Genomic DNA, 72,089 nt, shown 5'->3' on the forward strand with positions numbered 1-72,089 from the left:
TAGAGCATTAGGCGTAAAACACCCTAAAGACTTACTAACTCGCGTCAAAAAGGCTACGAAGCTAAACTTAGCCATTTTATCAATCAAAACAAACTTCCACCTTTTGACACGAATACTCAATGCTTAATGAGGCAAGAGATCCGGTTACTTAGTGAAAAGCTCAAAGTGATCAATATTATTCTCTTTTTTTTTTTTTTTTCTTTTTTTTGCCAAGGTTATTCCTCCAACAAGTTACCCAACTGCATCCAAGATATTGATAACAAACATAACTGATTTCAAATTTCATACCCCACAAACTACGTGCTAGTGTGCTTGTGAGAATCAAATTGAAACAAGTAATATCTCATGCTGCCAACGAGAATAACAAAACTCTAAATTCCCTAGTCAAGTGATCATGTGTTCATCATGTTAAGCTCACCAATGAAATACAAATCAGAATTTAAGTTCAACCAAATTCTTAGCGATAACATAGCAAAATATTGGACAATGTTTCGTTCTTCCATACCCCCAAACTTGAATCACACATTGTCCCCAATGTGTGTATAGAATTGAACATAATAGTAAGAGGATAGGAATACCTGAATGAGTAGATGTGGGGCATATCATACCCCCAAACTTGATTGCAAAAACACATGTCCTGAAAAAGAGAGTGACACTCCAATCAAATACTAGTCAAGTGCAATACATTGTTGTAAAAATATAAACAAAGAATGAAGCAACAATAGATAAGATAAACCTGGAGGGAGATCATGTACCCTGGCCTGATAGAGGACTCGAGCGCACAGGGTCTGTGCTCGAACCTATAAAGCTGATTCATTTAGTCAAAATATGTGGGATTCGTCAAGTCAACAGAATCCACATCCTTGATGCGCTCAATGCTCTCTGACCTTTAAATTTAAATTTGAAGCACATATCTTTTCTTCTCTTGGACCAAAGAGAATAAATTTTACCTACAGAAAGGTAATTTCGAATGCCCGTATATCGAGATAGATCCCTTTGAGTATTCTTAAGTAGTTTCTCATCCGGAAGGGAATCATGAACTGGAATAGAATGAGGAGAATACACAAGGAAGTTTTCTACCTTGATGGTCTCTTTTTGCTCTTCTAATTATCCCTAACAAACTACTCTCCTGACCTCTTGGTAAATCACAAGCAATAGAGGCTCGGGGTTCATATGGCGTCTCAAGAGTAACAGGGGATGATGGAGCCTCAATGCTCACTTCCCCGCCTTTTGCCCGATGTAGAGCTTGTGGAGCCTCAATTTACTCTTCCTTCATCTCTTCCACGTGAGTTTCGACCACTTCTCCATTCTTTATTGTGGTGATGGTTTGCTCATGATAAGAATTATTCTCATCCACCATGTAGTGTCCATCAAGATTGGCCACCGACTGTCTTTGAAGCTCTTCTTCTTCTCTATTGAGGTGGTTCATGATTTGTTCAAAGTGAATATCCATCCTGGCTTCCATCTTGGCAAAGAATTTAGGGGTATATTGTTCCTGTTGAGACTGTTGTTGTGGAGGCCAGTAGATGGGAGATGGCTCCTCTTCGTAAGCTTCTATCTTGGCAAGCGTTGGGTTTCACTTTTGGTGAGAAATCAATGTAAGACCTGATGAGCATTGAATTTGCACATTCAAGCCCTTAACTCGCATATGTTAACTTCTTAATCTCATTGTAATATGATGTTTTGCACGTTTTTATTTATTTATTTTTTTTTTATGTTAGTAGTACTCTCAAGAGCCAATGGAAAAACACAAGCAATTCTTTGGACTTAAAGGCTAAAATCCATCGCAAAACTCAATCCAGTATTTTGCACTGCTAGACATGCCCGAGCTCAACTCAAAGGGCTCGAGTACACATCATCTAGGCTCGAGCGCAATCGGAGGCGGCAAAACTGGCAGTAGGGCAAAACCAGAAAAGGAAAGATCTTTTCCTTCTCCTACTTGGACTAGAATTCCTAGACAGCCACGAAATCAACTAGGGTTTCTCTTGTACTCTATAAATACACCTTCTATTGGTGCATTATACACAAGTTTTTAGAGAATAGAAATCAGTATGATTAATGGCTAGGGTTTGGAGAAAAGAGTTCTTATTTCCAGAAACTTTTTGGAATGAAGTTTTCTTCAACAGAGGCAATTTCTAGCATCTCCATGAGTGACTAAATCCTTCATAGGGTATTGATGTAGCCCTCTCTGAAGTGATAATGGTCTAATTATATTTTCTCTTGGGAATTTCATATCATGAGTATTGGTTGTTTAATCTTGATAATATTTCTTAATGTCTGAATTCGATTTTGATAATCTTTTTATCTTGTCTTAGAAAATTATTTATCTTGATTGAACTCAAAGTTCATATTTTCTATGATTATATGAATGATGGTTTTACAACGGTATTAATGGACACAAAATCATGAGGGTTTGATAGGCCATGCCAAGGAAGAAGAAATTGTTTTACACCATAGTTAGTTTAATTTAGGTAAATCAATTTGTTCTTGCCGAAAGATGAGTTATGCTTATTCCTTGATTACGTGTATGCTAATTAATTGATTTGATAATTCATACCGAGGGAAGAATGGATCATTCTGCATCATAGTGGCTAGGTGGGCGATCAATTCCAACCAAAGATGGATTATTCTTATTTCTTAATACAAGTGCTTTCTTTATGACATCGTTGGGTGCTGGACACACACTCACGAGTCCTAATACTCATGTTCAAGTTATGCCTATTTTTCTCCTTACTACATTCTCATTTACTTTTGCGTATATTAGTGATAATTGATACAAAAACAATCAACTCATTTTCTCGATTATATTATAATTAATCTTTAATACTTTACACGACACAAACCAACAATCTTTGATGTTCGACACCCTCACATAGACCATATCTTACAAATATTCGTTCTATTGCATAAGTGTGAAAACATGTACATAGAGCATATATGGAGTGGAAGCACTAGCATGTACGAAATCATGAACGTTGAGCGTAAGACCTTGGTTGAAAGACAGATTGGCAGAGTAAGTGTAAGACTGGTGGATATACAGTTCCACGACATCAAAAACAAGTTCTAGGGTTGAAGCCTTGCAGGCACTACAAACCAAGAAACAGAATAAGAGCATGCATAGCATGATGGTGTGTGTGACATGTTTTAGAAAGTGTTTCATGCTAGACGTATTAGTATGCATATGAATTTGAATGTGACAGAACATATGTATAGTGATAATCAGCTAGATTGCATATGTATTTTATGAGATGTCATGTATTTGAAGTGCATGTATACATGTATTCCCCAAAGGTTCGGAAGAAATATATGTGTATATAACTGAAATGTTATGTCGAATGCTTTCCTGTGATTTCATATTAGGTGTGTACGTATACTTGTATTCCCTAAAGGTTCGAAAGAATTGTATGCGTGTAATGTCGTAATATTATATCAATTGTTTTCTTGTGATGTCATGTTTGGAAGTATGTATATATTAGAATTCCACAAAGATTTAGATGACTTGTATGCGCATAAAGCTAAGACATAATGTCAATATTTCCTTAGACATATCCGTATGCCTGTATTTTCCCAAAGGTTGGAGAGCTTGTATACGAGTATATATATATTTGAGTCACATGATATATATGTAAGGGTGTGTACATTGTAGATTATATATTTATGAACTAAATGCCATTGTTTATGTTATTGACTAAGAAACATTTTATGAAAACTATCAATCCACATAATAGTCGTTATTGTAAACATACGGTAATAATAAAGGTATTGGCTCATTGTGAAAACCCATGGAGTTTTATACTACGGAGTTGGAAAATTCATACTTTCACCTATGCGAACGTGGCTACCACCATGATCGTGTAGATTTTAATGCTTTGGCTACAGGTACTGCAAATGTCGATGAGGACCCTGTGGCATTGTACATAGGATACTACGACTGAAGCTTATCGCAACCGTTATATGTGTTGGACTTGAGGATAGTCCATATTTTGTAAATGGCTTGTGTCACATGTGACACATATTTTGTATAGCTATTCTTAATGTAGTTAATATTTTGACTAAGACTTAAACAGATAGACAGATGTTGGCTCTGATATTGTAATTAACACTTGTTAGTTTATGATAATAGTTTCCGTAACATTGTTTACTATCTCTGATGTGTTAGGCATATATTATGAGATGTGTAAGTTGAGTTGGCTTATGATTAATTTGTTATGCTACTATAATGATTCTATTTTGTACAAAAAAAAAAGGGTTGCCACTTGCACAGGAAGGGATCCTGCGCTTGTGTAGGAAGGATCAACAATCAAAGTTAGCACCTTCACCAACACCATCCAATAAAAAATAAAAAACCGATTTTTATTTTTTGGGCTCGAATTGAAGTAGAACCAAGCAAAATCATCCATCATAATATACCCAAAAAAATGCTAGAGAGAGAGAGAGAGAATACCAGGCAGTTGAATAATGTTGGAGACACGAAACACGAATAGTGCTGAGACACAAACGTGCTGCCGGAGACATGATGGACGGTAGTTGCAGAGGGACGGCCAACCGTTCTAGAGAGAGAGAGAGAGAGAGAGAGAGAGAGAGAGATTTTCGAGGGAAAATAGGGGGAAATGACCAAATTATTTTTCTCCCCCATGCTGGTTTCAACGTGGGCTTTTCTTTGCTTTTTTTATTTATTTTTTATTTTTTTATAATTTTATAATTTCATAATTTTTTAAAGTTTTAAATTTTTATTTATTTATTTTTTATTTTGTAGGTAGGGTTGTGTTGTATGAGATTTGTATGGGGTAGTAAAGCTATCATATCTCAACATATGTGTAGGGGTAGAAAACATAAATTTGACCTGTTTCAAAGGTCAACAAACCAGAAAAATTAACATAAAACAACATTCGCATGGACTTGTAACTCATCGTACCTTCTCTTGAGCGCTCTTCAGGAAAAGATCAGTGCAAATGAACACATTAGGTACTTGTAAATACAGATTTTCATTAGGAGCACATAGCTTCCATTCCTCCAATTAAATGTATAAGTTTAGAAGCACAGTCGAGTTACCCTCGAGACAAATTTAAGTTCCAAAACAAACCTAATGAACTCAATTGACCAAGCAACTTCTCGTTCAAGTCCAACTCTTTTCTCAACGACGTATGCAGTTCCATTATGCCATGGCTCAATTTTGTCGGTATGACATTCAAATGTTTTTGAGCCCCAAAAGATTATGAGGAAAGCTACCATGACTCAACTAAGTTCTATTTTTATTTTATTTTGAACTTAAGAAAACATTGTTTTGTTTTAAACAAACATTTCCGTCGTGTCTCCTCTTACTCCCGTTATAGTCCTCGCACATTAAAAAGCAATGACTCCTGAAATGCTGTTTATTTATTTTTTTGATGTAATGCTAAGATCCAGGTTACCGTTTCCACTGCAACATGGGCCATCTAATTGGGACTTGAGTCCGTTCCATGCGCAGGATCGCTTTGAGTTCAGTTAAAAAAAAAAAAAGCCTAAAAAGCCAAAAAAAATTAAATTAAATTAGAAAGGTAATGTCCAATCGACTGAATCGAGGCCGCCTTTCCTCTCCTCTAGATTCCTCATCTCGGAGACCATCCATTTTCGGTACCGAAATTCCGTACGAGAACCCAAGACATTCAGCTCAAGCTCCTCGAGTTCTGCCTCGGTTTTCTCAAAGAAAGATCTAGGGTTCCGACCCCATACCTCTCCAATTGTTCTGAAATGGGAAGCAAGAGGGAAGAAGAGCGAAATGAGAAGATTATTCGTGGTCTCATGAAGCTTCCGCCCAATAGGAGGTGCATCAACTGCAACAGCTTGGTAAATTCTCTCTTCCTTTCCTTTGTTTTCCAGCAAGTTTGATGGCCTTCTGTTTTTTGGTCTTTCCTTTGCTGTATAAGCTGAGCTGAGAGTTTACGATTAGATGTTGTTTGATTCGTAAGAAAGTCCAGGAAAATAGAACAACCTCAGGGTTGGAAAATACTTGAATTATAGGAGATGAAGAAATTTAGCTTTTGCCTTAAAATTTTCACCTCTGTAGTTGTTATCAATTCTCAGTGAATATGATCATATTTGATTTGTGCAGGGTCCTCAGTATGTTTGTCCGAATTTTTGGACTTTCATCTGTACGACTTGCGGTGGGATACAGTGAGTACCCTTTTCTATATAATTTTTTCTTTTTTCTTATTTCATCGTAGTGTTTAATATGCAGCCTTTGAAGATAGACTTATGTTATTTCGTTATTGTTTTTTCCAAATTTAATCCTGTTTAGATGGGAGGCATGCTTGGTAGTTTTAATAGACATCAAAAGGTTTCCAAATAAATCCTTGGACTTAGAAGCATACTGGTTACACGTTCTTTATTACTTTAATATATATATATTTTAATTTTTTAAGTTTTTAATTTTTCCCTTCATGACCAGCTTTTCTCAAATCTCAATTTGTTATCCTATTTTGTGCTCTTTCATTCACAAACCAATGCATTTGAAGTAGTGAGACCTTACACGTGTATCTAGTTAAATCGTAAATACTTGAGAATTCTTTTAAAGGATAATTGCACTATTGGTCCCTAAGGTTGGCCTAAATTACAAATTACTCCCTGTGGTACAAAAAGTTCATGAAGGGTCATTGTAGTAAACTATAATTACAAATCAGTTCCTGAACTTGTTTTTCATTTACCAAGTTAATAGATTCCGTTAGTCAGCTACGTCACACCCAATAGGAAGCTGACAAATGTCCATTACAATAAAAAAATATAAAATCTAATAAAAATATAAATAAATAAAACAAATATTATATATATCTTGTTTCTATTGAGGAGATGTGGATTTGGGGAAAAATGGTACTCTCGGATAAAACATTGTATATCCTCTGTGAGATTCTCAGTGATGGTTAATGGCTCTCCTAATGGATTCTTCAGCAGTTCTCGTGGGTTGAGACAAGGGGATCCTCTCTCACCCTTGTTGTTTGTTTTTGTGATGGAGGCATTGAGCCGAATGATTTCAGCTGCGGTAGGAGGGGGCTTACTCGAAGGATTTAGTGTGGGTAATGTTTCATTCTCACACTTGTTATTTGCAGATGATACTTTGATTTTCTGCAATGCTCGCCATGCTCAGTTGCGTTATCTTAGAAGCCTCTTTCTTCTGTTTGAAGCTGCTTCGGGCTTGAAGGTTAATTTGGCCAAGTCAGCTTTAATCCCTGTGGGAGACGTAGTTCAAGTGGAAGGTCTTGCCGATATTCTAGGGTGTGGGGTTGCTAATCTACTGGTGAAGTATCTAGGCCTTCCATTGGGGGCTTCCTACAAATCTATTCATATCTGGGATGGTGTTATTGAGAAGGTTGAACGTCGGTTGGCCAGCTGAAAAAGGTTATACCTTTCCAAGGGAGGTAGAGTTACCCTCATCAAGAGTACTCTTTCCAACTTGCCCACGTATTTTTTGTCTCTTTTTCCTATTCCGGCAAGTGTAGGTGCTCGTATTGAGAAGCTACAACGAGACTTCCTTTGGGGAGGAATTGGTGATGAGTTCAAGTATCATTTGGTGAAATGGTCTAAAGTGTGCACTCCAGTTTCAGAAGGCGGGTTGGGTATTAGAAATCTGGTGGTGTTTAACAAGGCTCTATTAGGCAAATGGCTGTGGCGTTATGGGATTGAGAGGGAAGCTTGGTGGAGAATAGCGGTGGATTCCAAGTTTGGAAGTTTATGGGGAGGTTGGTGCTCCCTAGAGCCTACAGGTACTTTTGGGGTGGGGTTGTGGAAGAACATCAGGAAAGGGTGGAAGAATTTTGTAGGATTCTCTAGATTTGAGGTGGGAGGTGGGGCTAGAACAAAATTTTGGCATGATTTGTGGTGTGGGAACTCAACTCTTAAGGAAGCTTTTCCTGTTTTATTTGGAATTGCTCGTGCGAAGGATGCTTCAGTTGCGGATAATGTGGAGCTTGTGGGTGGCTTTAATCAGTGGAGCGTGCGCTTTTTCAGAGAAGCGTATGATTGGGAAGTGGATACCTTTGCTGCATTTTTCCAGGTATTGCACTCGGTCAGTTTTAATAGAGGTAGTGAAGACAAATTGTGGTGGATCCCTTCCAAAAAAGGTTTGTTCAAGGTTGGGTCTTTCTTTAGCTCTCTGGCTTGCGATGTGAGAAGTCACTTTCCTTGGAAGAGTGTATGGCGGACTCAGGCTCCTCCGCGGGCGGCTTTTTTCGCGTGGTCTGCGGCTCTAGGCAAGATCCTAACGGGGGATAACTTAAGGAAGAGGCATGTCATTGTGGTGGATAGATGTTGCATGTGCAAGAGAAGCGGGGAATCAGTGGATCATCTTCTCCTTCACTGCGATGTTGCATACGTTATGTGGAGTGCTATTTTTTCTCGTTTTGGTCTGTCTTGGGTTATGCCTCTGAGAGTCCTTGACTTGTTTGTGTGTTGGTGGACGGCTGGTAGGCTGAGGAGTGCTGTTATTTGGAAGATGGTGTCGACATGCATTCTCTGGTGTGTTTGGAAGGAAAGAAATGATAGGTGTTTTGAGGATTTGGAGAGATCCTCGGAGGAAATTTTAGCTTCTTTTTTTCACACGTTGTATCTTTGGACGGTGGCTTTTGTGTCACCGTTGTCGTTTACCTTTGATGAATTTCTTGTTCGTTTTTCACTTTCTAGCTAGGTGCGTTCTCTTGTATACTGCCGGTGTATTGAGGGGCGCCTTACGCTTTTAATAAGACCAACTTATTACTTATCAAAAAAAAAATATATATATATATATATTTTAAAAATACTGAATGGGTGGCTGTTGGTTGGACAGCCACCCCTGGCACCATCGGCAGCCACCCCTATAGTATTTTTTTTTTTTTTAAAAAAAAAAACAAATATTTTTGTTTTATTTATTTATATTTGTATTATATTTTATATATATTTTTTTATTGTAATGAACACGTGTCGGTTTCCTATTAGGTGTGACGTGGCTGACTAACGGAATCTGTTAACTTGGTAGATGAAAAACCTGTTCAGGGATTGATTTGTAATTATAGTTTACTACAAGGACCCTTCATGAACTTTTTGAACCACAGGGAGTGATTTATAATTAGGCTAATTCTAGTGATCATTGATGTAATTATCCATTCTTTTAAACAGAATAAGAAACCATGTTGGAGAAACCTTTTCTGTTAAGTCTCTGTTGGTAGAGGTTTATTCATATATGCCTGATCAGGTTTGAGGAAATATGGTTTCTTAAACATAGTACTTACTTTATCAAGTAAATATGCTAGTTTCTTCTTAGGTTAGGTGCAATTACTAGGACATTCTTTTTATTTTTTGAATTTTGCGTACCTCCCCGAGTTTCAATTCTTTATTGGCAATTACTACCTTCTTGACTTGCCCCTTGCTTCCATTCCCAATAGTAGCACCTCATTCAAAAACTTTCCTAGATTGATCAATTTCATCTTCATCATCATCATCATTATTCCTAAACTTACTAATGAGGATGGAACTCTTCCTTCAACACCAAAACCTTTCCTAATCCGGCCTTAAAATTGAAGCCTTTATGCTTAACACCAAAAAATAGTCTGAATACACATTGGCAGGGGAGGTTGGTCTGATTTCTTAACATATGATAGATTTCTTATAATTTGCTTTACCTCAGGGGAGTCAGCCTTTTCATTCATCCCGAGTCTTTTTTATTTTTGGGAAAAATCTTCCTTCAATAGGAATGTAACCTGTTCTAAGGAGAAAGCTTTTCTTTTATTGCTACTTCAATATTGTGACGGGAAGACATGGAGAGCTGCAATTTTTGTTGCTTCAACTAATTATTTGCTGCCATCTATATAACAAGGACACATAACTGGGTGTTAGGCCTGAGATGGTTATGATGGGCTTTACGTGATGATTTTCTTAATAAATTGGAATGTGCCATGATGAGATGGACATCATTGAATGTGTAGAAACTAATTTTTCTCCCATAAGAAAAGGTCATCTACAGGGTATGGCAAGATTGGATCTCTTCAAATTGTATTAAATCATAAAACAATAAATGATAGACTGTAGTTGCAGGTTTCTTCTCAAACACTTAGCAGTTACTATACTTGGTTTTTTGCAATTGGGTAAATTTGTTTCATCCCTAGCTAGTCAAAGGCGGAGCCAAGCGGTTTTTTACCTAATGGGAGCTGGATATGTAACTCTAAAATAAAATCTAAAAATTGTACTTCTAATAAAATCTAAAAAATACTAGTATGTCAAAAGTCAACTATTTTTTTTTGATTATCAAAAAAAAATAGTTGACTTTTGACATACTAGTATTTTTTATTTTTTTACTTATGATTAAATCTTCAAGCTCTTAGACAAAAACATACTTTTTCTAGCACTATCCATGCAAAAAATTATAATACAACTCAGTTAACACATATGAAAACACCTTTAATCAACTTTGAAGTCCAAATATACAAAAAGAAGGAATTTTTTTTTTAATTACTCATTTTCATAGAAAACCGAACAAAAGTCTAATTTTTCGTTCCTTTTCTTCAAATTCTCAGTAAATCTAATATAAAAGATTAAAACGTGGAACTCAAACCATATACTTTGTTATTCTTTTCAAACTCTTCAATCCTAATGAAAATCCAAGCATTAATGCAAATTCTCCCAATTATACGAAACCTTGTTGACTTAATCACCCAATTCCTAGAAAACACAAAGTAATGGAATGACAAAATCCCAATTTTCCTACTATCTTTTTTTTTTTTTTTTTTTTTTAATTATTATTATAAGTAATCGAAATATCATTAAAAGCGTAAGGTGCCCCCAAGTACATGTGAAGTATACAAGACAAACACCTAGCTAGAAGAAAAAAAAAAAAAAGCAAGAAAATCGTGAAAACTTAGGATTGAAGGAAAAATATAAGTAACTGTCCATATATATATATATAGAGTGTTGGAGAAAAAAGACTTAAGCTCCTCAATAGTCCTCTTATGATCTTCATAAATTCTATAATTTCTTTCCCTCCAAATAAACCATGACAAGAAAAGGCACCATCTTTCACATAGTAGTAGTCCTAGTGGTACTAGTTTTTTTTGATAAGTAAGAATTCATTAAAAAGCGTAGAGGGACGCAACTCTAGTACCCAAGAAGTATACAAAAGTGCCTCAAATCAGAGGAAAGAAACGAACAAGAAAGTAAAAAATCAGCGAACGATATACTACCCGGGCTATGTGCCAACACCCAAAGATATAACATATTAATCACATTTCGACAAAGAGCCCCAACTAGTACCTCCACATCCTCAAAAAGTCTAGAATTTTTCTCACACCACAAGCCTCACAAAATGCATAAAAGAACCTGCTTTCAAATACGGTTAATAGGACCACGACCCATCAAAGTGCCCCAACCACTCAATAAATTCAAGACACTATTAGGCATAATCCACTCCACCCCGAACAAGCTATAAAAAGAACTCCAAACAACCTGTGCCACATTACAATGAAGTCCATGCTTCTTACGCATAACACACCACTCTACCACCATAATACCATGCCTACATAAATTGTCATGAGTTAAAATCTTTCCTAAAGCCACTGTCCAAACAAAGAAAGCCACTCGCTTTAGAGCTTTAACATACCAATACCCTTCAAAGGAAAAGAAGCCGCTTCGTGACAAACTAATGCTTTATAGAAAGTCTTCATTTCAAAATTCCTCCTCTTAGAAAGATTCCACATCACCCTATCAACCTCTCCATGCCGAACCCGAATAGAGTATAAATGTTCATAGAAGGACATCACCATCTCCACCTCCCAATCCTCAGCATAGCGCGTAAAGAGAACATTCCAATGAGCCATGCCTCCTACCACAGACAAATTATCCACCACCCAAGCATCCAGAGAATGCACAATAGTGTACAAAGCTGGATAACAGAGCTTGAGAGGCCTGTCCCCACACTATAAATCATGCCAAAAGCGAATATGAGACCTATCACCCACCTCGAAACGCAAATACTTGGCAACATTATCCCACCCCCTTCGAATAAATTTCCAAACACCGACACCATAAGGCCCCGTCACTGGTAATGAACACGAACCTCCCCTCACACTCCCATACTTCACCTCAATCACCGATCTCCACAAAGCATCGCGCTCTTGAGAAAACCTCCAAACCCACTTCCCCAATAAGGCTTGGTTAAAATTAATAACATTACGAACTCCCAGTCCACTAGCCTTGATTGGAGTACAAACTCGATGCCAATGACTAAATGAAATTTAGTCTCATCCCCCATACCACCCCACAGAAACTCCCTTTGAAGCCGCTCCAGTTTCTTAGCTACACTCATAGGAATAGGGAACTGAGATAAATAATAAGTAGGAATGTTAGAAAGAGCACTGTGAATCAACGTCACCCTACCACCCTTGGATAAATAAAGTTTCTTCTAACTAGCCAACCTTCGTTCCACCTTCTCAATAACCCCATTCCAAATAGAAATAGATTTGAACGATGCCCCAAACGGCATACCCAAATAAGTCATCGGCAGAGACCTAATTCTACAACCCAAAATATGTGCCAAAGACTCCACATCTTCCACCTCGCCAATAGGGACCAATTCGGATTTGCCTAAATTGATCCTCAACCCTGACACTGCTTCGAAACATAAAAAGGTACACCTTAAATTTTGAACATGCTCGGCCTGTGCTCCACAAAAAATTAAGGTATTATCCGCAAACAGCAAATGATTCACCACTAAAGCTTCATTATCCCTGATGCCCACCGAGAAACCTGACAGCAAGCCTTGGAGCATAGATGCATTCAACATCCTCCTAAGCGCTTCCATAACCACCACAAACAGCAAAGGAGAAAGAGGATCATCTTGCCTAATCCCCCGCGAGCTCTGAAAGAAACTTGTAGGGGTGCCATTAACCAATATGAAAAATTTTACTGTAGAAACCCAAAATTTAATCCATTTCCTTCACCTCTACCCAAACCCACACCTTTGAAGCATGTAACGTAAGAAATCCCAATTCACGTGATCATATGCTTTCTCCAAATCCAGTTTACATAATAACCCGGCCTCCCTTGACCACATTTGGCTATCCAGGCATTCATTGGCCGTCCACCAATGAAAGCATTTCGAGAGCTCGAAATAATTTTTCCCAACACTGATTTTAGCCTGTTAGCAAGGACCTTAGAAATAATTTTATAGACTCCTCCCACCAAATTGATAGGCCTAAAGTCCTTAACCTCCACCGCTTCTGCCTTCTTAGAAATTAGGGAAACAAAAGTTGCATTGAAACTCCTCTCAAACTGGCTACTATTATGAAATTCTGAAAATACTGCCATAATATGTTTTTTGAGAACCCCCCAATATTTCTGAAAAAAAGCCATAGAAAAACCATCTGGACCTGGTGCCTTATCCCCGTTCATCTCCCGCACCACCTCTCACACCTTTTTCTCCTCAAAGACTCGTTCTAACCAGATACACTCATCTGCATCAATGGAAGAGAAAGAAATCTCATCCACCCTAGGCCGCCACGAACTCTGCTCGGTGTACAGTGTGTAATAATAATTCACAATATGATCCTTAATTTCCACCGGATCGGTAGACATAGCCCCATTGATCCTCAAAACTCCTACATGATTGTACCTCTGATGCGAATTAGCCACTCTGGAAAGAATTTAGCATTATTATCCCCTTCCTTTAGCCACAGAGCCTGAGATTTTTGCCTCCAATTAACCTCCTCAAACAGGAGTGTTTTTTCCAGCTCTCTGATCATGTTTGACTTTTGTACCCACTCCTCCTCCACTAGCCCCCGAACGTCTTCAAAACACTCCAGCTCTTTATTACCTTCCAATAATTCTTTCTTCTTCTTCTTCCCCACATCACCAAAGACCTCCACATTCCATTACTTCAAGTCCACCTTTAAAGCTTTCAACTTGTTAGCCAGCATATAACTTGGTAGACCTTGAAAATCTTAAGACTCCCACCAACGTTGCACTTGTTCTACAAAGCCATCAGATTTGAGCCACATGTTTTCAAATTTGAAGTATCTTTTCCCTTCTCTTTGCATTCCACAATCCAACATCAAAGGGAAATGGTACGATAAAAGTCTAGGCAAACGACTTTGTGACACATCAGGGTAATGTTCTTACCACTCCGGAGATAACAGAAACCTATCAATTTTAGACCATACCTGATTATTGGACCAAGTGAACTGCCCTTCTTGGAGAGGAATATCCACCAATCTATGCCCATGTATGAACTCCGAGAAATCTTCCATAGTAGTAGAAAAATCACTAGCTCCCGATTGCTCACTTGGAAACCGCACCACATTGAAATCTCCCCAAAAGCACCACGGCCTATCCCACCAACTCATCAATCCAGCCATCTCATTCCGCAACACGCTCCTCTCCCCATCATCATTAGGCCCATGCACACCCCCAAACACCCACATAAAATTATCATCAGCGTTACGCAACAAAACAACTAAAGTATACCGTCCCACGCATTCATCCACCTTCTCCACAACCCTCCTATCCCACATAATCAGAATCCCACTTGACGCCCCACTAGCCTCCATATAACACCAATTCACATGTTAGTAGCCCCATAAACTTCAAACCACTTCTCTAGTAATGACTTCCATTTTTGTCTCCATCAAACACACCAAATCAACCTTCCAATCTTTAATGAGCCCTTTAATATGCAATCTTTTATCCATCTCATTACATTCCAAGATAGTATTTTAAGCTTTATTAATACATGAAACGCCCCTACCATTTCCTCTCCTTCTATTAGATTGCTCCCCCTTCTTGTCATAGTTAATGGAACAATCCAGCCGCTTAATCTCCCTCTAGCCTTTCACTCCTGAAACTGTGTTAACCATAGCCAAAGAATCAGCCAAGGGTTGGACCCACCTGGCTTCAATTTGTTCAAACAATGCCAACAATTTATCTTCATATTGGTCACATGACACTCTTACTAATTTGTAGTAACCCTTCACCCTTTCCATCACCCATCTAGGAGACACATTCGAACTCGAATCCTTGTCCATCTCCACTGCCCAAAGGCATAACGAATAACGGGCCCAAACCCTCCACCTCATCGCCTACACCACCCTCCACAATTTCATAACTGAATTCAGATTGTACAAGGAAAGAGGATAGCTCCTTCAAGCCCTCCTGCTCTCTAGGAATGCCCGCAGAAGAAACTCCCTCCCCCCAATACATCCAATGCCCTTCCTTTTACCATATTGAAGCTCAACCCTCTGACAGGGCTTTAGCTAGATCACCGGGTCGGAAACTTTCGAAAAAATTTCTTCCTTCTCCCCCTTGAGTTCTTCTGTAATACCTCCAATATTCCCCAGCTCTCCTATAGTCTTTTCCAAAACTACCTGGCTCTGTTCCTTCCCTGTGCCTAGACTAAGCATTCCCGGCCCACTGTTTTCAGCCTCAATACCAGTTGACGGATCCCCCTCATTGCTAGGTTCTACCATTTTGAGCTCCTCCACCTCAACAAATTCCTCATTCCTCTCATCGGCCTGCTCTGTCCCTGTTTCAGTAGGAGGCAAGCCCACGTTATCTGGCACCAAAGTCAGAACTCCTCCAACAAAATCCTCGGCTTTGTCTGTATCTCCCCCAAAACTCCTTAGCGCCCCTACAACAAGTTCTGAGAGGAACCCATTCTATTCCACCTCTGTAGCAATGCTATGTAGTCCCGACCCACAACCCACAACCTTCAACCTCCATCCCCACCATCTTACCCCCTTCACTTGTTGACAGATCAAATTTTAAGTCCTCGGCTAGTAAATTTCCTTCAAACAACTCTTCGGCAACCTCTGTCCCCTTCTCAGTGTTGTTTGCTGGATTCTTGGTGGAACTCGAACTTGCCAGCATCAGCCCACCTGCAACCACTTCGGTCCTACTGCCAAGAGATAAGTTGGCCCTCTCTGACTACAATGCCTCCATACCCAGCTGACGGTTTGGAGCCGAAGACTTCCGTGGCACTTTTGGTTTAGCTCGCCACTGTGTCATCACCTTGCGAGGAGACCGCCGATTGCTTTGCTACACGTGTGTCTTTGATCATTGGGGCTTTAAGTTTCAACCGAGCTTAGCATTGGGCCTTGACCCCACCCACCGCCCCAACATGCAACCCACCTGACTTCTCCTCACCTTTATGCTCACGGCCCAACTCCAACAAGCCCAACCAATGTTTAGCTTCCACCTTAAAACGCCCAAGGAAACTCTTCAACTCTTCCATATTTTCTGCACCTTCCAGATTATACTGCATAACGTCTTCTAATTTGGACGAAGATTCACCCGCTCTTGTAGCATGATCGTCGGCCTGCAATTGTGGGATTACCATCTTTGGTGCATGTCGAGTCACCGTATTGCCCATACTACCCCTGCCATCAACTGGACGCATGTTGCCTGACGGTTTGCCTTCCACCGCCACTATGTACGAATGCCCTTCTCTTCATAGTCCAGTTGTCGTTGGTGCAACGGCCAGCTTCATCCTATCAGATGGTTTTCCAATCCGTATTTTCTCGTAGTATGCTCTCAACCTCTGCAAATGAACCCAACAATCCATCTAGCCCTTCCCATTGCTGCCTTCTAGAATAACAACAAAGCTACGTCTTCCTCCCCCTCCATACTTCGACAACTCAATATGCTGACCATACTTGTTTGTCCTTCTCAGCACCACATAAGTCGTACTTCCTAGACGAAAAGTTCGCCAATTCTCACTGGACTCATCACCCTTAGTGAATCCCTCCATTGCTTTCATCAACCATACTATGTTTGACCACTCAAGGATGACCGCCCGGAAAATGCTTCTACTCCTCTCGGTCGCACTCCACCGCTAACATCAGCCCGAAATTCAAAGGACTTGAGAGTCCACATAACAGAAACCTAAGTAACCCATCTCTCTTGGTATTACCAGTGCCAGAAACTCACTAGACGAACATAATTCTGATGCTTGACCTCCACACCGATCCTCACGCGCCACCCCCTACCCTCACGCGCTACTCATATTATGTTTCTCTTCGAGTGGTACTAGTTGTCCACCAACATGCATACAAGTCAAAAACTTGTCTAGGCATAACCCAAGAAAGCCCAAAGCGACTGAAGAAAGCATTCCATAAGCCTCACGCTGCCTCACAATGGTGAAGAAGATGATACATAGATTTTCCATTTCTTTTGTACATGCAACACCTATCGATCGCAATGAAATGCCACTTTTTAAGATTGTCTATAGTAAGGATTTTTCCTAAAGGGCACCTACCAAGCAAAAAAAGCTGCAATTGTTTTTTTGATAACTAAGAAACCAATTTTATTAAAAAAAGCGTAAGGTGCTCCTTAGTACACTGGGAGTATACAAGGAGAACACCAAGTTAGAAAGAGAAGCGAGCAAGAAAGTTGGAAAAAGAAAAAGACAAAGGTTGGACATAAGCTGTAGTCCAAAAATACAAAGAATGGTAGAACAAGGAAAGAATATCTTCCAAGGTACTTTCCAAGTCCTCAAAACTGCTTTTGTTTCTTTCCCTCCGTAAGCACCAAAAGAGGCATATAGGTGCCATATTCCAAACCGTAGCACTCCTTGATCTTCCGAAGGACCACCAACATGCAAGCAAGTTGATAACCCGTTTGGGCATAAGCTAAGACATCCTGAAGTGATTGAAGAGAGAGCTCCACAAAGTAGAAGTCACATCGCAGTGAAGAAGGAAATGATCCAAAGACTTCCTATTCTTTTTACACATATAGCATTTGTTTATCATGATAACATGCTGTTTCTTGAGGTTGTCTAGGGTGAGAATCTTGCCAAGAGCCACAGTCCACACAAAGAAGGCAGCCCTTGAGGGAGCTTGAGTGGGCCAAACACTTATCTAGGGAAAGCGGCTACTTTCAGAGCAAGCTAAGGAGTAAAAGGACTTGACTTTGAACACTCATTTTTTGGAGGACATCCACCACAACTTGTCTTCACTGTCTCTGTTCACTTTGACTGAGTGCAACACTTGGAAGAAAGAAGCAAAAAATCCACCTCCCAATCGTGGGCCTCCCTAGTGAAGCTCACGTTCCACTGGATTAAGTCGACCAAATGCTCCAAATTATCTGCAACAACGGTGTCCTTTACATGGGCAATACCAAATAAAGTTGGAAAAGCTACTTTGAGAGCCGTGTCCCCACACTACAAATCATGCCAAAAGCTGATCTTGAAGCCATCCCCCACGACAAATTTAGTGAATTGAGAGAATGAATCCCAACATTTTTTGATGTTCTTCCACACCCCCACCCCAAAGGCACTTGTCGGCTCGAGAGAACACCACCTGCCCCATAGGCTGCTGTATTTAGAATCCACCACGACTCTCCACCACGCATCTCTCTCAAACCCAAAGCGCCATAGCCATTTGCCTAGCAGGGCGAGATTGAAAGCCCTCAAATTTCTGATTCCCAGCCCTCCCTCAAAGATCGGAGAACATATTTTGTCTCATCTAACCAAGTGATATTGAAATTCATCGCCTATCCAACCCCATAGAAAGTCTCTTGGAGCTTCTCAATTCAATTGGCCACACGAACAGGAATGGGAAAGAGAGACAAATACAATATTTTCCAACTGGCCAAGTGATGCTCCATCTCAATCACGATATCATCCTAGATAGACGTAGCCTTGTAACCTGCCCCAAGCGGCATACCAAGGTACTTCATGGGCAGAGAGGAAGTCCCGCAGCCTAAGATAGCAGCGAATTCAGCAACATTGTCCATGTTGTCAACAGGGACCAAGAGGGATTTGGCCAAATTGACCTTTAAGCCAGAGACAACTTCGAAGCATAATAAGAGAACAGGCAAGTTGCGAAGGTGGCTAGTGTTAGCCTCACAGGAGACCAAGGTGTCATCCGTGAACAACAAGGGACAGATGTTGATCACGGGAGGCTTAGAACCCACAGAAAAGCCTGAGAGACGACCACTGTCAACGGTAATAGAAAGCATTTTGCTCAAAGCCTCAATGACAACTACAAATAGGAGGGGAGCAAGAGGATTGCCCTGTCTTAGCCCTTTAGAACTATTGAAGAAGCCAGCCGGCGAACCATTAACCAAAACAAAGAAGCACACCGAAGAAATGTAGTGTGAAATCCAAGAGACCCATTTACCCCCGAAACCGCATCTTTTCAGCATGTACAATAAGAACTTCCAGTTGATGCGGTCAAAGGCCTTCGTAATATCCAGCTTGCAAAGCACCCCAGGAATACCAGACTTGATGTGGCTATCCAAACATTTGCTGGCTATGAGGATTGAGTCCAAAATATGTCTACCTTTGACAAAAGCGTTATGAGGCTTTGAGATAATCTTCTCCATGACACGACTCATTTTATTAGTAAGAACTTTAGCAATGATCTTATAAACACCACTCACAAGGCCAATAGGTTGGAAGTCCGTGAGATCGATCACCTCAGGAGTTTTGGGGATTAAGGCAATGAAGGAGGCCTTGAGGTTTTTCACAAATTTGCTATGACATGGAAATCAGAAAAGACCCCCATGGTATCAGATTTGATCACGTCCCAACAGTCTTGGAAAAAAGCCATGAGGAAGCCATTGGGACCTGGAGCCTTATCTCGGTTCATACCTTTCACCTAAAATTAAGGGAGCCTTAGTTCGCCAAATACTCTTCTAAGGGAAAAGAGAGCCTTCCCTATAACTTAGGATGCTATAGAAAGATCTAATATGGAACAATCATAGGGGGGCTCACCAAAGCTTGTCTTTACCTACCTATCACTCCGACCGAATACAACAAGCTAAAGAACGAAGCAAACATATCCACTTTCCAATCATGAGTTGCCTTGACAAAACTAACATTCCATTGATTGGACCCACTAGAGAGCTTTAAGTGAGCCGCTATTGTAATGACCCATCCCCAATGACACAATATTGTCCGCTTTTGGCTCCCCAAACCAGACTTCTTAGGAGGTCACCCATCCTGGGATTGCTATCGTAGTAGCACGCTTAACTGCGGAGTTTTGATAGGTTCATAACCATCACGGCTTTAAAACGCGTTGTGTCATAAATGATGCGTTTATACATATAAGCACATCCTCATTCCCAGGCGATGTGGGACGTCACAGCTATGGAAGCATCCTTTACGCACGCAATACCAAATAAAATAGGAAAGGCTTCCTGAAGGGCCTTGTTGCCACACAGATCATGCCATAATCTAACCTTGGATCCATTTCCCAACTCAAATCTGATATGACTTGAGAACTTTTCCCAACCTTCATAATATTCTTCCATAACCTCACCTCATACACCCTAAGAGGCTCATTAGAACACCACCCACCCTACAAACTGCCAAGTTTAGAGTTCACTACAACTCACCACCAAGCCTTTCTCTAATGCACATAGTGCCATAACCATTTTCCTAAGAGAGCCCGATTGAACATTAACAAGTCTCTAATGTAGCTTCCCTTTGATTTTTCCCAAATTTAAGAAATAAAATTACTTTTTGATTCCCTATCCAAATATATTTCACAATAACTTCTCTTATGTTTCCCTATTCTATTAAAATATTATTCTTGTACAAAATACAAGTTCTCTACTTACCCTCACATTTTTAAAAAAATCCAAACACAATCCTCAATGAAAGGCAAAAAAGGATGAGAGAGGAAAGAGATATTTTATGTTAAAATAATGTATAGGAAAGCTATAAGAAAGCTGCTGTAAGTGACTTTTTGTGGTTTTTTTTAGAGAGAAGAGGTTATAGGGAAGCTGTTGTTAGTGCTCTAAAAGCATAGTCTGGATTCCAATTTATTACTGTCTTCTTGAAAAATATGGAAAAATGGATAACATGAATCCTAATGTTGCTTATTCTATAATTTGAAGATGTGCTCTGTTATCCTCTCTCAGCATTGTGGAAGAGTAACACCTTTTTATTTTAGGATAGGTGAAAATATCTAAAATTCTTCAGATGTGAAAGGAATAGAAGAGATCTTTTATTTCTCTCAATTGATCATGTAGTGTCTTTGTGGCAATTTTTAATGCCTAAATGCATTATTATAAACAGGTTAAGAGTGCTCTTAGATATTTTATTTTGTTTGTAATATACATTTTAAGGCTATTTATTATTTCTTTTTTCCAAAGAAGAGTTAAACACTTGCAAATGCACAAAAATGAGAGGTCTATTGACAAGACTTATGCTTTATGTGTTCACTACTCTTTCTCCCTCGTAAATATGGTCCATTTTTAATAATCACAAATTTTTGGCATCGTGCTTTTGTATTCAAACTTTTTCCTAAATTTAGGGCTGATAACAATATTTTCAGTCAGATTTGGGTGGTATTGGATGGCCAAAAGGACTCAATTGTTGGAAACCACCGACTCAAGGAAACTGATTAGTGTACGGCAACCGAACCAGATCATCATCAAACAGCTCATCTGTTTGGGCTGTTTTTTTTTTTTTTTTTTTGATAAGTAAAGTATATTCAAGAGGCGCAAAGGGGCGCAACCGATAGTACACAGGACGTATACAAAAAGCCCCTAATTCAAAGAAAAAAGAGAGCACCTATCTATAAATTCAAAAAAAGAACACTCATGCATAAACTGAAAATTTTCTCTCCACATAAACATCGTTTGTAACATCATTCTCTTCAAGTTCATCAAATCAATCTCACAATCTTCAAAACAGCGTGCATTTCGTTCCCTCCAAACACACCACATCAAACACAATGGAGCTATGCGCCAAATCGATATCAGTGTCTGATTACCCTTTTGCCCCCTCCAACTCCCCAACATATCTTTCACCGACCGCGGCATTACCCATTCCACCTCAAACATTTGCAGAATCGTCCTCCACAATTCTGTAGCCATCATACAATGCAAAAACAAATGGTCAATAGACTCTCCAGAACTCTTACACATAAAGCACCATTCCATCACAATAATGTTTCTCTTTCGTAAATTATCCAAGGTTAAAATTTTCCCTAACGTTGCCGTCTAGACAAAAAAAGCCACTCTCGGGGGGACCTTAACTTTCCAAATACTTTTCCATGGAAAGGAAGACTGAATATGACTAGATAAAACCTTATAGTAAGACTTTACCTCAAATGATTTCTTTCGCACTGGATTCCAACACATTTTATCTTCTCCCTCACTTCTAATTTTATGAGTGTACAACATCTCAAAAAATCTACTAACCACTTCGACCTCCCAATCATGAACTGGGCGAGAAAACAAAATATTCCATAGAATTGTGCCATTTTGTCTTTGCATATTCTCCTCCACCCAAGCATCCTTGCCTCTAGCAATGAGAAACAATTCAGGAAAAAGAATCTTCAAAGGAATCTCCTCACACCACACATCATGCCAAAACAGAACTTTCGAACTATTCCCTATCTCATATCTCACATGAGTTGCAAAAGCATCCCATCCCCTCCTAATACTCTTCCAAACTCCAAACCCATAAGAACCCCCAACCACCTTAGAGCACCAACCACCACCCCTCCTACTTCCATATTTGAAGTCCACCACCTTCCTCCAAAGAGCATCCCTCTCCAAAGCATATCTCCATAACCATTTACCCATCAAGGCTTTATTGAACATAACCATATTTCTCACTCCTAGCCCCCCCGAGACCTTAGAAGAACAAATCTTATGCCTCTAGGCTGTTTTCTTTTTGCTCGCTCCATTGACCCATCGTATTTGTAGTCCAAATTGTTCAGTTTGGGTTGGCTTGTTTGCGTTTCAATCTTGCATGGCCTGTTTGGGCCTTTAAGTTTAGTCTGAATCTGCAAAAAGTGAATTCAGAAAGACTGGGCTTGGACCCATCTAGCTCACAACATCCACTTGGCTCTCCTCAGACCTATCGCTAATCCTAAGCACCCTCCATGTTTTCCTTCTGCAGTACTTCATACAGATGAGCACCATGTGCACCATGCATTGTAAGCATACTAGTATATCTTGAGCCAAATCGACGTGCTCAGCCAATGTGCAAAGCATCATTGTGGCCAAGACCACCATGAAAGAGAAGGTTGAGATTCAAGTAGTGGCTGTTGAGGTAGGTGAGAGACGAGAGACTAGAGATAGGGAGAAGCGAGAGAGATAGAGAGGTGAATGAACAGAGAGAATGTGGAATTAGGGCTTGTAGGGAAAAATTATTAACGGTATTTATATGTTGTAGGTCAGGCAGTCTTTTTTTTTTTTTAGTTCATTGACCCCCCAAAACTGACGACAGGCTTGACAATACCCCAACAAAGAAACCAAATCTGCAGATGGAACCATCAGAACTGACTGGTGTTAATTGGTTTTGGGTTGATACTGTTGGGTCAATTGGTTTTTGGTACCAGATGCTCACCCTACTAAATTATACATAACATCTTAGAAGTTGTAATTATACATTACATCTGAGAGTTATTGAATAGTCAAAAAAGGGAACCTTTACTCTCTTTGTGTGTGTTGTCAATGCACATTAGAAGTTACGAATGCCTTATTTATTTCAGATGGAATTGGTCAATTATGACTTGCAATCTACCTCTGATTTTTATTTTTATTTTTTTATTTTCTAGTACTTCTGTAATTTGTTGTGGATCATATATTTGAATTTCTTACTGCCCTTCAATTAATGCATTTATTTCTTTCCCTGTTCGGTGAGATTTTATATTGCTTTGCTGGTTTTGTTTGAGCTTGGCCTGCCAACATCTAGATTTTCAATGTTTTATTTATTTATCCATATTTTTGTGTCATACAGTCGTGAGTTTACTCATCGTGTGAAGTCTGTCTCCATGGCTAAGTTTACTTCGCAAGAGGTTGAAGCACTTCAAAATGGTGGTAACCAGGTACAATGCTGAAAGTGCGCTGGGGGGGGGGGGGGTGGGGGGGGGGTCGGGGGTGTTGGTTTGCTTTTTCCTTGCTGATGAGAATTCCACTCTTTTCAGCGTGCAAGGGACACATATCTGAAGGATTGGGACCTTCAAAGGCAGCGATTGCCTGACAGCAGGTGCATGATATTCGATTTATTATTAAGGTTTTAGCACATGGAAAATATAAAATTTGTTTTTTTAATTATGTTTTCTTGTTGCAGCAAAGTTGATAAAATACGGGAGTTTATAAAGAATGTATATGTGGAGAGAAGATATGTTGGTGGAAAGACCTCTGATAAGCCTCCAAGAGATGTGCAGGCAATATGTCCTTGAACCAATTTTTACTTTTTTTTAAAAAAAAAATTTACTTTGATTATATGTTAAAAGAGCTTTTTAGTGTCTTTTGTTTCTGTTTCTAAACCTACTTTTCCTTTCTGGAAACATAGAATGAAATGAGAGTTGTAACTCATTTGGAAGTTTCTTTTTGAAAAGTATTTCCTGAAAGAACTAGTTTTCAGAGTTTCAAAATAGATGTTTTCCTTGACTTCCCCCCACCCCCAAGTTGTGGCCTGGCTTTCTCTGTTTCTGTTGAAGATAAATGCAACAGCAGAGAAAGCATGATCTTGTAAGTTTTTCATACTCATTTCTAGAGCTTTTTGGTGGTTTTGGACATACATTACACAGAATCAAGCAGGTCCTAATCATATATAGTTTTGTCCTTATCTTTTATCATAAATTATCTCACTTCAGCTAGTAGACAATCTTAGCATATGGTATTCGTTATTGAATTTCACAGAACCTTAGCATCTCTGAAGTCGAGACGAGACGTGCCAGTTCCTATCATTCTTATTCTCAGAGTCCACCGTATGATTATCAATATGAAGACCGACGGTATGGAAAACAAGCTGGCGCCCTGTCCAGGAAGCCTGGTTCAGATCGGGGTCGCTATGAGGGGAAGATGTCTAGTTTAGTCTACAGTCCTGGTCGCTTAAGTGAAAAAATGTACGAGGACAGGTTTGCAAATGAAGGCTCCGTTTCCAGAATTTCAGACTACTCTGTGTCTAGTGCAGGTGATCCCTTCAGATCTAATGCCGGGTCTCCTAATTTTCATAAGGATGTTGGATTTAGCAGCCCCCCTATACAGCCTTCGAGGGGTAGTTTAAGTGAAGACTCTTGGTTTCAGGCAATAAATGCATCTTCTGAGGCACATGCCAAGAGAGATGCAGATGGAATTCCACATCCGCAGGTTATGTTTCTTGTACACTTGCTTTTATGAAAAAATATGGGTTTTTTGAATGATTTTTTTTAACATTGGAAGTATCCCTTTTTAAAGAAGTATCAAATATTCGTGGAGCCTTGTCTTAGGGGTGCAAATTGTTTTTGGTTTGTCTTTGATGCCTGTTCAGTATAGAATGGCTGTCTGCCGCCTAATATATTGACTTGTATATCTTATCCTACATAATAGAGCATCAAAGTTAACAACATCGTGAAGCATTCCAAGTAAGTTTTAGAGTTATGACAGATGCATACATGCATACATGAATGCATGCGTGCAGATATATATACTGAACGCTCATACATAATTATGTACATTGTGCATATGCTACCTTCCTTTGCTGTGCATACATACATGGATAATGACACATGTGCATTCCTAACTTCTATGTGTGCTCTACTGTTATGCTTTTTACCAAAGCATTTTCTGCTATTTTCATCTCTTTTTACAAACTTTATGTTGTTGTATCTATGGTTTCATTTGGCTGTGTTTAGGTTTACTAGGGTACTGTGTTCCAGAAATTTACAATGACATTTGATAGTTGTTGTGACAACCCGAAACTGACCCAAAGTAACAAGGGCAAGAAAACAAGGCGCCACAATAACCATTCAACAACATCAACTCATAGAGATCATGAATCTCGCACCAAAAAATCTTTTTCTTTAACATCTAACCCATAAACATCAAATAACACATAAAACTGATAAATAGACACCTATTTTGCTAAATGTTTACGTTGTGCCTTTGAGAAGCTCCAACGAGACTTTTTATGGGGAGGGATAGGCAAAGAATTTAAATATTACTTGATTAGTTGGGCCAAGGTCTGCTCTCCGATCTTTGAGGAAGGGTTGGGGATCAGAAATTTTAGGGTGTTCAATTGTGCCCTGCTAGGTAAATGGTTGTGGGCGTTATGGGTTTGAGAGAGATCCGTGGTGGAGAGTAGTGGTGTATTCTAAATACGGCAGCCTATGGGGCAGGTGGTGCTCTCTTGAGCCAGTAGGTGCCTTTGGGGTGAGGGTCTGGAAGAAGATCAGAAAAGGTTGGGATTCCTTCTCAAGCCTCACTAGATTTGTTGTTGGGGGATGGAACCAAGATCAGCTTTTAGCATGATTTGTGGTGTGAGGACACGGCTCTTAAGGTAGCTTTTCCATCTTTATTTAGTATTGCTTGTGTGAAGGACGCTTTTGTTGCGGTTAATTTGGAATTTTTGGGAGTTTCCAACTTGTGGAACGTGAGCTTTACTAGGAAGGCTCACGATTTGGAGGTGAATGTTTTTGCTTCCTTCTTCTAGGCGTTGCATTCAATTCAAGTGAGAAGAGGAAGCGAAGACAAGATATGGTGGGTCTCTGATGCAATCAAATAAAAAAAGAACAAAAGAAAAGGGATATGGGCTGCTTCGAGAGAGCCGTGATCTCTAATGGCTACTTCGTGGGAGCCGTGACCTCCAAGATACCAACAAAGGTTCTAGGTTTTCATAATATTCAGTGTGCTTCTTCATTGATTAGGGTTACACTTATATAGAAGACGGTTAGGTCATAAGACATAACCATTAGGTCTAGCGGTCATAATATAATGCAGTAAAATAAAGTAAGAAGGAAATAAACTAATGGAAAATACATTCCTTATTACCTGAAACATTTAGGAAAATAATATATGGAGATTCTACTCCTTATTCACTGCTATCTTGGGGATTCAGCACTGCTACGTTTGCTGCCACGTAAGCCTTAAAATTCTGAACGTATCATCCCTCTCCCCTAACGTCTTCCTTGTCCCCAAGGAAGAATTCTGGTTTTGTAAAAATTACTCCATGCTCTTCCAACCCTTGCTTTGTCTCTTCTTCTTTCTTCTTCACAATTTGCTGCAGCACCCCCTTGATATTTTCAGCCCCTTCTGGATATAGAGACAGGAACTCTCTTGGCTTGCCGGACCCATTCTCCAGCTTCTTTGGTTTCGGCTCAAGCTGGTTGCTAGGTAGAACCCTGTTGTTGATGCCAAATTGCATTGGACTAACTGCCACAAGAATTTCAGCAACTCCTTCCTTGACAACACGATCATCCGGGCTTGAAATATCCCCAGAAATATCAGGTGGCATCGTGACATCCTCGGTAGCCTTGACATTGATTATATGGGGCATAAAATTCGTACCAATAGAACTTGCGTTGGACTCACGTTATGGGGAAGGATTGGCTTGTCGGAGAGGTGCGTGGTGGAGAAAAGTTTTCAATTCTTTTCCTGGTCTCCTCCATCCATTTGCTCGATTCCTCTTTCTACGCGAGGAATTCTGACCGCATCTTTTTCTACCTTGCTCGTTCTTCTTCATTCCGGAAAAATCGGGAAGACATGGTGATGGTGTTGATCGGAGATTGTTGTAGAAAATAATCAACCTTCGCTCTGATACCACTTGATACAATCAAATAAAAAAAAGAATAAAGAAAAAGGGATATGGGCTACTTCGAGAAAGCCGTGATCTCCAATGGCTACTTCAAGGGAGCCGTGACCTCCATGAAATCAATAAAGGTTCTAGGTTTTTATAATATTCAGCATGCTTCTTTATTGATTAGGGTTACACTTATATAGAAGACGGATAGGTTATAAGACATAACCATTAGGTCTAGCCGTTACAACATAATGCAAGAAAATAAACTAAGAAGGAAATAAACTAATGGAAAATACATTCCTTATTAGCTAAAACACTTAGGGAAATAATATATGGAGATTCTACTCCTTATTCACTGCTATCTTGGGGATTTTGTACTGCCACATAAGCCTTAAAATTCTGAACGTATTAGTCTCCTCCAAAAAAGGTTTGTTCAAGGTCAAGTCCTTTTACTCCTTAGCTTGCTTTGGAGGTAATCGCTTTCCCTGGAAAAGTGTTTGGCGCACTCAGGCTCCTTCAGGGTCACATTTTTTGTGTGGTCCGTAGTTCTTGGCAAGATCCTTACCCTGGACAATTTCATGAAGTGGCATGTTATCGTGATAAACAGATGCTATATGTGTAAGAAGACTGAGGAGTCCGTAGATCATCTTCTTCTTCACTGTGACGTGGCTTTTGCTTTGTGGAGTACACTCTTCAGTCGTTTCGGGATGTCTTGGGTTATGCCAAGACAGTTTATCGACTTGCTTGTTGGTGGTCCTTTGAAAGGCCAATGAGTGATGCGGCGTGGAAAATGATGCCTATTTGCCTCTTCTGATGCTTATGGAGGAAAATGAACAATAGGAGTTTTGAGAATTTGGAAAATACCTTGGAGGAGATTTTATCCTCATTTTACATTACATTGTACTTTTGGACTACGGCTTATGTGCATCCTTTGTCGTTTAGTTTTAATAACTTTATTGCTCGCGCTTTTTTTTTTTTTTTTTTTTTTTTTTTTTTTTTTTTTCTAATTAGGTGTTTCCTGTGTATAGTTCTAGTTTACTAAGGGGCGCCTTACGCTTTTTAATGAGGTTGGTCTTTACTTATAAAAAAAAAAATGTTTACATTGTGCCTTTACATAACAAAATACACTCTCTCGACATAAGCTCCACAGGCAGCACAGTAACCAATACATCACGTGTATATACGCTACAAAAAATGATGTATAACAAAAGATAGACTAATGGACTAGTCTAACAAAACCAAAGGCAACTAACAACCTCATCCATAATAGCCCAACTACAAGGCTACTGGGTCATCCTCTTCTTCCTCAACACTTGCAACAACAATATCTATGTGATTGTGGGGTTACCACAATAACACAGATAGATATGTGAGGATTCGTCGGTCGTCGATGGGGACTTTCCTGTAGCCGTTCTTCTTGCGGCTTGTTCTCTTTTTCCGGCTCCGGAGATGCCTTCCTCGGTATCTCTGATTGCATCCTCCGGGTCTACTGCCGATCTTCAACAACCGGAGGTGAAGGAGCTGGCTCCTCGTACTGAGAGGTCTAAAGGAGCTGATCTCATTGTCTCCAAGGGTCCTACAAAACGGGCGTCTTCTGGGTTCACTTCCTTGGCCTTCGGGTGCTCGGATTTGGAATCTAAGGGGAATTCTGTTGGTTATGCTCCACCGGTTGCTTTTGGCCCGTCTGGGGAGCTGATTTTTTACCCCCTGGCTGTTTGTCATCCCAACATGCGAAGGAAAGGATAGGTTTTTGTGGGTTTGTGGGAATTGGTATTTTGGGTTCAAGGGCTTTGGTTTGTGGGTTTGTTTGGGTTTCATTAGTGTAGCTTTGAGAGCTTTTTGTGGGTTTCTGTTCAAGGTTTGGGTATGTGGGTTTTTGGTTGATGAGGGTTTCTTTGTGTTTGTAGCTGTCTCGTTTTTCGCTTTCTTGCTGGGTGATTCCTTTGTATACTGCCAGTGTAATTAATAATTACTGACTTTTAACAATGAGCTGTATTTTATAAATATAGTTCCACCACGAGTTTACAATATCAACTACCATAGGTTTTACAAAACATAGGATTTATAATACAAATCATAGCCAATAAAGTAAACTTTGTAGAGAAGTTTGCAACAAGTAGAAATTCTCTTCCCTTTCTTAACATGCCTTTACTCATAATATCTCAGCAAAGAAACCTTCACAGGCATTCATAAATCGTATAAATCTTTTAGAAAACATTTCATAAACATCAATATAAGTCTCATAAGAAACACTTCATATACATCAATGTAAATCTCATAAAAACATTTGATAAATTCTCATGCAATGCATCCTTTCACGCAATGCATACTTTCATTCATTCATTTCCCTCTTCCCATTGTTCATTTTCCTTAAATAACTCTTATGGTTCTAACCCCCGTAACTTGAGTATTACAGTTCTTACCCCTGTAATTAGGCATTACAGTTCGGACCCCTGTATTTTAGGTATTACAGCTCTTTGACCCCCGTAATTTAGGTCCTTTCATCATTCCTATCATAATTCATTACCTCCAATTGCTTTACCATATGCAATATCATTTCCTTAGTTGACGACATTACTTAACACATAAATACATAGAAAGCATTTATTTAGAACCTCTCCTTTTGTTTTCATAATTATCCTTTTACTTATGCAGATTGTTTGAATTTATTTTCTGTTCCTTCTTATTAGGGGTTCTCTTGTAGCTTTCCTGTGTACTAGGGTTGCACCCCTTTGCGCTTTATTAATGAAATGGCATTACTTATCACAAAAAAATAAAAAATAAAAAATATAAAAAGAAAAAATAAAAATAAAAATTCTTAACACATTATATTGAAAGCAAATAACTTCATCAACACCTTTGTTCTCATAAACAAACATGTTAAACACTATCTTTCGTTAACACTAATTCTTAACACATTTCTCAACACAGTTCTTAACCTCGTTCCTTAACATTGTCTGTTAATACAATTTATAATGTATGTAAAATCATCAAAGTACATATAGTCATGTTTATTCACAAAGTAATCGGCTCGGCATAACACATATATCATGCTTTAAAAAAGTGGGTTCTTTTCCAAATCTATACTCTTAATTTAAATTTAAAAGGCCATGATCTATAACTACAAATATCAAACTTGAGAACAGTTATCAACAATTTCATCAACGAAATTGGAGCTTTTCTTGGTCATTTATTTCGTCTTCTCTGAGGGGCTGTTTTGTGGGTATACGTCTCTGTGGTGTTCTTTTTTGAGGTTTTACAGATAAGGCAGAGATGGAGCGTCACTTCTCCGTGGAAGCCAAAGCTTTCTCCTTTTTTGGCGAAGGCATGTGCTTGGGATTCGCTTGGAGGAAAGGAGGAAGGGTTTTTGTGGGTATATTTTTTTGGGTTTTCACTGTTCTGAGTGGTCGTTGACCATGGCTGGCCGTTACCTTGAGGTAGCTGCCTATGCTAAGGGTGGTCGTAAAGGGGTTATTTGGCTCCTTGAAGGCCGTGAAGGATGGGGTTCTGATGATACTCACTCTTCAAATCCAACTTTGTAAACACAATAGCACCACACAACTGATCCAACAAGTCATCCAGTCGAGGAATAGGAAATATGTATTGTAATCTAGTTAGAAGAGTTTGTTAGGGTTAAAAGAATATGTTGGTGACAGGGATTTGTTACAGGGGTATTTTGGTCATTGTATTGATGTTCTGGAGATCTTCTGCTGTGTTTTGGGGATCTTCTGCATATCTTTGCCTATCTTGGCAGAAGAGATGATGGTCCTCCCTGAATTCATTAGATGGATCAAATATGGCAAATATTTAATGTATTTGTGGGTCAGATGGGAAAAGTTTGTTCCTGTCTGTGATTGGGAATATTTATAATCTAGTTTATCTGAATGTAGTCTGAGCAAGGTAAAGTTTGAACTTTTGGAAAATCTAAAAAATAATCTTCCTCCTTTTTTTTTAAGATTGAATTCTTGTGGTGAATTGTTTAGTTTAGTTATCGTGTCACTTATCAAAAAAAAAAAAGTTTAGTTATGGTGTCAGTAACATGGTAGGTACACTATGCTATTATTGCTTGATGACTATGTTGGTGTGCGTGTTAATTCTGTGGTTTTCTCTGTCTACATAACCAATCCTTTGTGCCTTTGGTTGTGTTTCTATTATAAGTGGTGCCTTTTCAATCACCTTACTTTAATTTGTTCCTTTGTTTAGAGAATTGCATCTTCGGGTAGCTTTGGATCAATGGACAGCAATTCCCTGTCTTACAAGTCATATAACCCTGGTGGTTTAACAGATGTTGTCTCAGAACTGGAACAACCTGCTGGAACATTACAGGATAAAGCATATATGTTTACGCAATCATCTGTTTCTGAAAGTTCAGGCAATTTGGATCTTTTCACGGCACCACTCGTTTCAGAACCAGAGTCTTCTACAGCTTCACCCTTAGATTTGAATAGAATACTGGCAGCATCATCAGCTCCATCTCTGGATTTGTTTCAACCATCTGTTATATCTCCAGCTTTATCTGTGAATCTATATCAACCTCCACAAACTTCCACATCGTCATCCTTGGACTTCTTTGCCGAGATTTCTCTGCAGCAGCCAGCGACAACCTTGGATAAAGAACCAACCCAGTTATCTGTCCCTGAAAATGAAGGATGGGCGACATTTGATACACCTCAGGCCACTCTTGCATCTATTCCACATGCTGGAAATCCTACCCCAGAAAGAGTACCAAGTAGTGATTTAGGTTCATTGGAAAAGTTTGACAAGTTTTCATCCTTAAATACAAACATGCATTGGCCCTCATTTCAATCTGATAGTTTTCATGGGTCTTCTTCAACAATGTCTAATCCATGGCATGATGGTTTGCACAATGTTCAACCTCGCACTCAGGTAAGCTTGTACAATCTATAAGATTCCCCCTCTGAAGTGTTTTTCTAGTGTGTGAAGGATAATGATCAGAAATGCTTGGTGTGTGTATGGTTTTAGAAAATTATGGTGCTAGTCTCCATTGGGTTTGTAAGCTGGATGTTTTTCTAATTTCAAGATGGCATGCAGTAAATTGAAGGGAATTGTTCAGGTTGTATCTTTTGTCTCTGAACAGGCATGGAATGCATTTGAAGATTCCACGGGGAACCTTTCTTTGGAAGGCAATAAGCAAGGTAGGGAACTACAGCTAGAAACTCACAATCTTTCATCAACTACTGATCAGTACTTGGGCTTAAGAGATTTAGAGGTTTGTACATTTACCTCAAATATCTTTCAAAGTAATTTTGTGCATCTCCTGCAGTAATTTATGGCTTGTCACAGGGAGAGATGAAATCACATGCAATGGATCATAAATCTACAAACCCATTTGATCTCCCGAATGATTCTGATTTCGAACAGAGCAATATGGTAATGCTATAATATTCTTCCGTTGTTTAAACTGAATTTCATTAGAAGTTTGAGTGTTCCCTGTTCTTCTCTTGTGTGCTTGTCGGACCATTTTCACGCACGCTTGTGCAGGGGTATGGGTGTTTGTTCATCATTGTCTCCTTCTGACTAGCCTACTTTAATTGTATATTTTGGAAACCAACTAATTGCATGACATCCCGAGTTACCTTTTTGTGTGATTTAGGAATAGTAATGATTTGTTAGATGGTCGTCCAGCGGTTAGGATATCTGGCTTTTGAATTGAACCTTCAAATTCTTTATAGAGATGGATGTTCTTTTGCCATCTCTGTAAGTTTCTTCAGTTTATGGGCAGAATATAGGGCTTCCCCTCGTAATAAATATATGATCTTTACAGAGATGGATGTGCTTTCACCATCTCTATAAGTTTCTTCAGTTTGGGGTCATTATTATGGGCAGAATATTGTGTTGACTCGAAACCCAAGTTCGTATTCCACTCAGGAGGTAAATCTTTCAGGCTTCGGATCATTGAGCGTGGTAAGGGATATCTCTGGTCGATTTGTTTGGGAAGAGAGGGAGGTTTATGGCTTCTGACGATGATGGAGGAGGTGGTTGGTCTGGACAACAGTGTGGGTTTTGTTAGGAAAGTTAGAGATTCTTATAGTGCAGTTCTTTGCCAAAAGAGTTGTAACTCCCATGGTGCCACTTAGTCATCGAGGAGTTCAGTGGAGGTGCACAGAGGGGAGTCATACTCCTGCCCGAAGGTAGAGTGTTATGGGGTTGGTGTTGTTTCGATAAGATTCTGAGGTTGTTGAAACCTTATATCACTGTTACTCAGTTTCCTCCGGAGGTGCCCCTTTCAGCGCCAGCACAATGTGTGGTTCCGGTGGATCGATCTTACGCAAAGGCTGTCGTTTCTTCAAACTTTCATGTCAACTCCATGAGGGGTGAGGACAAACTTGGCTCTTCTTTCAGCTCAATTTCCACGTGACATTACTATAACATCAGAGTTATAAATTGGTAGCGGAAAATATAATTATCCAGCAGACTTGGATTTAAATAAAACGACAGAGCTTCTAACTGAAATACTTTTAGACATCCATTAAAAATACTTAGAACAAATACATGGAAATAGGCGTCAATAGTGACACAAAAGAATACATGGAAATTTTAGCAATCTTTTCAACATAAAAGATTATAAACACAAAAGATTACAAACAAATTACAATCTGTGTCCTTAGCTTTAAAACCTCTTGAGCTCCAACCTTCATTTATAAAACCGGCACCAATATATATATATAGAAACAAAAACACAAAATACCCTAAGTGAGTCCGTTGTTTCCAATAATAATATGAATGCTGATTTATTTAATAAATGTAACATAATGTAAATATGGCTTCATAATCACATGTATACGCAATATATGAACCATGGTAGCTAATCATAGTCATATATTGAATATAAATATAACCATAAAGCAGTAATATGACAATTTTAAATGCAAAATTTAATTATCATCTTTTGCACTCCTCTCGTGATGGAACCAACGGTCCGGATTAGCGTTTTGCTGGCAGCCATCTCTCCCCCTGCTGCTCACCATTTTTCTCACTTAATAGTTTACTTGTTTGTTGCTAGAATCCAAAGGTCCCAGCAAACTAAGAGCCAAAGGTCTTAGCCCATTTATTTATTTATTTAGTGTCACAGGAGCCCAAGGTCCTACTAGCAGCCATCTCTCCCCCTACTGCTCACCAGCTTTGTTTTTCACCAGTTTAGTTAAAAATAGAAAACATTTACAATCACATGAGCAAACAAATAAATAAATAAGTATTCACAATATTATGGAAAAGTTCCACAGCATCGTCCTCAGTAAATATAAAGATGCTTACAGTCTTTTGTGCAGTCTCTTAATTCATCCTCTGCAATAAATATATTTATACATACAGAGCGTTAACATCGTCACTCATGAATATTAATCTTATTTACATAGATCCAATTATTGTTTCATAAACCTTATTCTTTTTTTTTTGATAAGTAAGAATTCATTAAAGAGCGCAGAGGGGCGCAACCCTAGTACACAGGGAGTATACAAAGGAGCCCCTAATTAGAGGACCGAAACGAACAAGAAAGTAAAAAATCAGCGTACGACATACTACCCATGCCATTCGCCGACACCCAAAAAAACAACATATTAAGCATAATTCTACAAAGAGCCCCAGCCTGAACCTCCACATCCTCAAAAAGCCTAGAATTTCTCTCCCGCCACAAGCCCCACAAAACACAAAGAGGAACCTGCTTCGAAACACGGTGAGCAGGACCACGACCCAGCAAAGTACCCCAAGCACTCAATAAGTCCAATACGCTCCTAGGCATAACCCACTCCACCCCAAACAAACCATAAAAAAAACTCCAAACAACTCGAGCCACGTCACAATGGAGAAGAAGGTGATCAACGGATTCCCCATGCTTTTTACACATAACACACCACTCGACCACCACAATTCCACGCCTTCGTAAGTTGTCATGAGTTAAAATCTTCCCTAAAGCTGCTGTCCATACAAAGAACGCAACCCGCTTCGGAGCTTTAACACGCCATATACCCTTCCAAGGAAAAGAAGCCGTCTCGTGACAAACTAAAGCTTTATAGAAGGTCTTCACTTCAAAATTCCTCCTCTTGGAAAGAATCCACACCGCCCTATCAACCTCCCCATGCCGAACCCGAGTAGAGTATAACTGTTCGAAAAAGGACATCACCATCTCCAACTCCCAATCCTGAGCATTGCGCGTAAAGAGAACATTCCAATGAGCCACACCTCGAACCATAGACAAATTATCCACCACCCAAGCATCAGGAGAACGCGCAATGGTAAACAAAGTTGGAAAACAGAGCTTGAGAGGCCTGTCCCCACACCATAGATCATGCCAAAAGCGAATATGGGACCCATCACCCACCTCATAACGCAAAAACTTGGCAACATTATCCCACCCCTTACGAATAAACTTCCAAACACTGACACCATAAGGCCCTGTCACCGGTAAAGAACACCAACCTCCCCTCACACTCCCATACTTCACCTCAATAACCGATCTCCACAAAGCATCGCGCTCCTGAGAAAACCTCCAGATCCATTTCCCCAATAAGGCTTGATTGAAATTAATAACATTACGAACTCCTAGTCCACCAGCCTTAATTGGAAGACAAATACGATGCCAATTGACTAAATGAAATTTAGTCTCATCACCCATACCATTCCAGAGAAAATTCCTTTGAAGCTGCTCCAGCTTTTTAGCTACACTCACAGGAATAGGGAACAAAGATAAATAATAAGAAGGAATGCTAGAAAGAGTACTGTGAATCAAAGTCATCCTACCTCCCTTGGATAAATAAAGTTTCTTCCAACTAGCCAACCTTCGTTCCACCTTCTCAATAACCCCATTCCAAATAGAAATAGATTTGAAAGACGCTCCCAACGGCATACCCAAATAGGTCATCGGCAAAGACCCAATTCTACACCCCAGAATATGTGCCAAAGACTCCACATCTTCCACCTCGCCAACAGGGTATTCTATACTCATAGATACAATTATCTTTTTATAAAAGATGCTTAATCTAAGTAAACTTATATATATTAACTTCCTAGTGACAATCATCTATATATTTTTACTTTCCAATAATCATTTAAAACTCATATTATTTTAACACTCATAATCATTTTTCTTTAAACATCATAATAATAATCCCTTGTAACAAAATACACTAACAAAATAACTACCAGAACCATTCGGCCAAATACAAAGAATTCAATCAAAACTTATTACTAACATTCAATGTTAATTTCTAATTTCAGAAACTTAGCAATAACAACCGAAACAATGGACATGGCTGAGAATACAGGGAATCATCACCTCTTTGAATACAGCTGACATACCCATAATTAGTCAAAAACAGGGAATACACAAACAGGGAAAATACCAACTCAACTACAACACACAACCAAACACATCTAATCGGTCAAAATACCCAAATAATCCCAAAACATCACCCAAAATCAGCCCAACAAGAAAATACCCAATATCATGGCACACACACACATAGTCGGAAGAGAGAAGAACAAATAGAAAATCGGGCTTCAAAGGGTTTGGCCAATGAATTTAACCCAATTTCATCAATAATCACACATCTAAAAACACCCAATCATTTATCATCAATAAACCAGATGAATCAAATAAAAATCACAAGAATTACTTACACAAGATTTTCGTTCAACACAGAAAATCCACAGGAAATCGCCTCTAGACCGTCACAAATCGCTTTTAGACCGCCGGAAATCGCTACTGGGACCGTCACCGGTGATGACCCATGGAGGATTGGGTTTGGGTCTCTCGGGTTCGACGGGTTCTCTAGCTCCACTAGAAGACCAGCCTCCGATCGGGTCCTCTCCGAGCTTCTCTCGGTTTCACTCTCAGCTCCGGTCTCTCTCTCTCTCTCTCACGATCGGCGCCTCTTCCCCTCTGCTCTCATCTCACTCTCTCGCTCAGTCTCCCTGTGTCTCTCAGAAAAGAGAGCAAGGGAAATAACGGGAAAGAAGGAGAAAGGAGAAGAAAGAAGAGAAAAGAGAAAAGAGAAAAGGAGAAAGAATAATAAAGGGGAAAAGGATCGGGTCTCTCCTCTCATCTCTTTCAACTTCACTCTCATCTCTGATTTCTCAATTTCTCCATCACTCTCACTTCCCCCTTCTCCCACGATCGTCTCCTTTCGGAGACTCGGACTGAAATAGGGAAAAGAAGAGCAAGCAAAAAAAAAAAAAAAAAAGAAGAAGAGAAGGAGAAGAGAGAAATGAAGAAGAAAGAAAACTCAACAACCATAACTGAGTGGTGCGAATCCTGTTGAAGGAAGGAGGTTTAATTTATAGAAAGTAACAAACTATGGTTAGTTTTTACCTTAGTTAAATTAACATGAGTTAAAAGTAAAATATCGGATTAACCCATGATTAAATTATACCTTAGTTAGAATAACCTAAGTTAATTTTAAAAATATCTAGTTAACCCATGGTTAACTTTTATCTAGTTAGATTAACTAGAATTACTTTTTAATAAAATCTAATTATTATTAATTATAAGTATTTTCATATCAGGTCTTTCTTATTTAATATAGCACTAGGGTATAATTTTAAACCTATTTTGAGTTCAGTTCGTTTCATAATTGATGTAAATTTTTGAATAACATTATTATACTGATAATATTATCATACCAAATAATATTAGGCCAAAATAATATTGTGTACAATAAATATTTCACAATAATATTATATATATCAATAATATTATTTTACAAAATATTCTCATATAATAATATTAAGAATATTATTATCCCAACTAATTCACCAGATATTTAGGTTTGTCTATAAATCAATTAAGAACAGGTGATGCATAAATATGCAATTATCAGAATAATATCGATCGAGCGAGCGACTTTACAGTTGATCGAGCGAATGTGTAGCGAATAAAATAGATCGATCGATTGTATAATCGATTGATCGACTTAATAATGATGAGATAAAATCGATCAAGCGATTAAGAGTGGTTATCGAGCGACAGGTATGGTCAATCGAGCGATTAAAAATGTGAATTGATCACCACGAGTCTTAAATTTTATTTAAGGCGCCCTGTCTTAAAATTTGGGGTATTACAAATGATGGGTTTTTATCAGACTCTTTGTAAGCCTCGAAGCTGTCCGCAGGACCTACTCTTTATAAGGATACGGGTGGAGAGTTTCATGCGAAAAAGAAGACAGAGAGTCTAGCAAAACAGGGTCTTTTTAGGAAGGGATTTCTCAATCTTCCCCCGATAGTTTCAGTCCCTGCCATTTTGCCGGAGGAGGTCAAGGGCGTCAGGGTGGTAGGACCTTCCTCTCCTCTGAGTGGCTGCATCATTCCTCGTTCCGTTGAGGGAAATGGATTCTCCCAATCTCGGAATTGGCCTGTCGGTTTTGATCATAACAGGGAGATCGTAGTTTGGGAGGAGGAAGATGATTATTAGGATGGATAGCCTTTGGATTGGGCATTGGAAGGGGCTTTTGAGGAGGAGGCCTTGGCAATTAGGGATGCTATGGAAGAAGATTTTCAGCGGGAGAAGATGATTGCGCGCGAAAAGTCTATAGGAAAAAGGGTGCTACTGAATCTTCATAGCTCCATCAATTATGGTGATGCGAAAGATAAAAAAAGGCACACTTGATGTAGGTTTGTGTGCTTTGGTGGGTGGTTTTGTATCTTAGTTGGGTTCTATTGTAGCAAAATTTGGGGTTTTTCTTCGATTTCGGGGGTTTAGGTTTCGTCGGTTCTATTGGGTTTTTGCGGGTTAACTTTGGTTTTTCCTATGTACCTTGGGGCGCCTTACACTTTCATTTATAGTCTTCTTACTTGTCAAAAAAAAAAAAAATCACCATAGGTTTGAAAGTTCCATATGGATGGAGTTGATGGTGTTTTGGGAGCTGCATACGCATAGAGGTAATGTATTTCATAATTAATCAATTGAGCAGCAGCTTCCAGAACACATAAATAACAATGTTTATTATTTCAATCATATCATGACATGAGGAGTTCAATGGGAGTACCTGAAGTCGAAATACATTAAAAAAAAAAATTTTAAAATAAAAAATAAAAAAATCCCCAATGTTAAGCTCAGCTAAAACATGGTGATAGTAAGTAGGAATTACTGAATAACTTAGTAGAATTGATGTGATAAATTGATAATAGTAGACTGGGGCTTGCTAGCTAAGTCTGTTCTTGAAATTCAATTGTGTTCCTTCTAGAGCTTTTGTGGGTTTTTATTTATTTATTTTTTTATACCTGTCATGTTTTCATTATTGTGGAAATAAAAATATAGGACAAAATCGTGAATGTGGCCTACCTTTAAATGGAGTTAAGGATTACTAAGATTACTAAATAATCCACAGAAGTGGTATTTTAATGATATCCAGCATTCATTCAAATACTAACTGAGATATCCAATCACTCAGAGGTTTGTGTCGAAGCTAACCGAGATATCCAACTATATTGTTGAGCTTGTGTAACTCCCTCTTGCCCCCACCTTTTCTTTTTTATTAAGTGCACTGTTACAATCGTGCGGAATTCTATTAGATTCTTGAACTCTTCTTATATTTCCTACATTCTAGAATGTCAGTCCTATTTTCCAATTTGGGATGGGATGTCCCAAAATGGATGTTTCATTTGAAAATTCAAATGTATAAACTTAGTTTCTTTAATTATCCTTTTGGAAGAAAATTTTTGAAATATTCTGCAAACAAGGTTGTGAATAAATTTATGCTTTCTTCCATCAGTAGCTCTTGAGGTGACCTGGTGGTTAGGTCAAGGATATTGCAAACAATGGGTGCAAGGGTGAGAGTTTGGAAGACAGATGTGCAGAATTATCATCTTCCCATTCAATGCACTAGCCATATGGAGATGACTTTGGGGATATTCGTAATGATTTGAATTTCCTTTTTTTTTTTAAAAAGAAAAAGAAAAACAAAATTCTTGTTACTGATAGAAATCTCTCTCTCCTCTTCCTCCCTCCCTCGTCGACTCAGTTTGTGATGGGTTTCTTGAGTACGTTCTATATGGAAGCTAAGTCTTTCGAGTTCACATTGGAAGAAGGGGTTTCAGTGTTACAAGTTTTCGAAAGGAGTAGGGGCATCATCATGCATTCTCTATCCCTAGGTATAGCGAGTGTGAATTGGTCATTGGCTACCATGGGAGATTTGCTTCTAGTAGAGGCCTTGATAGAGTTTTTGAAATCCTCCAGGGTGGGTTCTAAAGCCTTTATAGCCCAGAAATGTGCGAACAAGTTTGGACGTTATTTGGCTTTCCCGGAATACGAAGGTGGTGTTCGGAGGGGCTTTGTGGTTATACCAAAAGGCAGAGGTGGTAGGGGATGGGCTTGTTTTGTGCCCGAGTTATGAAAGGTTTTAGAAACTTTCCAAACTTCCTTCAGTAATGGTGAAATCGCTTGTCATTCCGGGTACCCCTGGTTGGTACTCTTCCTCTCGCTCGAAGGTGCTCCCTACAGCACCTTAGACACTGGTGGTGTGTCTGTTGGCAGGGGAAGCTGTCAAGAGGTCGTATATTGAGGTATTGGTTAGATTGGGGCAATGTATGGTGGATTCCATGTCTCTTAAGAAGGGCAACGCCAGGCTTGATGGTTCAATGTCGCAGGCTCATAAGGCCAACGGCTGTGGCGTGCTTGGGGATGCGACAAATACAAAGTTTCATGCTAGTGCACTACGTATTCTTGATAGTCAGAGTGAATTGAGGGGTGAAAAGGACGTCAGTGGGGCTCTTCGTACTTTAAGAAAGCAACCTGGGGTTTTTGAAAGGGGAACTTGTATCAGTGTCGAAGCCCAAGCCAATCTAATTTGGCAAAAAAGAAGAGTATAGGCCCATGTCTCCCCCTGAGTAAAATTTGTGTTTGGCCTAGTTTTAAACCCACACTAACATGGATGGTGGAGGGGTGGGCTGGGACTGCTTCTTTTGGCATGGGTTGGGCGGTGGGTGCAGATGTGAGATCCGCCTTGCATGTTGGATCTCCTACAGCCTCATTGTCAGATTCTGATGATCGTGGTGCATGTTGCATCTTGCTGGTGGCTCTTTGCCTATGGTGGCACCTTCGAACACCCAATCAAAGCAGCTATCTCACTCCCCCCCAAAACCCAACCTTCGGATATTGCCGATGCGATGGTCCTTCTTGAGTCCTAGTCCTCCTGATGTGGGTGTTTGTGGTGATGTTTCCAGCTCTGGAGGGATGCCTCAATTATTCTGTAGGTTGGTTCTAGTGATTGCACTATAGCCAACATTGAGCCCTCGAGAAATAGTTTGGTTGCCAAAACACTATGTAGTGTTAGTGTTGATAAGGGGAAAGGAATTGTATCCTTTGATGTGGTTGGGAGTGATGTGGGCCGTGTGGAAGGGTTTGGTATTCTTAAAAATGTGACCCTACCTTGTCTGGGTAGGGATTTGTATTATGGGAAAGAGCTCATTTTCTATAAGCCATTGTGCTCTTGAGAGTGACGTTCTTTGCTTGGTCAGCCGCATTAGGGAAGATCCTCACTATGGATAACTTAAGGAAACGGTGTTTCATAGTGGTATAAAGGTGTTGTATTTGCAAGAAGAGTGGAGAATATGTTGATCACCTTTAACTCCATTGCGAGGTTTCTAGTACATTGTAAGATTCTATTTTCAGTCTTTTTGAGTTAGATTGGGTCATGCCTAGATGAGTGGTCGACCTTTTCGCCTACTAGAGTAGTCAGTTCGGTAGTCTTCATAGTGCATGTAGCTTTGTGGAACATGGTCGAAGTTATGTATCTTGAGAGAGAAATTATCAAAGTTTTGAAGATCGTGAGGGGATGGTGGTGGAATTAAAGGCTTTTTTCTTTTATACGCTTTGCCACCGGACGGCTGCTTTATGATTACTTTCATATTTCTAGCTTTCATGATTTCTTTGTTCTTTATTCTTTTTTTAGTTAGATGTTTCTTTTATATACTTTCTGTGTACTTGAGTTGCAACCTTGGGCTTTTTAGTGAAATTTGATTACTTATAAAGATAAAATAATGAGGTTTAATTTTGGTAATGCATCAGTTTTTTGATAAGTGGTAATGTATCAGTCTTGAGAGAACACGTTTTTAATGCATGGTCCTGAAAGAGATGGATTTCCCAAATGGGACTGACACTGTAGGATGGAGGTAGTACTTATTTATCAGTGAAATAGATTGTCTTAGTTTTGCTATATTTCTCGACCATAACTTCAATGTTAGCCTGTAGAACTGGGGATGCAGAATAATGACTATCACATGTCAGATTTTTACAAATAAACAACATTTCTATGAAGTTTTTGTTTTGCAATATTTGTGTTCTAGCTATCTTAATAAGAAAGAAAATGTTCTTGATTCCATTCAAGTGCTAGCTTATTCTTTTTTGTTCTTGCTCTTATCTCTCATGGGAAATAAATTAGACAGGTTTGTACATTTGTGGCTTTGTTGTCTCTAATTTGTGTGGTGTATTTCTTATTCAGTTCTTGGACATGAGCCCCTTGGATGCTGCTCTCCCCAATGCCCAGTTACCATCCACCTTTCATGGCGGTGTATCTCAACCATGGTTCCCTCAAAATACAGGGACTCCTTATATTCCAGCTGTAGGACAAGGTACACTTTATTAGCTCTTGGTGGAACTTCATATCATGTTTGACCATTCTTTCTTGCAAAAGTTAACGCTAGAGCTCTGTTTATTGATTGCTCATAAGTTTGGATGCGGGTGCGGATGAGGTTAGAAAAAATCATTATTTGCATATGCAGATGTAGATAGTGATTTTGAGATATGCAGATACAGTTAATAATCACATATCCGCATTCTCTTTATATATAATATATATTTAATCAAATTCACTAAAACGACGTCGTTTGTAATGTTGTTAGATTTTACTGTTAGAACTCTTCTAATTTGTTATGATTTAATTGTTTTCTATGTTCTTCCTTCTATCATTATTATTTTTTCAAATATTTTTTTTCTTCACTTATTATAGATAGATGATCCAGAAAGCTATAAGTAATGTATGAGATGAAAGACTTATCAAAAAAAATGTATGAGATGAAAATTTCATGGCAAAATGATTAGTAAATGTAATTTAAATAACAGTGTTCAGCTATAGATAATGCATTTTTGTATTTATTAGAAGCAGGAATTACAACTTCAAGGCTCAAAATGTTCCCTCCCTGTGGATAGCAAATAATAACCGTAATAACTACGCGGATACATATTGTAAGCGCATGATGAAATGCGGATTGTAATCATATTATGCAGAAACCTAAAAGTGATAACCGCATTATGCGGATGCATATATTGTTATAACCGCATCCACATTTTCACTCCTAAGATTCACTAGTACTTGTTTTTTTATCTGAGCCAACCCCCCATTATCATTCTACTCTCCTAATCCATGTACAAATCTCTCTCGCTCGTTTTCTTTTTGGCTCTCATCTTTTGTCCTAAATGTCATGAAGATTCGCTCCTTTCCATTTGGTCTAATTTTGGCTTGATTCTGTAGGTGGCTTAACGTATATGGCAGGGCAAACCCCAAGCTCTCAAATGGCGTAAGTTATTTTCTCTTGCTCTCATTATTATGTAGAAGTTGATTATTGTGTTCTATTTTAGTATAATGAAGTTTATATTGCAGGAATGTCTCGTCGCAGGGGCCAGTTGCTTCCATTGGAGGTAACCCTTTTGCATAGAAGATTATGGTGGAGAAATTATTATCTTAATTATTTTTAGTTTGTAGAAGTTTTTCACTGACTATTAATATCTAGACCTTTTTTATAACCTAGAATAATCAATTTTCATGGTATTATTCATTTATGTAATAACCTTGAGAATTACCTTGGGCGAAACTGCAAGGCCATGAAATTTATTTGTCTTATGTTTGAGGCCGCCGTTTGAGATTGTAGTTAAATTGGTGATGTATTGTTGAATTTAGATAAAGATATGTGGCAGCAGTTTCTGACAAGAGAGATGGAAGTAACCAACCAATCTACCTGTTTTCGTAGCCTTGGTTCAGCAGACACGCGAGACACAATAAAGGCATTCATTTAACTTATGGGAAATGCTCAAATTACAGGAAATGCTCAAATTACAACAAGTACACTACAGTTTTTTTTTTTTTTTTTTTTTTTTTTTTTTTTTTTTTTTTTTTTCCTTTTGTTTTTTTGGGAAAAGTACTATTCATAAACCTTCAGGCAATTTGCAAATGTTTTCTTCCTAACTTTCAGTTGAAGTAAAAATTGGAATGTACCCTTTGTACCAAAATAACGAAATTATCCTAATAAAAAAAATTAGAATTTTTTTGTAAAAAAAAATAAAATAAAGAAAAGCAATAATTTTTATATTATTTTATTTTTTATTTTTTTAAAAAAAGCTGGTTACCCGTAACAACTACCGAGGGTCACTAGAACCACGACAGCTGCCATTTAGGGTTTTTTTTTTTTTTTTTTTCAAAAGAAATTTATTAAGATATTTTTAGTTGAGAATTTAAGGGTGGGTATTTTTGTGTTTTTTTTTTTTTTGGTGGTACAAAGGCTATATTGCAATTTTTCTGATGTCTAATTTCCATGCTAAAACTGGAGATGTAATCCAGTGAAGTGTAGGGAGGGGTTTTTTTTTTAATTAAATATAGGAGAAAGGTTACAAAGGTAGATCTTTCCCGCTTCTTATCTTAATGGAAGCGAAGATTGAATATCCTATGGGAATGCTTCTAAAAACATGATTGGAAAATGCTCACTTAGCTACAAAATGTTCGCGAAAGTTGTCACTATGAAACACTTTCAAAGCATTTCACCTATAAAATGAAGATAAAACTAAACTAATATCTGAAATACAATTAGCAAAAGAGCAATAAGAGGAAATGAAGATTGTTGATAGCGAGAATAATAAGTAGAGCATCTCCTAAAAATAAATTTCTACAGCCAGAAGATGCAACCAACTAAAAAGTCAAAAGAGCAGAAGAAGCTTTTCCAAGAAGTCCATCAGTAGAAGTCAGCTTTTGAGTAACAACTAGAATAATATTACCTTTTTCATCACTAATAACTGCTGCAGCAACAACAAATTCACCATGGACAGCAACATCAAAATTTCCTATGATGTTGCTGTCCATGGTGATTTGTATATGAAATTTGCTTCATTGCTTTCTCAGGAGAAGGTTGAATTTCATCATGAATGAGTTTATTCATGGCCATCCAGATGAAATCTAAAGTGAGAGAAGCAAACAAATAGAATTTCCTAACTTCAGAATTAGGAATAGCAAGTATCATCACAAGAAAAGTAATAGCAAGAATCCAATCTGATATATGTCTAGAGACAAAATCTGGGGGAATAATAGGCCAACTAGAGCTCCTCCATAAAATTCTAGATAAATCACGTTCCAAGAAAATGTGAGATAAGGTTTCAAGAGAATTCTTACAAAACGGACAAACCCAAGCATCCATATCCTCAGAGATGATAAATCGATCAATATTTGCACGTGAAAGTAACATATCCCAAGTAATCTTCCTTAATAGATATTTAAGCCTAGCTTGGAGTTGAAACCCCAAAGGGATTTCCAGATATCCACTGTGAAAGGAGAAACGCAACCTCGTTGAGCAATGGAAATCTCACGCGCATATTTCATTGAAAATTGCTCTAAAGGAGAAGGAACCCAAACCCATTTATCAAAGGAAAAGATGCAAGGAATATGAATACGCATGATATTCCGAACAGTAGTAAGGTCAAAAAGATCCATCAACAACTGAATGTTCCAAGCACGATCTTTAGTAAGCAACAGATCATAAACAGAAAAGGAAGGTGATGTGAACCTCATCAAGAATAACGAGACCCAACAACGAAAGGGAACCCAAGATCGTTCTATGGACAGATTTGAATGGAAGACCTCGACCCGTTGTTTATGACAAACAAGAACCTCGGTATAAGGAAGACGCCACAAACGGTGGTGGAAACTCCGTTTGATAAGTCGAGATGAACACCACGGAAAATCCCGATAAGTTCGCGTAGTTCTTCAAAGAACCAAAGAGAATAAACCTCACAAGTTTTATGAATAATCAATGTCTGCCTTTTTCATTGCTTATGCACCTATTTAAAGGGTTAAACATTACAAGAGAAAAAAAAAAACCCTAACATAGAAAACCTAATTAAAGCCGAAAATAGGTAAGGAAAGAAATCATTACCTTCCTAAAACACACAAGACATATAAGGAAATAAAGGCTGGACGCCCACCCTCCTAATCAAAGCTAAAATAAATCCCTACTTGCCTAAAAAAAAAAGAGCTAGAATAGGAAAGAAGAGCTGGATGCCTAAAGTCATATAGAAGGAAACAAAAGACAACATAAAAGGAAAGAAAGTGGCGCCTAGAATAGCCATGCAATCCGATCCTTCTAGAATAGACCCAAAATATTTCTTGTCAATTCTTAGCCTTGACCGGATCCTTCTAGAACTTGAATCAAGGTGACGATTCTTTGTTGCCCACGTGGATCATGCTCAATGGGCCTCCACGAATTTGCTTTAGCCCATAACTCTTGGATGAGTCCGTTGAGTACATCCTTGAAATTCTTTGCTCGTGCTCTCATAACCGGCCCAATTGGTACTTGAACGAGATCCTTTGAAGCGGCGTCTTGATCTCCATCATTCCCCTCCTCTTGAAAAGGATTTCCCCTCAAATCATCACCTACATCAAAAGGACTCAAATCAGTAACATTAAAAGTAGCACTTACATTGTACACACCAGGTAAATCTAGCTTGTAAGCGTTGTCATTGATACGCTCGAGGACTTGGAAAGGACCATCTCCTCTTGGGAGCAATTTGGAACGTCTTTTCGCCGGGAATCTTTCTTTTCTCATATGCAGCCAAACCCAATCTCCAGGTTCAAAAAACAGGTTGTGACGTCCCTTGTTGGCTTGTGTGGCATATTGTTCCGTTCTTCGCTCAATGTTGAGTCTTGCTTTCTCATGAATCTGCTTCACAAAATCAGCTTTCTTTTTGCCATCTAAATTAACGTGCTCCGTCAAAGGTAAAGGAGATAAATCCAATGGAGTTAAAGGATTAAACCCGTACACAATTTCAAATGGCGAAAATTTGGTAGCAGAATGAATAGCTCTATTATATGCAAACTCAACATGTGGTAAACATTCTTCCCATGTTTTGATGTTCTTTCTAATGATTGCCCTCAATAGAGTAGACAAAGTCCTATTTACTACTTCAGTTTGACCATCAGTTTGTGGATGAAAAGTAGTGGAAAACAATAGCTTAGTACCTAGCTTACACCACAAAGTCTTCCAAAAATAGCTCAAGAACTTAGCATCTCTATCCGAAACAATGGTCCTAGGCATGCCATGTAATCTCACAATCTCTCTAAAGAATAAATCAGCAACATGCGAAGCGTCATCCGTTTTGTGACATGGAATAAAATATGCCATTTTAGAAAACCTATCCACGACCACAAAAATTGAATCTCTTCCACGTTTAGTCTTAGGCAATCCTAACACAAAATCCATTGAAATATCAATCCAAGGCTCACTAGGAATTGGTAAAGGAGTATACAAACCGTTGGGCTGCACTTTGGATTTAGCTTGCCTACATGTGACACATCTACCACAAATCCATTCAACATCTCGTTTCATGTGAGGCCAATAGAAGTGTTCCTGCAAAATTGCTAGAGTCTTTGCAACTCCAAAATATCCCATTAATCCCCCACCATGTGATTCCTGCACTAATAACTCCCTCATAGAACAGTTAGGCACGCATAGTTTATTTTCTCGAAATAAGAATCCATCAAGCCTAAAGAACTTACCAGAGGCGATTTTCTCACAAGCTCTATATTCCTCACAAAATTCGTGGTCTTCAGCATATAATTCTTTAATGTGTTCAAAACCAAGCAATTTTGCATCAAGTGTGGAAAGTAAGGCATACCTGCGAGAAAGTGCATCAGCGACTACATTCTCTTTACCTTGCTTGTACCGAATGACGTATGGAAACGTCTCTATGAACTCCACCCATTGCGCATGCCTTTTGTTTAGCTTGTGTTGGCCCTTCAAGTGTTTCAAGGACTCATGATCGGTGTGAATCACGAACTCCTTAGGCCATAGATAGTGCTGCCACGTCTTTAAAGCCCGAACCAATGCATACAACTCCTTGTCATAAGTTGGGTAGTTTAAGGCTGCCCCGCTGAGTTTCTTGCTGAAGTAAGCAATTGGTCGTCTTTCTTGCATAAGAACAGCCCCTATACCAACACCTGAAGCATCATATTCAATTTCAAACGTTTTAGAAAAGTTAGGTAAAGACAACAAAGGTGCGTTAGTCAGCTTCTCTTTGATTAATTGAAATGCTTTCTCTTGTTCTTCTCCCCACCAAAATCCAACGTTCTTCTTGATCACTTCGGTAAGCAGTGCAGCTAAACTACTGAAGTCCTTCACGAACCGCCGGTAGAAACTAGCAAGTCCATGAAAACTACGAACATTACCTTCACTTGTGGGGCTCGGCCAATCTTGGATTGCACGTACCTTCTCTTCATCAACCTATACACCTTGTGTACTAACAAGAAATCCCAAAAATACAAGCTTATCGGTGTAAAAAATGCACTTCTTTATATTAGCAAACAACCTTTCTTTCCTTAGCACATCTAAAACGGATTTCAAATGTACTACATGATCGTCTATGTTTTTGCTATAAATGAGTATATCATCAAAATAGACAACAACAAATCTGCCTATAAATGCACGCAAAACATGGTTCATAAGTCTCATAAAGGTGCTCGGAGCATTAGTCAAACCAAAAGGCATAACTAACAATTTATACAAACCATATTTTGTTTTAAAGGCGGTTTTCCATTCATCTCCTTCTTTTATCCTAATTTGATGATAACCACTTTTTAAATCAATCTTAGAAAAAATGCAAGAACCATGCAACTCATCTAACATATCATCTAAGCGTGGGATAGGATGACGATACTTTACCGTTATGTTGTTGATGGCTCGGCAATCAACGCACATTCTCCACGTCCCATCCTTCTTAGGTACAAGTAAGACCGGAACCGCACATGGGCTCATGCTCTCCCTCACGTGCCCTTTCTCCAACAATTCACTTACCTGCCGTTGAAACTCCTTTGTCTCCTCGGGATTGCTCCTATAAGCTGGTCGGTTTGGGATGGTTGCACTGGAAACAAAATCAATTTGATGTTCAATCCCTCGGATTGGAGGTAACCCATGTGGTGTTTCCTCGGGGAAGACATCCTCGTACTCCTACAAAAGGGAAATGAAAAATTAAAAGGACTTTTTATTTTAACAAGTGTATGTGAACAGTGTGCAACAAAATATTAAATGTGGAATTAAAGGAGACAAATATTTTGTTGACGAAGTGGAAACTCAATTAAGAGAAAAACCACTTCGGGGCAGCCAAACCCAAGATATCCACTATTCAGAAGACAAGACTAGATACAAAGTAGTAACACTTTTCCGTCCGGATGCTATTAATGGCCGTCCAGATGCTCAAAATTATAGAACTTTTTCTTAGCTTTCCAATGACACTGATTTTGTCCCAATCCGATATTTGAGTAAAAAGTTATTACCAAAATACCCGAGGTTGTCCGGACGGCTTGACCGAGCGTCCAGACGGTCAACTGCAACCGCCTTTCCAAAGTAGCACTGAAAGCTTCCATAACAAGGCCACGTCCAGACGGTGTTGCCCCAGTGTCCGGACGGTTGCACTTCGGCTATACGTAATTACCATAATAAGGATTGGAGCGTCCGGACCCTGAAGGCTGATGTTCGGACGGTTGAATTGGTGCACGTAATTTCCATATTTGAAGCTTGATCGTCCGGACCATGAAGGCTGACGTCCGGACGGTTGAACTTGGTATGCACGTTCTTGCCTTATAGAGGACATCGTCCGAACAGGATCACACATCGTCCGGACAGGATCACACATCGTCCGGACAGTAGCGGCCGTCTTCCCATAACTGTGTCTTGAGGAAGAAACCCTAATTCTTGTCAAACACTGAATGGCGTCTGGACGGTATAACCACGTCGTCCAGACGGATGCGCTGGAACACTGGGATCTTCTCGAACTCTGAAGAGCGTCCAGACGATTTGCCATTACATCCGGACAGATGCAACCTTGAACTGTTCGAAGCTTCTAAACACTGATGGGCGTCCGGACAGAAAGCTCTCGTCGCCCGGACGGATGTTGCTGACTGATGAGCGTTCGGACGGAATACCACGTCGTCCGGACTGCTGATAGGGAACCGAAATAAATCATTGAAAACTTCACATAATCTTCTCGAAGAACATAGCTGAAGAGTAGACTATGGATAAAGCAGCATCCCTATGAAAAGCAACAACATTACATAGAAGTGATTTTGTCCAACAGAATGCAGCCAACACAAAAACTAACAAACTCCCCCTTTGGCCATTCTGGGACAAATATCACTTGACCGGTTAAAAATACAATCCCGGTCCAAATCAAAAATTACTCCCCCTTTTTGTCACAAAGGAACAAAGGGAAAAACAGAGTAATGAGAAAAACCACACAACAATTACTCCCCCTCAATGTCTCAAAAGTACAAGGGTAAACAGAGTAATAATATCCACAGACAAAAACTTCTAAAATCCAAAACAATAGGAAAATAGAGAAAAGTCTGCAAGTGGCCCAAAAGAAGAGAAAAAACACATCTTTAATCCTGAGACCTTTGGAATTTTGAACATCCGATAACAGCAGTTAGTTTTCCGAAGGATCCATTTTTCAAACATTGTGCTGGGAGCCGCTGGATGTCATATTCCTGAACCAAAACCAACCAGAAATATCTCAAAAAATACCATTAGATCCTGTTAGTTCCAAAAATTATGTGGTATTTAAGACAGCTGTCAAATGGATGCCAAAGAAAAATATAAGCAATGCAGCTATTCATAAGGCATAAAAGATCAGCCCAGCACACTGACATAAAAGGATTTTCATGCATCCTATCTCAAGAAAATATCCCAACAAATATTCCAATATTCTAAGAGCACAAAAACTTAAAAGAATAATGGAAGACACAATGAAGATCATGGGATGAGAAGAGATTTGCAAAAAATACCAAAATCTCAGGAGAAATCCACGAGAAAAACACACAACATGATATGATAAATCAATAAAAATGCAAAGATGTGTGTATGGCAAAGAAAGAGAAGCAAGTCTTAAACCTATAGAGATCCTGTCCGGATGTGCAACTGATAGGTCAGCATATGGCAAGACTGCTCTTGTCTGGACGAAGAATAGGTCCGTCCGAATGCTTCACACTTGAAAATCTGAAACTTGAGGAAAATATGCAGAAAAATATTTTTCCCAAAAGTTAGCTTCAGAATACGCATGTATAATCAACTGATAAAGCAGTCAAATAGCATTGCAAAAATATGCAAAGATATAAATGAGAGTTAAGTATTCAATAAGCACAAATTTCCCTGCAGATAGAAATTTTAAATAGATTACTCAACTCATGCAATGCATGTGTGTGTGAAGACTTTCTCAATAAGGTATGAAATTCACTGATATGACAAAAAACAACCAGATTTTTCAAACAAGAGAGAAAATCAATGAAAGATCAGCCAAAAGTCAAACCTTATCTTACTAGGGCCTAGCCACCCTCATCTGATACACTCCCCCTAAGATGCAGCACCTAATTGTTTTACTTGTACCATGAAGGACAAAGTAAAATTTTTACTTGCACGTATAGGGCAAGGCATATAGCAAATTCAGCACATAACCAATGAATATATAGTTTAAAAGTGCATAATGTATATGATTTACTGCTTGATTCTTATGGTGCTACAACCTAGAGAGTGCAGGAATTTTTAGGCTCTAGGTTCAACTAGCATGTGGTCAATTTGACCATCTTAATCAAAGACCTCTTCTCTTATCTACAATTTCTTGAAGCAAAAAGTCAGAGAAGGAAAAGATGTACCTTAGGGGAGTCTTAGATAGTGCACATTTTCAATGCATGAGGAAAGTAACTATCTATCATTAAGATGCAACAGGAAAACTTAGCAGATATTATGCATAAACTCTCAATCATATATAAGCATATTTAATCAATGCACAATGAACTGAGATATCAGGCAAAAACACATGTAATATCTGAAAAGCTATCAAAATAAAGAAATAAAGTTCCGCATCTTCTCCCCCAATTTTTTTTTTTTTTTTTTTTTGTTGAAAAATGAGACAGAAAAAAAAAAAAAAAAAAAAAAAAAAAAAAAAAAAAAAACAACAAAGACATGCTTATGGAAAAGGAAATGACATCTAATCTCAGGATGTAAGGTAAAACCAAACCTGTCCTCATGGAGAGAGATTTAAAAATACCAAGACAGAAAAGCAGCCGCCCGACGTGCTTTAACTATCATCCCCAAAAAAAAATATCTGCAGATGTTTCTCAAGAAAACCAGAGAAAATATGGGGATAGAATAAAAGGTTCATCAAATAGAATGCAAGGCATGAATAAGATATGACATGATAAACGATGCAATGCAAACATACCTGACATGCACTAGGATTTAGGAACCAAAATCCTAAGCATGGGAAGACTTCACATTTACTAGGTGAGTCCACTCCCCCTCAAGGGGTGAATGGTCTCATCCTTCTTGACCCATACCTGCTTGACTCGTGGCGGTAGCTTGCAGGTCTTGCCCATGTTGTCCATTCTCCTTAGCATACCTTGCATCAGGCTCAGAAACCCTTCATAGTCATGGTAGCTAATGGGCTTCTGCGGCTTTCTCTTGTAGCGCCTTGATTTGTTCTTCTTTGATTTGACACTCTGATAGGAAGGAACAAACTGCTGCTGATGCCGTGGAGCCTGAAGCGCCGTAGGAGGTAGAGTGCCTGATGTAGCTCTAGTTGGTAGCTTCCTCTAAACCTTCAACTTCTGGAGTTGTGGGCATTTGGATCGGATGTGACCAGTGATGCCGCAATGATGACAGGTAGGCAAGCTTCTTTTGTTTAAATGCTTCTTTGTATTCTCTGCAAATTTATGATTAGTATTCTTACAAATAAGATTGCCTTTACCTTTTATATGTCTCCTATGCGGAGGGACATATTTTGCTGAGGAAGAATCTTCAACTTCATTTTTCCTCAGAGCATCCTACTTAATCCAAGGCCTGTGGGATTTCAACAAATAACGATTTGGCCTAATATAACCAATCTTCCCACAATTATGACAAGTAGGGACAAGTTTACCATGACCTTGTGTACCTGTATCTTTGGATTTTGGCATCACATGATTAGTTAAGCAAGAATTTTCTAAACAACTTGTATCTACTATCACAGGCTTAATATCAATAAAATCTATTTCAGAATCAAAAGCATGTGAAGTAGAAGTACTCATATCATCAACAATTGAAGCAGGCTTGTTAGAAATATCTGAATGAATACAAAGCATGCTTTTCAAATTATCACTTGAGAATTTTTTCAAGAGATCCTCAGATTCTTTTAATTTATTCTCAAGTGTATCAATAATGTTAAATAGCATAGTATTATCAGATCTCAAAAAGTCAATCAAAACATGCGATTCAGATAACTGAACAATCAAAGACTCTTTTTCTTGCTTCACCTTTTTGAGCTCTTTTGGAGAAACAAATTTATCTATTTTAGCAAAAACTTTAGCGAGCTCAATATCATGATTTTCTTCAGATAACTGAGAGAAATCCATGATAAAAGGTGTAATAAAAAAAATAGAAGTCACAAAGAGATGAGGATCACATTCAGAAAATAAATCCTTTCAACGGAGTGTGCCAGCTCTGATACCAATTGAAAAATAAATGGACTTCTAATTTTAACAAGTGTGTGTGAACAGTGTGCAACAAAATATTAAATGCGGAATTAAAGGAGACAAATATTTTGTTGACGAAGTGGAAACTCAATTAAGAGAAAAACCACTCCGAGGCAGCCAAACCCAGGATATCCACTATTCAGAAGACAAGACTAGATACAAAGTAGTAACACTCACATAACCCTGATGCAGTGGACGTACCTTGCTCTCAAACGTGTAACCCATCACGAGCGCCTCCCAACCAGGTCTCCTACCTGAAGGGGTCTTCAATGGAATCCTTTACCTTAGGGCCAACCCCTAAGATAGACTTCACAGCTGATCAAATCACACACTGGCAAAGCTAAAGAGCTAGCAGATCTTCAATATCTCCCTAAACACCCTCTCTAAGCTATGGAGAATTCACCACCGAATTCTATATTGAAAGCATGCCTAGAGCCTCTTATTTATAGGCTTAGGAAAACCTATTTTGAGTTAAAAATGGAGTCTGAGGCACGCGCGTCTGGACGGGAGCCTTGGGCCGTCCGGACGGGCCACGTTTTTCTTGTCCAAAAAGTATTCTGTTATTTTCTGCAGGGCCATCCGGACGGGAAAATATTTCCGTCCGGACGCTAATAATGGCCGTCCAGATGCTCAAATTACAGAACTTTTTCTTAGCTTTCCAACGATACCAATTTCATCCCAATCTGATATTTGAGTAAAAAGTTATTACTAAAATACCCGAGGTTGTCCGGACGGCTTAACCGAGCGTCCGGACGGTCAACTACAACCATCTTTCCAAAGTAGCACTAAAAGCTTCCATAACAAGGCCACGTCCGGACGGTGTTGCCCTAGCGTCCGGACGGTTGCACTTTGGCTGTACGTAATTACCATAATAAGGCTTGGAGCGTCCGGACCCTGAAGGCTGATGTCCGGACGGTTGAACTAGTGCATGTAATTTCCATATTTGAAGCTTGATCGTACGGACCATGAAGGCTGACGTCTGGGCGGTTGAACTTGGTATGCACGTTCTTGCCTTATAGAGGACATCGTCCGGACGGTAGCGGCCGTCTTCCCATAACTGTGTCTTGAGGAAGAAACCCTAATTCTTGTCAAACACTGAATGGCGTCTGGACGGTAGCGGCCGTCTTCCCATAACTGTGTCTTGAGGAAGAAACCCCAATTCTTGTCAAACACTGAATGGCGTCCAGACGTATAACCACGTCGTTCGGACGGATGTGCTGGAACACTGGATCTTCTCGAACTCTGAAGAGCGTCCGGACGATTTGCCATTACTTCCGGACGGATGCAACCTTGAACTGTTCAAAGCTTCTAGACACTGATGGGCGTTCGGACGGAAAGTTCTCGTCGTCCGGACGAATGTTGCTGACTGATGAGCGTCCGGACGGAATACCACGTCGTCTAGACGGCTTACAGGGAACCAAAATAAATCCTTGAAAACTTCACAAAATCTTCTCGAAGAACATAGCTGAAGAGTAGCATCTAGATAAAGCAACATCCCTGTGAAAGCAGCAACATTACATAGAAGTGATTTTATCCAACAGAATGCAGCCAACACAAAAACTAACAAGAAACAATAGAACTAGGCAAAGCGGTCAAGTTCGTTAGTGTTTAAAAGTGCCTCTTTGTACAAAAGTACAATCATCGGCTGTTTTGAAAACATTGCTCGCTTGATCTCACTCACTTTTGCATAGAAATTCTTTTGTTTTCTCTCTGATTTTCTCTCAAGGGCTGAACTTTGATTTTCTTTTTCTCTTTGATTTTTCTCGGCCTCTCTCTGATTTTCACTCTTTTTCTTTTGCTCACTCTCTTTCTTTTGATCACTCTCCTTTTGTAATCTCACTTGATCCTCGTATACTTGCTGCGGTGTCAATGGTACAAGAGTGATTGATCGTTGATTAAGTACAAAAGAGTACTTGTTCGTAAAGCCATCATGCTTCACTTGCCTATCGAACTGCCATGGACGCCCTTGCAATAAGTGTCCCGCCTGCATCGGTACTACATCACACAACACTTCATCTTCGTATTTACCGATTCGAAATGCAACTAACACTTGCTTGTTCACCCTTATCTCACCACTATCATTTAGCCATTGTAACTTGTACGGTCTAGGGTGCTTTACCATGGGCAATCCCAATTTCTCCCCCATAATTGTGCTTGCAATATTAGTACAACTGCCACCATCAATAATCACACTATATACCTTGTCTTTAACGTAGCACCTAGTGTGAAAGATGTTCTCCCGCTGTACTTCATCAACTCCTTTTACTTGCAAGCTCAATGCTCTCCTCGCCACCAATGTCAATGCGTCAGGGGCTAAATACTCCTCCTCAGAAACATCCTCCAATGGCGGCATGTCGTCGGTGTCGGAATCTTCATCATCGGTCACAATTTCACCATTGGCTTGCAACACCATGACTTGCTTGTTTGGGCATTGACTTGCTATGTGGCCCCTGCCTTGACATCTAAAACATTTAATATCACGATTCCTAGAGGTAGAGGCTTTGATTTTACCTTGAGGAACGTGGCTGGTGGTCGCAGACTTGGGCTCGGGTTTGGGCGTTTGTGACTTGTTCAGCGGCTTGGCATGACTCGATTTCCAAGAGGTAGAACTAGAGTTATGACCTGCACTGTCCCACTCCCTCTCTTGAGTTGTTGTTCCACTTTGATAGCCATATGCACCATATCTTTCAATTCCACATAATGTTGCATCTCTACCTTATCATGGATCTCCCGGTTTAAGCCAAGTAAAAATCTAGCCATTGTAGCCTCCCGATCCTCCTCTACATTAGCGCGGATCATAGCAATCTCCATCTCCTTGTAGTAATCCTCTACGCTTCGACTCCCTTGTCTAAGACCTTGTAGCTTTTTGTACAACTCTCGGTAGTAGTAACTTGGAACGAACCATTTTCTCATCACTACTTTCATCTCCTCCCATGTGTTTATTGGGTGTTCTCTATTCCGCCTCTTGTTTATCACAAGCTGATCCCACCAAGTAATAGCATATTCAGAAAATTCAATCACGGCTAATTTTACCTTCTTTGCCTCGGAGTAGTTGTGGCAATCAAACTCGAACTCCATCTTTTTCTCCCACTCAAGATATGCCTCAGGATCAGATCTACCTTGAAAAGACGGAATCTTCATCTTAATACCACCCAAGTTGTTATCTTCGCGATTCCTGACTTCTCTAAATCTTTCTCTAGGTCTCATCTTCTTCTTCATCAAAACCAGACCCATAACGCTCTTCATCCTCTTCCCTCGGTGGAACTCTTTCCCTTCTATGCAAACTATGACCGTTTTGTGGTTGCTCCTCACGTCTATTCTCCATCTGATCTATCCGTTCGTGAACCTACTCCATCTCCATCTTCATCACACGCCTCATCTCACTCATCATGGCCTCCATAAACACTTTCGGATCAGCCAATTTTGTATCATCTTCGGCAATGCTCTTACAACTATCGTGAGACATGATTGCTGCAAAACAAAGGTTAAAAAAAAAAAAAAAAAAAAAAAAAAAAAAAAAAAAAAAACCTCACGAATCACTCCCTTACGTGTTTACACTCAAGATGTGGATCACTCTCCACTCGTGTTTCACTCAAAAGAATATGGCTTTTACCCTCTGATGTTCTCACCAGTCTTGCCTTTTTCCACTCGATAATTCTCTTTCAGTTCTTTTGAAACTAAACAAACAACTCAAAATTTCCAGCAACAATTTACCCAGAACTAATTAAGGAATCTTAGATTTGAACACAAGGAATATAGAAATTTTCATATTAGAATTAGAAGGAATATGGTAGTTTGGAATTTTGGAAGCACAGAATAGTGAATTTTTTTTTTTTTTTTTTTCCGAACTCCTTTTTGTCTTCTTCTTCGAGTCTCTCTCTCTTTTCTTTCTTTCTTTCTTTCTTTTTTTTTTTTCCTTTTTTTTTTTTTGATGATCAACAACTAGCTTTTGAGAATAATGAAATAAGATTTCGAAATAACTAAGAGATGTGAGACCAGACCAATAGTTTAGACATCAACAAGACAAAAAAAGATTGAACAGATAGGGCAAAGGAAATTCGGCTAAGAAGAGATAAATGTTGTGGACGGCTAAAGAAGAAACACAGGAATGAAAGATGTTAAAGGATAGGCAAACCTGAACTAGAAACCGTGCTCTGATACCAAATGATGTGAACCCCGTCAAGAATAACGAGACCCAACAACGAAAGGGAACCCAAGATCATTTTATGGACAAATTCGAATGGAAGACCTCGACCCGTTGTTTATGACAAACAAGAACCTCGGTATAAGGAAGACGCCACAAACGGTGGTGGAAACTCTGTTTGATAAGTCGAGATGAACGCCACGGGAAATCCCGATAAGTTTGCGTAGTTCTTCAAAGAACCAAAGAGAATAAACCTCACAAGTTTTATGAATAATCAATGTCTGCATTTTCCATTGCTTATGCACCTATTTAAAGGGCTGAACATTACAAGAGAAAAAAAAACCCTAACATAGAAAACCTAATTAAAGCCGAAAATGGGTAAGGAAAGAAATCCTTACCTTCCTAAAACACACAAGACATATAAGGCAATAAAGGCTGGACGCCCACCCTCCTAATCAAAGCTAAAATAAATCCCTACTTGCCTAAAAAAAAGGAGAGCTGGAATAGGAAAGAAGAGCTGGACGCGTAGAGTCATATAGAAGGAAACAAAAGACAACATAAAAGGAAAGAAAGTGGCGCCTAGAATAGCCATGCAATCTGATCCTTCTAGAATAGACCCAAAATATTTCTTGCCAATTCTTAGCCTTGACCGGATCCTTCTAGAACTTGAATCAAGGTGACGATTCTTTGTTGCCCACGTGGATCATGCTCAATGGGCCTCCATGAATTTGCTTGAGCCCATAACTCTTGGATGAGTCCGTTGAGTACATCATTGAACTTCTTTGCTTGTGCTCTCGTAACCGGCCCAATCGGTACTTGAACGAGATCCTTTGAAGCGGTGCCTTGATCTCCATCAGAAGGTAGCACAACCAAGATTTGTATTTGGTCTTGGTCTGAAATTTGGCATAAAAATCCAAGGAGAGTCCCAAATATCCACTTCAGACCATTAGAAATAGAGATATATACATGCTCCCAACTTAACCACTTTACGATTTTTCAATAACCCTTTCCAAAGCCAAGAAGAAAGAGGGCTAGGAGAAGCCTTCATAAAAGAGATACCATTATTAAGATACTTATTTCTAAGGCATTCCACCCACAGCAAAGGTTGATTGATTGTCATCTTTCAACCAAGTCGAGCCAATAAAGAGTGATTTAGAAATTCCATAGATCAAATACCCAATCCACCCAAGAATTTGGGCTTGCAAATACTATCACACGAAAGAAAGGCCATACATATTTTCTTACCCCGAGGAAAACTTGCCCAAAACTTCCTCAAGCTTGTATTAATCTCCAAACAAAAAGACTTGGGAAGAAGAAATAGAGACATAATGTAAGTGGGAATTGCATTTGCAACAAACTTAATAAGAGTAGTTCTAGCCGCTTGAGACAACAATAACGGCCTCTTGCCATGATTACTTCTCTTCAACTCTTCAAGCCTTCAAGAAGTTTTTCTCTGAATTTGCTTTAGGTAGCAGCGTGTCTTTCTTCAATGTTTAGGTAGTAGCGTGTTTTCCAAAGAGCCCTCTGTTTGACACTATGTTGGAAGCCGCTGAACAACATATTCCTGAAAATATTTAAACAGAAATCTATCCAAAAATAACACCGTAAAGAAATATTAGATCCTGTTAATTTCAAAAATAATGTGGTATTATGATGGCTATCAATTAGATGCATAAAGAAATACAAAAGTAAATATAGCAATCCAAAAGACATAGATTAGTAATATCCATCCAGCATAAAGACATAAAAATATTCATGCATAATCTCCCAAAGCTTAATAGAATAAGGAAAGTCAAAGAAAATACATGGGAATGAGAAAAGATGTGCAGAGAATACCAAAATCTTGGGATCAGTCCGAGAGAAAACACACACAACACGACATGATAGAATAGGCAAAAAGTAGTGTGTGTTTGGCAGAGAAAGCAAAAAGCTCACGTCCGGACGTGGTACAAACTCGCCTGGACGGCATACTGTCAGATAAGAGATCGACAGAGTCGAGCGCGTCCGGACGCAAGAACATGTCCGTCCGGACGCTTCACACTAGAAGCTGAAAAGCAGAGGGAAATATGCAGAAAAATTTCCTAACTTTAGCTTCAGAACACACATGTATAAATAACTGATAAAACAGTCAAATAGCATTTCAAAAATATACCAAGATATAATTGAGAGTTAAGAGTCAATAAACACAAAATTTTTCCTACAGATAGAAATTTTTCAATGGTAAACTTAACTCCTGCAATGCGTGTGTGTGAAAGCTTTCTCAATAAGGTATGAAGTTCACTGATATGACTCAAAGCAACTGGATTTTCTAAATAAGAGAGAAAATCAATGTTAGATCAGTCAAAAGTCAAACCTTATTTTACTAGGGCCTAGCCACCCTCATCTGATACACTCTCCCTAAGTTGCATCACTTTTCTTTTACTTCGTCCTTTAGTGACCGTCTATTTCCGCAATGATTTGATCACTTACTGTTTCTATAGGGACAAGTTCAAGAACATATTTATAGTACAAAAGCAGTGGATCTTTTTATTTATCCATATTTATTCAGTTTTGAATGCTTTTTATCACTTGGTGCAAAATGCCAGAATTTATGGGTTCTAGGTTCAACTAGCGAGTTGGTCAATTTGACCATCTTAGCAAAAAAATCTATTTCAATAGAATTTCCAGAAGCTAAAAGTCAGAGAGAAAAAAAAAATGTACCTTAAGGGAGCTTTGGATAGTGCACAATTTTTCATCATATGAAAAAAGCAACTATTTAACATTAAGATGCACAGGAAAACTTAGCAGATATCAGACATGAACTCTCAATCATATATAAGCATATTCAATTAATGCACAATGAACTGAGATATCAGGCAAAAACACATACAATATCTGAAAAGCTATAAAAAAAATAAAATTCTGCATCTTCTCCCCCAATTTTTTATTAAAAAAAAAAAAAAACATGCTTCACAATAAAGAGGACAATATAGACCAAGCATGTAAGGTAAAAACAAACCTGACTTCAGGGAAAGAGGTTTGATAGTACCAAGATAGAAAAGCAGCCGCTTGACGTGCTTTTACTATCATCCCTATTTAATACGTGCAGAATTTCCTTAAGACAAACAAGAGGGAATATAGGGATAGAAAAGGTGGTTCCACAACAACATGCAAAGCATTCATGAGATAAGATTATATAAAGATGCAATGCAAACATACCTGACATGTACTAGGATTTAGGAACCAAAATCCTAGGCATGTGAGACCTCACCTATTAGGTGAGTCCACTTCCCCTCAAGGGGTGAATAGTCTCATCCTTCCTTACCCATACCTTCTCTACCTGTGAGGCAGGGGTGTGAGCCATGTCCAAATTGATCAGTCTGATTAGGACACTCTTCATCATGTTGACAAGCCCTTCATTGGTTTGATTCTTCTTGGGCTTGTGAGGCTTCATTCTGAAGCATTCAGCCTTGGTGTGGCTATACTTACCACATTGACGGCAAGAGGGAGAACCCCTTTGAGGATAATGTCGTTGCCGAAAAGCATGATGAGGTTTAGAAGGTTTAGAGCTAGAATTACCTGTCCTTTTGCTCTGTTTTCCTGATCCAAGGCGGCTGATGTCAGACCTGAGGACAGTGTGGCCTGATGTGTCCAAAGACACCATAATGAAAGCAGGTAGGCTGACTTTGTTTGCTAAAATGCTTCATGAAGAACTCTGCAAATTTAAGATTAGCATTTTCACAAATAACAAAGTCCTTACCTCTTTGAGATATATGCCTCCTATAGGGTGGAACATATTTATCTGAAGAGGTTTTCTTAATAAAGCCCTTTATGGAATCCTCTTGCTTCTTCCAAGGTCTGTGGGATTTTAACAGATAACACTTTGGTCTAATATGACCAACCTTCCCACAATAATGACAAATAGGAACAAACTTACCTTTTGTTCCCGAATCCTTAGAGTTAGGCTTCATACAGCTATTTAAGCAAGAATTTTCAGAACAAGCTGTATCTACTATCACAGGCTTAATATCAACAGAATCTAATTTAGAACCAGAAGCATGTGAAGTAGAAGTACTTAAATCATTAACAATTAAATCAGGCTTGTTAGAAATATCTATATGAATACAAAGCATGCTTTTCAAATTATTACTAGATAATTGTTTCAAGAGATCCTCTGATTCTTTTAATTTATTCTCTAGAGCATTGACAGTATCAAAAAGCATGGTATTCTCAGATGTCAAAGAGTCAATCAAGGCATGTGATTTAGATAACTGTAAAATCAAAGACTCTTTTTCTTGTTAATCTTCTTGAGTTCTCTATTGGATTTCTTAAAGAGTTTACCTATCAAAATGGTATCTTTAGAGAAATCATAAAAACCATCTTCACAGAACTTAGGAAGATTTATGTTAGAAAACGTCATGGATCACACTTAGGAAATAAATCCAAACACAAGTAAACCCGCTCTGATACCAATTGAAAATAATTTATTGACTTCTTAAACAAACCAAGTGTGTTTGTGTGCAAACAAATATCTTAGATGCGGAATTGAAATGACACAGGATATTTGTTACGAAGTGAAAACTCTATGAAGAGAAAAAACCACTCCGGGGCAGCCAAACCCAGGAAATCCACTATCCAAAAACAAAGCTAGTTACAAGACACTCGTACTCACAGAACCCTATGCAGTAGTCATACCTTTAACTCTGACGTGTAGCGCAACACGAACGCTTCCTAACCAGATCTTCCACCTGAATGGGTTTTTTATGGATTCCTTTATCTTAGGGCCGACCCCTAAGATAGACTTCACACAAACAACGAGCACATACCGGCAACGGTTTGAGAGCTAGCAGATCTTCGATTCTCCCTAAACATCCTCTCAAAGCACTATGGAATTCACCACCGAATTCTATACAAAACATAGACCTAGAGCCCCATATTTATAGGCTTCAAGAGACCTTGAAAACTGCTGAAAATCGGACTCTGTCTGTCGAGCGTCCGAACGGTTTACAGTAATATACTTCAGAAACAGTGCATATCTAGAGGCCGTCCAGACGCTTCTCTCTTTCTGTCCGGTCGGTGGACTATTCGGACATTATTCGAACATATAAGTTGTAGGATTTTTTCTTAGCTTTTCAACGACACCAATTTCGTCTCAATCCAATACTCGAGCAGAGAGTTATGATAAAAACACTGAGACGTGCGCATAAATCTTCTTGGAAGCCTGAAATGCGTCCGGACATTTCTCTTAGCTGTCCAGATGGTCAGGCTGTATATCTTTTCGTTAGCTTTCCAATGACTACAATTTCATCCCAATCCGATATTTGACCAGAAAGTTATGATCGAAATACTAGAGGGCGTCCAGACTGCTTGACTGAGTGTCCGGACGATCAACTGCAACTGCCTTTCCAAAATAGCGCTGAAAGCTTCCATATCAAGGCCGTGTTCAGACAGTGTTGCCCTAGTGTACGGACGGTTGCACTTCTGTTGTACGACTTGCCTTACCAAGGATAGCGTCCGGACGGGAACACCACATCGCCCGGACGGTTTGCAGCTGTCTTCCCATATCTGTGTCTGAGACATAATAAGTGCTGAATGTTACACATTCAAGCCCCTTAATTTACATATGTTAAGCTCTTAGTTTTGTTAAAATTTGATGTTTTGTGTTGTTTTTGTGTTTTCTTGTATTTTATAGGTTTTAGAAGAAAAACCGATCAAATTCCAAGATTATAATGAAGTCAGCAAACTCACTTTTGGATAGATTCAAACTCCAAATCAATTTTGAATTTAAGGAAAGAGAAGTTGGCAAAAATTCGTTATCTTTGGAAAGAATCCAGAATGAGCACGTCTCAGTAATTTAATCATAACTTTCGGCTCAAATATCATATTGCAATAAAATTGATGGCGTTGGAAAGCTAATAAGAAAGCAAACAAATGTGTTAGAAATAGATTTTTCCTAATTCGGACGTTTTCCATGCCAAAATCTCCCCGCAATAAAAGACCGCAAATCTGTATGAATTTTGGAATCCTTTTCCTACTTGGATAGAAATTTCAGAAAATGAGAAGACTTGTAATTATTCTTTTTGGACTAGAAAACCTACTTAGAATTGTAATAGGAATTATAGAGCTTCTAAAGCTTCTCTAATCCCTATAAATAGGCCTCTAGCCTTTGAAGAAAGACACACAAACTTGGAGGAAGAATCAAAGACTACATCAAGGAGGTTCTTTCTAGTTTTTATTTTCTTCCTTTATTTATTTTCTGTATGTATATAATTTTAGTTTATATTAGTTGTAACTAATACTTTAGTTAGGGCTCGATTGAAGCCCTAATCATGTCTTTTTAAGTTTTTCAATTTGCCTTGCTACAATTTATATATTGATGTTTAACTTGATTAATTCTAGTTTCTTGAATTCCTCATATGTTTATGTTTGGCCATCATATGCATGTGGTATGGATTTGTTATTTATGTCAATTTGGATGACCGAGTCCCCGACACAGGTTCTTGGATTAATCAACATAAAGACAACTGGAATAGATACCATATTTCAATCTGAGTGTGTTTACCGATTTCCATAGATTTATGCTTCCTTGAAGAACAACTAGTAGATACCATGCTAAATCCTTTAAGGAAGAAAAGAGTTAGAGTAGATACCATGCCTAACTCGTTGTTTAGGGAAATCAATAGCTTTAGGAGAAGATACCATTCCCTTGTGGCTGGTAAGCATTAAGCATCATATTATGATTGTAGTATTGTGCATATTGCGAATCTTATTTGAGTATGATTAGCGGTGGATATCGAAGCCCTACCTTTTCTTCATAGTATTTTATATTCAATCTTTTATCCCGTTTTATTCAACACATCGCTTTTAGGAATTTCGCTTTAAATACAATTTATACCAATCCTCGTGCGAATGATCTCGTATTTGCCTGCTATACTATTGTTTTAATCTTGTGCACTTGCGAGTAAAACGTACAAGTATTTGTCTATTTATTTAGGTAGATATTTGCACAACAAGTTTTTGGCGCCGTTGCCGGGCAATTAAACTCAAAAGCTACTACCAAAAGCGCTCGAGCAATCTAGGAGCTCAAGCGCATCTGCCCAGATTAGTGGTACTGAGGCCATTGCATGCACTACAAATCCATATCCTTTAAAGAATTCTGGTTTTGTTTTTAATTATTGTTCATTTTATTTTGGTTAATTTTAGTTTCTATTTTTATTTTATTTTTATTTTTTTAGTTTTCCTTTCCTTGGTTTTGTTTTTCTAGTTTTGTTTTTCAGGAACAAGTGTTTTTGCATTCAAGTTTGGGGGTATGCTACGACCCATACCTAGTCCAACCAATTTTCTCATCTCCCGGGTATGATCTTTCCATTCTATCTACACATTGAGGACAATTTGTAATTTAAGTTTGGGGGTATGGGACACACACACACTTTTTGTTAAAAAAAAAAATGAAATTGCATGTTCATGTTATTCTTAAGACTTTGGTTGATCTAAAAATTGTGATTTAAATTTCATTGGTGAGCTTAGAATGTTGAACACATGATCATTTGAAATTGATGCTAAAGTCCTACTACTTACTTTTGGCATCTAAGGATTCATTTGTTTCAATCTAAACTATCACAAGCACATTAGCATATAATTTTTTAGGTATGATATATGAACCTGATTGTGTATTTTTCAATATCTTAAGTGAAGCTGGGTGACTTGTTAAATGGATACCTTGGCATATTTATAATAATAATAATAATAATAATAATAATAATAATAATAATAAACCATTTTTGAAGCTTTCACCGAGTAACTGGACTTCTTGCCTCATTAAGCAGTGAATGTTCACGTCAAAAAGTGAGAAATTCAGATTGGTTAAAGTCATGACTAGTTTAGTTCTGTAGCCTTTTTGACTCGAGTTAGTAAGCTCTTAGGGGTGTTTCAACACTTAATGCCTTAAAACCATCTGGTTTGGGAGCATTAGCCTAACACTCGTTACATGGGTCAATTAGAAAGCTTAAGAGAACTAAGCATTGCACAGTCTGAAAAAAAAATTTAAAAGAAAATAAATAATAATAATAAATAAATAAAGCTCTTGCTATTATGCCTTGGTTATTCAATTTGATGGGGATCCCAGTGAATTTTGAGATATTGAATCATTGCACATTGGAATTAATTTGAAGCCTCATGATTATGTGTTAGTTCACCTTACACTGAATTGAACTTATGATGCCTGAGCTTGTCGTTTGTAAGTGGTTAGACTTTGGAATTCTATTTTATATTGAAGATGGAGTTTATCTTTCTAAGCTTGCTAATGAATGAGAATCATAATTTTGGTGACACTTAACTCTTTGGAATAAACATGAATTTTGGCATAATGTTTGTGGGTATCATTCATGGCAAACCCTCACGAGACTTTACTCGTCCACTAGGGAGTCCTAGGGTTTAAAAGGCTTATTGCATATGCTAAATGCAATCGTGTTTCCCGCGACAGAGGAGGTAGAGTAGTTATTGTTTTAGTTTTCATTTTATTTTCAATTCTGCATTGCTAAGGGACTAGCAACAAGACAGAAACCCTATTGCTTGTCGAACTCTGAATGGCGTCCGGATGGTATTGCCACGTCGTCCGAACGGATGCACTTGAACACTGGATTCTTCTCAAACTCTTAATAGTGTTCGAACGGATGCAATCTTGAACAGTTTGAAGTTTCTAGACACTAATGGGCGTCTGGATGGAAAGTTCTTGTCGTCCGGACGAATGTTGCTAACTGATGAGCATCCGGACGGGAACACCACATCGTCCGAACGGTTTCTTGGGATCCGACTTCTCTGAGTTGGAATCTACACAGAATCTTCCTTGAACACTGAAATAGCCTTCATGAAGCTTGTGACACTTGCAACTTGTCATAAAACAACTACTTCCACATCAGAGAAATAAACTCTGAATATCTGAAGACTTTAAAATATACGGCATCCCTGTGAAAGTAGCAACATTACATAATAGTGATTTTGTCAACAGAATGTAGCCAATTAAAATACTAACATGATGAAAAGTGAGGACAAAGCATGAACATTGTTTGAAAACTTGAATAATAATTCCATTCAGCATGTATCCACTAGACGTAGAGCACCTATATCTAAAGCACCAAAGACAGAAGGTCTTTTTGAAATAGGACATTCTTTAGGAAATTAGATCAAATGATGGTTGCTAGTTTTGCTCCTAATTCTGCTCACATGCACACACAGCACGTACCATGCTCATTCTGTTCTAGTCCTATGCATCACACAAATGATTGTCCTATTGCAGCAAAGTTTTCTGATGATTCAACTGAGCAGGTTAATGTAGCTTTTTCACATCCGGGTAATGATCCATACTCCAATACTTATAACCCAGGGTGGAGAAACCATCCCCATTTCTCATGGAAGGCTCAAGCTTCAAGTAACTCAGTCCCAGGGGTGCACAATCAAGCTCAATCTAACAAACAGCCCTACCAATCTTCTTCCACATACCACCCTCCACAGCAGCAATCTCAGGCTACACCATCTCTTCAGTCAAATTCTAACATTTAGGCTCAAATGTTGAAACTTCTGAGCGAGATCAATCAGAAAGTGGACTCTCAGAATCAATAGTGAACTCTCACTCTCAATCCATCGCCAAGTTAAAGGGTCAGATGGGAAAAATGGCTAATACCCTTAACAAGAGAGAAGAGAGGACACTTCCAAGTCAGCCAGTGGCCAACCCAAAGGGACACTACATGGTAGAAGGCGGTACTTCACAACACCAACAAGTGTTGGCTATCACCACATTGCGAAGTGGAAGAAGGGTTTACAATCATGTGCAAGAAAAGGAGGATGAGCAATCAGCCACCCCACAGAATCTGCAGAAGGAAAAGGGTAAGCAAAAAAGAACTGAGGCTTCTTCTTCATTTGCTCCCACTCCTGAGATGCCATATGAGCCCCGGGCCCCATTCCCAGAATGTCTCGAGGTGCCTTCTCACTTTGGGAAACAAGGAGAGAAAATACAAGATATAATGGAGGTTTTCAAACAGGTAAAAATCAACCTCCCACTCACTGATGCCATCAAGCAAGTGCCTGCATATGTCAAATTCCTCAAAGATCTGTGTACTCAAAAGCAACAAACAAGGGCCAACACTCCGAAGAAGGTGTTTCTCATTGAGTAGGTCAGTTCTATCTTTCAGCATAGTCTTCCCCCAAAGTTCAAGGACCCTGGTGCTCCCACCATCTCCTGTATTATTGAAGACCACAAGATTGATAAAGCCCTCCTTGATTTGGGGGCTGGAGTGACTCTATTGCCGTACTCGGTTTGGGGGAATTAAAGCCCACACCAATTATCTTGCAATTAGCTGATCAATCCATAAAGAAACCGCGGGGAATCATTGTGGACGTTATTATCCAAGTCGACAATTTCTATTTCCCTGTGAACTTCATTGTTCTTGATACTGAACCAGTGGCTAATCCCACAAAGATGATCCCTGTAATCCTCGGTCTCCCTTTCTTAGCTACGGCTAATGCGAACATAAACTGTAGGACTGGAATGATGAAGATCAGGTTTGGGAATCTGAAGGTAAAATTGAGCATATTCTATACCTTCCAGCAACCACCAGATAAAGTTGAGTGCTTCTTTCTAGATTCTATAGAGAACTTGGTTGCAAAGCCCCCTCCTTGCATTCTTACTATAGATCCCTTCGCGGTTGGTATGACGCACATCAAGGTGGATAATTGTGATACAGGGCAATCCATAGCCCAAGCAAATTACTGGCTTCTCACTACTGCCAAACTCGACGTTCCTCCATTGGCCATATCCAGAACGTCTCGATTACTGCTTCCAGGTAACATTCTTTCTTGGTGGTCCAAGAAGGTACATAACAAAGTTACCAAGGGCAATGATTGCAGCCCTACATAAAGGGCATTAAACAAAATGGAGATGTTGTTTGCATCTACTTGACAGATCCCAGGAGTTTTTCTTATCCTTCCTCGTTTTTGATTTCTTTGTGGATCTGGTTTGTCTGGCTAAAGACGTTAAACTTAGTGCTAATGGGAGGCAATCCACTTTACTAACACTTCTCCTGTTGATTTTCTTGATGCTTATTATACAACTAGAGTAGTGCTTTGTTTTTTAGGATAGGCATTTTTTCGTTGAAGTTTTGGGGTGTACAACCAGCCCCAATTTTTTTTCCTTCCATCTGGTATTGTATCTCTATCTATACATTGGGGACAATGTATCGTTTAAGTTTGGGGGTGGAAAAAACATTTTGTTGTCCTGTTATAGATATTGTGATTGCCTGATCATGTTATTTCTAAGAATTTGGTTGAACTTTAATTTTGATTTGTATTTCATTGGTGAGCTTAACATGATGAACACATGATCACTTGACTAAGGAATTAAGAAGTTTTGTTATTTTCTTTGGCAGCATGAGATATTACTTGTTTCAATTTGATTCTCACAAGCACGTAGTCTGTGGGGTATGAAATTTGAAATCAGTTATGTCTGTTATAAATATCGTGGATGCAGCTGGGTAACTTATTGAAGGAATAATCTTGGCATAAAAAAAAAAGAATAATATTGATCACTTTGAGCTTTTCGCTGAGTAACCGGACCTCTTACCTCATTAAGCATTGAGTGTTCACGTCAAAAAGTGAAAGTTTCTTTAATTGATAAAATGGTTAAGTTTAGCTTCGTAGCCTTTTTAACTTGAGTTAGTAAGTCTTTAGGGTGTTTTACATCTAGTGCCCTAAAACCATCTGGTTTGGGAGTCATTGACCTAACACTCGTTACATGGGTCAACTAGAAAACTTAAAGGAGCTAAGCATTGCACAACCTGTATATATACATAAAAAAAATTAAAAAAAATAATAATAAAAAAGAAAAGAAAAGAAAAAATATATGCATTGGTTGTTTTATCTAATGAGGAGTCCAACGAATTTTGAATATTGAACCATTCATGATAAAGATTAGTTTTGAAACCTCATGACTATGTGTTAAGTTCACTTTACACTAATTGAATCTTATGATATCTCATAATGCCATGTTAGTAGCTTAATTCTTAATTTCCTGAAATTGTGAAGATGGAGTTTATTTTGTTAAGATTGCTAATAAGTGAGAATTATTGTTTTTGTGACAATTCAATCTTATAGATAACATGATTTTGTATAATGTTTGTGGGTATCAATTCTGGCAAACCCTTACGAGACTTCACTCGTCCACTAGGGAGTCTTAAGGGTTTAAAAGGCTTATTGCATACGCTAAATGCAATCGTACATCCCGCGATAGAAGGATTTATCTTGTTGTTTTTCAGTTTTATTTCTTATTTTGTATTGCTAAGGGACTAGCAATATGTAAGTTTGGGGGTGTGATAAGCGTTGAATGTTGCACATTCAAACCTCTTAACTTGCATATGTTAATTTCCTTAACATTGTTATTTGTTTGATTTTGTGTTATTTTATTGTTTTCAGGTTTTAGATAAAGATGCAATTAATTTCATTGATTTTGGGCTTAAAGCACACTTTGAGAAGACTTAGAAGATATGTTTAAGCTTAACCTATCATAATAGAAGACCTATATGATGTGGTTAAGTTTAATCAAATCAAGTGAAGGATTAAATCAAAATTTCTCCACTAAGAGTCAAAATCGGATTGGATTTAAATTTGGATTTTGCACATGTCTTAGTATTTTGATTATAACTTTTGGCTTAGATATTGGATTGCAATGAAATTGGTAGCGTTGGAAATCTAATAAAAATTCAACAAATTTGTCAGAAATAGCTTTTCCCTAATTCAGAAGTTTACTATGCCAAAATTGGCCCTAAATAAAAGACTGCAATTCTGGACGAATTTGAAATCATTTTTCTACTTGGATTGAAGTTTCAATCTCTTACTTGTACAAGAAGACTCAAGAGATGATTTTTATGGAATTCCAAGAGCTTATAAATAGGCCTCTAAACATTGAAGAAAGACACACTGCTATCTAGAGCAAATTCAAAGAAAAACTTCTTGAAGGCTTGAAAAGTTGAAGATAAGTAATCATGGTAGGAGGCCATTGCAACAACCTTATGAGCGGCTAAAAATCTTTGTAGGGTATTGATGTAGCCCTATCCAAGCACAATGGTTTGATTCTATTTTAATTTAGATAATTTTAGTTTATACATGTTGGTTGTATAATTATGAGAATTGCTACAATTTGATATTGTTCTTCATCTTTTAATGCAATTGTTCTTCAATTCATAATCAATATTGGTAGAATTCTTCTCTTATCTTAGAAAGTTTTTAACCTTTATTGAACTCAAATCATTCTTATTTTCTGTGATTATGAGAATAATGATTATACAATGGGTTTAATTGACATATGATCAAAAGGATTAGATAGGCCATGCCTAGGGAAGACGAATCGTACTACACCCTAGTTTAGTGTAAGTTAGGTAGACGATTTGTACCAACCGAAGATGGGTTATACTTTTTCATTGATTGTATGTATCCTATTAAAGACATAGCTAATCCATGCCTAGGGAAGACGGGTCGTACCGCATCTTAGTGATTAAGTGGACGGTCCATGCCAACGGAAGATGAATTATACTTATTCTTTAATATGATAACTTCTTGTTTATTTATAGCATGTATAGAATGAATTTTTCTAATTAAATATGATTAACCATTGATGTGTGGATAGCGGTAAAGTCAATACTCTACTTTTTCTTTCTCTTATATTTCAATTATCTTTTACGTTTATTTCATGCACTTTAGT

The 72,089-nt window shown here is 38.7% G+C and overlaps 2 protein-coding genes across 3 annotated transcripts; both read left to right on the top strand.

Moving 5' to 3' along the window:
* Positions 1 to 5,454: 5,454 nt before the first annotated feature.
* Positions 5,455 to 44,481, top strand: LOC133874329 (probable ADP-ribosylation factor GTPase-activating protein AGD14). 2 transcript variants are annotated; one of them, XM_062312224.1, is made up of 12 exons: positions 5,455 to 5,826; positions 6,092 to 6,153; positions 23,690 to 23,777; positions 23,877 to 23,938; positions 24,023 to 24,119; positions 24,598 to 25,047; positions 31,658 to 32,341; positions 32,553 to 32,610; positions 32,739 to 32,845; positions 42,907 to 43,036; positions 43,936 to 43,981; positions 44,065 to 44,481. In XM_062312224.1, exons 1-12 carry the CDS (start codon positions 5,731 to 5,733, stop codon positions 44,117 to 44,119), a joined length of 1,935 nt encoding a protein of 644 aa, XP_062168208.1. In that variant the 5' UTR covers positions 5,455 to 5,730; the 3' UTR covers positions 44,120 to 44,481. The 2 variants fall into 2 exon arrangements, with proteins under 2 accessions (XP_062168208.1, XP_062168207.1); XM_062312223.1 differs by having other exon boundaries at positions 5,458 to 5,826; positions 32,553 to 32,684; positions 32,759 to 32,845.
* A 23,125-nt stretch (positions 44,482 to 67,606) lies between these two features.
* LOC133873275 (uncharacterized) lies at positions 67,607 to 69,254 on the top strand. The gene is made up of 4 exons (XM_062310998.1): positions 67,607 to 67,769; positions 67,901 to 68,379; positions 68,530 to 68,652; positions 68,712 to 69,254. The coding sequence occupies exons 1-4, from the start codon at positions 67,607 to 67,609 to the stop codon at positions 69,252 to 69,254; spliced, it is 1,308 nt and encodes a 435-aa protein (XP_062166982.1).
* The last annotated feature ends 2,835 nt before the right edge of the window (positions 69,255 to 72,089 follow it).

The sequence above is a fragment of the Alnus glutinosa genome, chromosome 7 (genome assembly GCF_958979055.1).
Source record: "Alnus glutinosa chromosome 7, dhAlnGlut1.1, whole genome shotgun sequence".
Taxonomy (NCBI): Eukaryota; Viridiplantae; Streptophyta; class Magnoliopsida; order Fagales; family Betulaceae; genus Alnus; species Alnus glutinosa.

What these genes read in the sequence shown, in the direction of transcription:
- LOC133874329 (XM_062312223.1), top strand. Translation starts at nt 5,731, where the DNA reads ATGGGAAGCAAGAGGGAAGAAGAGCGAAATGAGAAGATTATTCGTGGT. An exon ending in TATTCCAGCTGTAGGACAAG is followed by an intron (nt 43,037 to 43,935) that starts GTACACTTTATT and finishes TTGATTCTGTAG; the next exon opens with GTGGCTTAACGTATATGGCA. An exon ending in ACCCCAAGCTCTCAAATGGC is followed by an intron (nt 43,982 to 44,064) that starts GTAAGTTATTTT and finishes TTTATATTGCAG; the next exon opens with GAATGTCTCGTCGCAGGGGC.
- LOC133873275 (XM_062310998.1), top strand. Translation starts at nt 67,607, where the DNA reads ATGCATCACACAAATGATTGTCCTATTGCAGCAAAGTTTTCTGATGAT. An exon ending in ATGGAAGGCTCAAGCTTCAA is followed by an intron (nt 67,770 to 67,900) that starts GTAACTCAGTCC and finishes TCTAACATTTAG; the next exon opens with GCTCAAATGTTGAAACTTCT. An exon ending in TGACTCTATTGCCGTACTCG is followed by an intron (nt 68,653 to 68,711) that starts GTTTGGGGGAAT and finishes CAATCCATAAAG; the next exon opens with AAACCGCGGGGAATCATTGT.